At 35.8% G+C, this 66,063-nt stretch overlaps 1 protein-coding gene and 1 long non-coding RNA gene across 3 annotated transcripts; one reads left to right on the top strand and one right to left on the bottom strand.

Annotated features, from left to right (window-relative positions):
- Positions 1 to 9,089: 9,089 nt before the first annotated feature.
- IL7 (interleukin 7) lies at positions 9,090 to 50,639 on the bottom strand. Of its 2 annotated transcripts, XM_006185867.3 has the most exons (6): positions 50,338 to 50,639; positions 44,815 to 44,948; positions 17,250 to 17,330; positions 16,106 to 16,237; positions 13,483 to 13,536; positions 9,090 to 11,478 (listed from the first exon to the last, which is right to left on the bottom strand). In XM_006185867.3, the coding sequence occupies exons 1-6, from the start codon at positions 50,345 to 50,347 to the stop codon at positions 11,359 to 11,361; spliced, it is 531 nt and encodes a 176-aa protein (XP_006185929.1). In that variant the 5' UTR covers positions 50,348 to 50,639; the 3' UTR covers positions 9,090 to 11,358. The 2 variants fall into 2 exon arrangements, with proteins under 2 accessions (XP_006185929.1, XP_014415732.1); XM_014560246.2 differs by lacking the exon at positions 17,250 to 17,330.
- Positions 42,735 to 50,769, top strand: LOC116660441. Its single transcript, XR_004315964.1, has 4 exons — positions 42,735 to 43,061; positions 46,638 to 46,671; positions 48,546 to 48,606; positions 50,639 to 50,769. It is a non-coding gene; the product is annotated as an uncharacterized LOC116660441 (long non-coding RNA).
- The last annotated feature ends 15,294 nt before the right edge of the window (positions 50,770 to 66,063 follow it).

Raw genomic sequence — 66,063 nt, 5'->3', positions numbered from 1 at the left:
GATTATATTTTATTATTAGGACAGAAAACTAGCCTAAAGTAGTGAATGTGTATAAAATATGATTCCAACTATGTAAAGGATTGCACAGCTAAAAAGGTTTGAAGTATATCCCTCAATATTGTGCTTGTTTCGACTGAAAGGATTTATGATGTTATATACTCTTTATATTTTTGGTATTAGTTTTTAAATATATATAATACTTCCGTAGTCTTTAAAAAATAGGGTTATGTTTTTCAGAATCACTTGCATGTGGTAATAGTTTATTTAAATCACTACCACATCTTCCATTATTTTCTGACATTCACAAATGTAGGTGATACCCTTTATAGTTAAACTAGTTTGTTTCTGTAATACTTTTGTTGCTGAAAGTGGTGTCTGTCAAATCTGTGTATAATTTTAATAAGATTATTTTTCCTAATTTTTCTCAAATTATATTACATTTTAATATACCTCTCCCTCCCTTAACTTTATCAGCTGTGATTTGAAGAGTCCAAGGAATACATGAGTTTTTAATTCATAGAGCATAAAATAAAAATTAAACCTGGTATAGGTATTTTAGAGATTTTTTTTTTGCCATTCTGTTGTTGAGCTGTGAGAGCAAAATATATTTAGAACGTTTAGATCTATTTTCACATATTTACCTATTATATTTTAAAACTTTAAAGATTTTTTAAAGTTATTTTCTTCTACTTGTTATTTTAGTCAAAAAGAATACTTTAAGAACCAGAAAGTTTTAAAAGTACATTTTTATTTTTACTCATCTTCTCAAACTTAAGCGTTCTTATAGGGAAATTCATATGCACCACATAAGAAACATCAGGAATTCGTTATTTTATTTTGAACACTTAATTCTTCAAGGGTGATTCTCTTTGGACACATGCGCTTAACTATTAATTTGAAATTGTAAAACAATAGGTTTGTTTTTCAACATATGTCTTACTGTAGACAATCAAAACACCATTTGAATGAGCAACATAGGTGCTAGACGAGCTCTGCATCCCTGGAGAGGCACTATATTCTCATGGTCTTTGCTTTTAATCAACAGTTTTGTGGTTCTCCCTCTGGTATCACTAGAAAGATTGTTTCTCACTGATGCCATTACCAGGAAGCTGTTATATGAGGAGAAGGGGGACTTATCATTAATTGCCTTAGATACTTTAGTATAATTTAAGTAGAAAACAGTGAACAATTCTAGAAATTAAACACTGCCCAAAACGTGCCTAGTAGTGAAAAATTATCTTACTCTATTTTAAACCTAAACCGGACATTTGTCCTGTTTGTGGCTAGCATCTTTTAAAAATCCCATGTTTGGTGAATTCTCTGTTTTGAATCTTACTGCCTTAAAATCGTTGCCAGAGTTTAGTTTTCCATCCTTTCTTTCAGCTAGGGAGTAGTCATGTGACCTTGGAACTACCCATCAGACTTGGATTTTGAAGCAAGTAATGTGAAGCAGACACTGGTTTTCTGTTGAGGATGGTGGAGAGACATCTAGCTTCAAAGGCAGCTGTGGCAGAGTCGAGAAGTGACACCCTTATTACACGATGTGACTTGTCACTCTTTAACTCTGAACCAGTGACTGTGCCAAGGGGAAAAGCAGGAAGAGCATCTGATTCATCTGAAGAAGTCACATGACACCAAATGGATTAAAGGTAATAGGTTATTAAAATACCAGTGTTGAATGATGCTTTTTCAAAGGTAATTGGGAATCTTACTTGTTATTCTGTATACATGGTAGCTGTGACAGCAGCCCTAGAATGTGAGCCCGGAGCTTCAGATGTAAGTCCAGAAGCTAAATGATTTAAAGTTGCTTTACTTTTTTTCTTTAAATTGAGACTATGTTAACACTTTCCCCAACATCTTATTTTGAGAAAACTGTAGCATATACTGCAATAAGTATTCATTAATTCGGGGGAAACACAGGACTTCAGATTTATTGCAAGAGGGTTAAATTAACCAAAACTGTCAGCAGATCCAGCTCTCCAGAGCTGATGTGCCACCTCCCAGTCTCCACTCGTCTCAGGGATACGTGCTCATCAAATGAGGACACCAAACTGTCTGATGGTCAAGTTCTTTTCAGCTTCAACTTTCTGCAGTTCAGTGATGCACGTACTGGCACTTCAGCTAATTGGGCCTACTGTATTCTACTGTCACATTAATTTTGTCATAGTCTGTGCAAACCAGCACTTATCACGAGAGGGTACTTCTTAGGAACTTTCATTAGAATAGATAAAAGCCAAGAGGAATGCTGTCTCATATTTACTCATCAACCCATTCATGAATTAGTTGATTCATGCAATATGAAGTTGTTTTAGTTTTAACTTTAAAATTTAAAGCCACATTTCCCCATTTCTGGCCAAATAACTGCCAAACTTGATTAGCTGACTCTCCCAGAGATTCTGTAAATTACCTCATAGCTCTTAATAAATTCCTTTTTGCTTAAACTAACTCAACTGGGATCTGTTATTTGCACTCAAAAAACTCTTCAGTGGTAACATTTGATATGACCTGGGCGTCCCTTTTACAGTGGCTGTGGTAACAGGAGAAGGGCTTAAACCCATATCCTACAGGAGGGACTCTTTGACATCCTGAGTTAAGACACCTTTCCTCATCTCAGTCATGGTGTTAGAGAATCACAAACTGAATCACAAATATTTTAAGAAACATGCTTTGAGTATAATTATACCTATCTGGCAGGGCTAATCTGAGGATTATAGGCAATGTGTATAAAGTCTTTGCCACAATGTCTGATACTTAACAGGCTGTCAATAAATGACATCAGTTATTTACTATATCATGTGCATATTATGTACTCCTCAAATATTTAATTCCTTTTATGACCTAGGCATTGTTTTAGGAGCAGTGAACAAAACAGTCAAATATCCATGCCCTTTTGAAGTTCATATTCTAGTGGAAGAAGATTTAAAAAAAAAAGATAAATCAATAGATGTATTTTACATTAGAATGTGATGAGTGCTATGGAAAGTGGGCAAGAGGTGGTCAGAATGAAATGGGAAGGAGGGTGCAAGCAGGTCACAATTTTAAATAGGATGTTCAGGGATTGCAAAAGTGATGTTGGAGCACATACCTGAAAGAGGGCTGAGCCCCTCCTGTTTATCCTTTTTGTGTACTGTGTTGAATTTTTTACTGGATTGTTTCCCTGAACTTTTAGTGCTTCCTGTTAAAGAGTATTTAATATGTTGAAGCATGCAGGTGGAAAAGAAAGAAAAGAGTATTTTATGCAGAAGGTAAAAAAGAATAAAGGCTCTGAGGTGGGAGCCCAGTACCTGTGGAATGGTGGAGCAAGGAATAGATTAGAATGTTGAGGTAGCCAGATTGTGCGTGCTCCAGAGGCCACTAAAATGATTCTGGCTTACTCAGAGTATGACAGGATTGGGGAGTGTGATCTAGCTTAAATATATAATTTGAATTTGTGTTCTTTGGCCCCTAAATTTATGAGAAATAAAAGGCTAGAGAAAATAGTTGTCACCCATTCTACCCTGAAGTGTCCATATGTATTGATCAAATTAAGTTCTCTTAACACTCAGCTTTCACAAAAGAGTTATACTGTACAATTTAAAGTTAAAACAAACTGAAACTTTCCAACCCCACCTGAGTATAACACAAAAAGAAGCTGTTTTCCTCATTTCACAACACTACCGTCCCATCCCCTAATCTCCCACACGTTAGAAATACAGCCCTATTTGTGATTGACTCAGCTACTTTATCTTACTTAGGGAGGCAAAGTTTAGTCATTAATTTTACCTTCTTATTATAGTACCTAATATTCATAATTCATAAACTTAACATTTCATTCTCATTTCCTCATTCATCAACATATGATATTCTCAACATAACCTTCAAATGTAAGGGACAGAAATCCTAAGATACCTTGAAAAGGGGGAGGGAGGATTAAATAATGAAAGATGCATGTGAATTAAAACTGGAAGGTCATTAGGTCCTGAGGAAGCTCTAAGGATTGGTCCATCTGCCAGCCTGTTGCTCCTCTAAGTTCATCTGTCCGTTCCCTGTTGCCTGTCTTCTCTCTCTGCTGTGTACATTTTCTGTTCTCCCATTCCTTCAGCTTGCCAGTGCCCAGCTTAATAAAACCTTAAAACTTCCTCTCTATTTCAGATTTATTTGGGGCAAATTTATTTAGGATTGTGGCTCAAATTTCTGGAACAGAGCACCTGAACTAGTTCATCTTTTCAAGCTACGTAACATACATCACAGATCATTAGCCAGTCTTACCAGTTAGTTGTACTTTGGGCAGATGCCCTATACGGTCCCCCTATTAGTTAGATTAAAGGCGTGATTTCACATGGTTTAGAACAGCATCACTTAGCAGAAAGGTGCAGAATTCCTGACAGGAGGTGTGGTCATGTCAGGGAATGATTGACATGTTCAGAAAACAAGTTATTTGTTTATATTTGTAATAGTCTTCAAACTAGTAAATTTGAAAACTGGTTGAGGGGAAATGTTTTATGTAGGATTGTGTCAACAACTCTCTATTAGTATTAGTCTAGCTCAAAGATTCTCAGTGGCAGTCAAGAGACAAACTCCTGGGAAATATGCATCCAGGTTTTCTGATGCTGGGGGTGCAGGGTAATGAATAATTTAAAAAAGCAAATTCATTATACCTACTATCTTCATAATCGAAACCTCGTAAGTAAAGCTTGACAATCTTGGCTGGTGCAGCTGCTCTGGAGGTAAATTAAGAATTTAAAAATTAGATTTTAGAAGTTTCTACATTCATGGAAGACATGACCTCTATTTGCAGATAACATGTTTGTCTTTGTAGGAAATCTCAAGGAATCCACCACAAAAGCTAGAACTTACAAGTTTAGTTCTAACAAGGTCATAGGCTACAAGAACAATGAAAAAAAAAAAAAAAAAAGTCAGTCAATTCTGTATACCAGAAATAAACAGTAGGAATTTGAATTTTAAACTCCAGTAGTGTTCAGGCATGCACGCACGCACACACACACACACACACACACAAATGAATAGTTATGCATAAATCTAACAAAATACGTGTATGCTAAAACCATAAAACACTGATGATAGAACTCAAAAATCTAACTAGAGAAATATATTGTGTTTATTAATTCAAAGAATACATACAGTAAAGATGTCAGTTCTCCCCCAAATGAATCTATGGATTCAATGCAATCTCAATGAAACTTCCAGCAATTATTTTTGTTTTCTTTTTATTTGTTTGTTTTTGTGGTTTGACAGGCTGATTCTAAAATGTATGTGGAAAGGCAAAAGAGCTAGAATAGCCAAAACAATTCTGAAAAAGGAAAAATTGGAGGACTCATTCAACCCAATCTCTAGATATTTTAAACCCATAGTAATCAAGTCAGTGTGGTGTTGGAGAAAAGATACAGATCATTGGAATAGAACAGACCATCCATTAATCGATCCACACAAATACACTTAACTGAATTTTACAAAAGCACAAAAGCAATTCAGTTGATAAAGTATAGTCTTTCCAACAAATGGCAAACAATTGGATGTCCATATGCAAAAAACTGAACCTTAATACACACCTAATATTAAAAGATAACTTAAATGAGTCAAGGACCTAATTGTAAAACATATGACCCTAAAAACTTCCAGGACAGTGGTTTCAGACATCTCCCTGGGACATGTTAGCAATGGCTGGAGACTTTTTTTTTTTTTTACTGTCACTACTTAGAGGAGGATACTATTGGTATCTAGTGGGTAAAGACCAGGGATGCTTCTAAACATCCTACAATGCATAGCACAGCCACACCCACAACAAAGAATGCTAATTTTTTTAGTTTGGATAAATGTACTATGATTTTGTAAGGTAGCAGCATTAGAGGAATTATGGTAAAGGGTATATGGGAACATGCTGTACTATCTCTATGCTGAAATTATTTCAACTCTCTGAAATTATTTCAACTAAAAAGTAAAGCTTGTGTACCACTGCTTTAGGACAACAGACAACTTCAAAGTCAAACCTTTGATAATTTCATAATTTATCTCTATGACAGCATCACACACTGTAGTTGAAGTATTCTGTTTCGATCTGTGTTGTAAAATCACTTGACTCCTTCAATGAAATTTATTAAACATATAAATATTGCCAGTCATGTATTATATGTTAAATCGTTTAAGACTAATAAGAGTATCTTCAGGTGTCTTCTCTTCAAAGAGGAAGTCTTCCTTGATCACCTAAAATACTACCTTTCTCTACCAGTCTGTTTTTTTTTTTTTTCCTTATAACTTGTTTTCTATAAAAATTTTGTTTACTTACTGTTTACTGTTTGCTCTTCTGGAGTATATGTTCCATGAAGGCACAGATTTTTATTGTACCCATGGGATCAGGGTCATCACATTAGAGATGGATGCTTAGTAAGTATTTGTTGAGTGAATGAATTATCTGTATTTGTGTTGCATCTTCCTGTTAAGTGGTTTATATCCAGAAGTTGGAGCTTCTTCTTTAAATCCACTTGGCTGTGAGTATATTAGTCCCAACCCTGGTTATCTAACTTCCCATGAGTGAAATTAATAACTCTTTCTTAAGCAGAAAGTTGTACTGGTCTACACATTTAAGATTTCTCACAGCAAGGAAATGCCAACGAAGGAGATGAGAGTAAATAATCATTGTTTTGTACTTTCCTGGCAGATCTTTCCGGTTCTACTAGAAAACTTTTACTTCACCTTATCAGATGCTCTGCAAACCAAGCTCTTTTTATTTGTGATAGTTTTGGGACCCTTTTCAGAGCAATTTTTAAGATTTTCTTTTATCCAATTAAAATTTAAAGTAAAATGTTCCTGTTGGAATCAGATCATTTCAGACATAAGAAAACTTGTTATAAGCGTTAAAGGTGGAAACTGGGAAACACATGTCCATTTTCCACATGGCAGTCTTTGGTAGGTTATTGAGTTGTTTGCTGAGCTGAGCAGTGGAGGCACAAATTAAGGCATTGTTAACCACCGCCCCGCCCCCCTGCCCCCCTCCTCAGGAAGGTGTGGCAAGGCTTCAGAAAGGCTGGGACCCTTAGAATGGGTCTTGAAAGAAAAGGAATAATCAGCAAGCAAGAGTGGCAAGCCCTGGATGTGAATGTTATCACTGATCTGAACTTTCTTTACTTCGACTGTCATAGAAAATTAACTCACTTTTAGGATAATATCTTAAAGAACCCTAAGATCTCTCCCACATAGAAAATTTCTTATACAGAGAATGTACTTCTTTCTTACCATTTTGTATGGAGGGGTTGCAAAACGAGCACCAGGTTATTCCCAAACCAGAATAACCGTCTTTGCATTTTTCTCAAAAGCTAATTTTGTGGATCTAAGTGAATACATGTATTTTGATATTTAGACATTAAAAATTGTTGGAATTGGCAATTATCAATGTGTCTACCTATTTTGTTTTTCTTATCCTATAATATTTCCACAGATTCCGTTTGATCAGAATCACAAGTGAAAGATAATAATGTTTAGAAATCAAAGTTTCATTGAGATTGTGAGGTTGTTTTTTTGTAATAATTTATAAGAATTGTAATTTAAAAGAATGCTGTCATATCCTTTTAAATTAGCTATATTTTACGGCCCTTGTCGTATCTATAGTAAATTATATTGTAGAAATATATTTTCTGGATTATTTAAATAGGCTTTATTAATGAATTTCTAAATTAATGGAATTCATCTTTATTAACTACCATATGTGTGGCTTTTTCCATTAGGTGATGAAAGGAACACAAAAGATCATATATTCTTTCAGGAGAGAGAAAACATTTTAAAAGTGAAGAGAAAAAATATTTAATAATAATTGTATTTAAAATAAAGTGATAAGATGAATCAGATCAAATAATACATGATACAGGCAATAAAGTGTTATGAACAACCAAAGGAAGAAATATTAACATTACAGGCAAACCTTGGCGATATTGCAGGTTTGGATCTAGACCACCGCAATAAAGTGAGTTGCATGAATATTTTGGTTTATCAGTGCATATAAAAGCTATGTTTGCATTATTCCATAGTCTATTGTGTGCAATAGCATAATGTCTAAAAAACAATGTACATACCTTAATTAAAAAATACTTTATGGGGGGAGGGTATAGCTCAAGTGGTAGAGCGCATGCCTAGCATGCACAAGGTCCTAGGTTCAATCCTCAGTACTTCCTCCAAAAATAAGTAAACCTAATTACCTCCCCCTACCAAAAAAACAAAAAACAAACAAAAATACTTTATTGCTAAAAATTGCTAACCATCATCTGAGCTTTCAGTGAGTCATAATCTTTTTGCAATAGTAACATCAAAGATCACAGATCACTATAAGAAATATAATAATAATAAAGTTGGAAAAATTGTAAAAATTATCAAAATGTAACCAGAAACATGAAGGAGCAAATGCTGTTGGAAAAATGGTGCAGATAGACTTGCTTGACACAGGGTTGGTACAAATTTTCAGTTTGCAACAAACCCAGTATCTGTGAAGCCCAATAAAGTGAAGCACAGTAAAACATGGTCTGTCTTACCTAGAATTATCATGGACTCCACAGCAACTGAGGAGAAAGGAATCAAGGTGCCTCTTGACATTTGAACAGGATGTGGATAGAATCTGGAAGAACTTTCTCAGCAAGAACATGACTAAAAACATGAAGATTGCATGGACAGAGTACCATAAGGGTTGTCAGACTTAAAGTAGAAGATGTGTGTTTCTGGAGAAACATTTACAATAGGTTTGATGAAATGTCCTTAAACTGGTTGTCACTGAAAGTATGGCTTAAAAGAAACACTTCTAGTTTCAGTAGAACTATCTTAATCCTGAAAGGAGTACATTCTTCAGCAAATTCCATGAAAGCTTGTTTTAAAAGACTTTTAAGTCAATCCCTTTGTATAAGGTAAGGCAATATTCCTCAAAGTGTGCTAGGTTAGTGGTTTTTACATACAAGTGGTGTTCTCTACTCAAAATTTGGAAATTCTATTAGTGTTAAACTTTTTTTTTTAAGCTATGAGTTTACAGAGCCTTTAATAAACATATATTATGTAGTATACATACTACATAATATACTTAAATTAATATACTTCTATTAAAATTGTGAATCTCCAGAAGTAAATTTATCTGACCTCAGAGCTGAGAATCCTGAGGTTTTTGTTTGTTTTCTGTTTTTTATTTTTTAGAACCAAAAAAGATTGGGGTTTCTTGGGATAAACTTTAGAAAATGCCGATGTAAAGCATCCACATACACATTTGAAAGAAAATGTTAATTGAGAATTAAAAAGTCTAGCTGAGGAGTAGAAATAATAAAAATGTCAAGTCCAAGACCATTATTAACCAGGCTGCCTTGTCTTTCCTTGCCTTGTTAGTGGCTAGGAAACAAAGAAAAGGGGAAATGCGGCCAACCGTAATTTTTTTCCCAAGCATTTGACACACTGTATGCTAAATAAACTTTTTTGAGTGTGAATTTTCTCCAAAGCTCAATTCTATCATAAACACATGATAAAAGTCAAGGCCAAAAGATTAAAATAAAAATCAAGGAAGAAAATTTTATTAACTTTCAACAAAGCATTTTAAAATATTATTCCTTCTTTTGCCACAATCTCAGAATGTTAAGAATGTTATAGATGGCCTTCAAGGAAATACTTTCAAGGACAGTTTTAAAAGATCCCTTTAGAAACTTAGTATGTCCCCATTTCTATAGCTGATGGCTTACCAACAGCACCAGTTCATCAGGGTGGGGATGTACCACATAGCTGACCATGTCTGGTGGTAGAAAGAAGCATAGCCCACTGAGAAAAGTCCACCTGAAGAAAAGTCTTGGTGAAGTCATTTGCTCCTAAAAAAGTGTCAGTCAACTCCCTTTTCTGGAGTTAATAATGGAAACCAAACAGAAAACATTTGGTTCAATGCCTCATCAAAGTGAATTCTACACAACTGTCTGTACAACTCCATCCAGCTGTCTGTACCCGTGAGGAGGAAATTCCACGTGGGTTGGGGAGAGTGAGAAAGAGATGCAGGATGACACATGAACTGAGAGGAAGGTCCTACATCCACACTTTGAGGATGGCACTGTCTGTAGATCAAATAAAGCCAGTCAGCACTTAACCAGGTGGCTATGAGGCTGTGGTGGCTGTTTAAGAACTCTGGCCTACCTAGAATAGTGTTTTCAGTTCCCTTTATAAGTAAGTGAAGACTATTGGCAAATCTTTCTGGGTCTGTTTAAAAGGAACAAAAAGTTTCTTTTCAAAGACTAAAATTCAGCATAGAAAGTAAAGCACCGTCCTGTTCTTATATAGTTTGGAGGTCCTGGTCTCACGTACATTCTTGGTAATAAGATATTAAAGGTCATATTTCAATGAAAGTGAGAAATCTAATAATTGTACAGCACTAAAAATCTTGTCTTAAAATTTCCTGTTGGGATTCATTAAGTGAATCTGACAGTGTTAATACATAGGCCATTTATTATCAAAGGAGAAATGTTATCCAAAGTAAGCAATTTGTAATACTGTATGAAAATATTTTATATACAGATATACTGTCAAAATTAAATACACAGTCCATTAATTAAAAGGCTAACATATATTATTCTCTTAAAAATATACTTCCCAAATTGCTAACTCATTTAGACAAATTTTATTACATATAAATGACAAGAGTGACTCAGTACTATGGTCTAGCATCCTTAGAACAGATGACTATTTTGTGAAATTATTCTTTATTTTCATTTAAAAACATTTGCTGAATCATTTATTAAAGGCACTCTGTTACACATTCATACTTAATTACATCTCCTGATATCTTCTTGATAAAGGAGTATCTTGGGCCCTTTATGCTTATTGCTTCTTTAAGGTATATGAGTCTTGTTCTCATGGGCTTATCCATATCTCACTGTTAGTGAAACGTTTCCAGCACAGAAGACAACAATTTCCACTCTCGTTGCAATATACTGATGCATAGTGGGCCATAAAATTATTTTGGTCATAATGCAATGTTATTTTTTAATTCTTGTAACCTTTATATACTTCACAGAATTTATATGTCTTCTGGAAATTTTAAACAGGTTTAAAAAGTATTAACGCAACTAATATCTTACATGGATTGCCTTACCTAAGCCAGCTCAGAATCAATACCGATTGATTAATACCGATGTCTGCATATATGTGAAATAGTTTGTTGATTGCAACATTCAGGTTCCTTTGTTTATGTCCATCTTCTAGTACTACAGTAAGGATTTCTCAATTGCTGTAATCCATTTTTACCAGGATGCATTCAGTAACTTCCACGAGGCATTCTACCCTGGAAAATTGCATGAGCAGAGAGATCCTTGGAGTATACAACTTAAGCTCTTAAGTTTTTATATTGCCACTCCATATTTTTCAGTGTTCTTTAGCACCCCTCAAAATTTTATTCCAACAAGTTTTTATCTTTTGTAGTAGTATCTTTAGGAAACACAGGTCATTCAGTTTTTTCTGTTCCTTTACAGATTTATTTTCTTCCTAAAGAAATACATAAAAAAGTTTTTAAGTTCACATTTTTATAAAAAGACACATTTTAAAATATTCAATCTTTCTATCATGCTAGGTTATACCAAAATTTTGGTTTAATTAAAAAGGAGAAGCCTCCATGATATTTTTTTCAACTATTATTTCTAACTATAATTGTGATCACTGATGTGTAGGAAATTCAAGGTTGTTGTGGTGTAAGATCTAGGGTTAAAGAGCTGTCAGGTGGCTGCCATTTTCACCACTGCAGCAGTGGACATAAGAATGCTGTTTAAACATTTGTGAGGAAGGTTTGTTTATTACTCAACTGAGATTTTTTAAATGGAAAAAAATGTATTTTTGTGGAAGAAATAATTCTGAAAATATTTGGTTTCTTTTGGCAAAGATTAATAAGAATCTGCCTGATTGAGCTTGTGCACTCGTCTTCACTAGAGTATTATAGAAGCCTGCTTCATAAGCTAGTTTTCAGCCCCTGATGAAAATTTTAAAAAGGGTTACCTGTACCATATTTACAAAAAGTGGAGAAACAGACACCTCGCATGGAATAGACTTATAAGAGCAGCTGTGCCGAAACTGTTATATTCCTCTGAGTCCCTGGGAAGGGGATGAGTACTGGATAGAGTAATTACTTCATTTAGATAACAACCAATTATTGGGTGTTTTCCAGGTCAGCTACTGTGTTCAGTGCTTTATATACACTATTTCATTTTATCTCCTTAATAACTATGAAATTGATGATCTCATCTTTCCCATTTGAGGAAGCTGATGCTTCAAAGAGGATAAATCAGCTACCACAGTCACATGTCAAGTAAATATAATGACTGGGTCTTGGGCTTGTTTGTCCTATTTTTAGTTTAGTCACAAATTCAGATCTCTTACTTATATATTTAGTAACACTAACACATACCCTTTAAATGATGTATTTCAAAGATTAAAGATTGCAAAGATATATACGAAGGAGGAGAGCTTCTCATATTCTTTTTAATGAGGGTCCCAGGACATCTTTTAAAAATACAAATTGAAGTTTATGTGACTAACAAGTTTGAAATACATAGATGTGAAAATGTCATGACTTCTCAAAGACCAAGAATGAACATTCATTAAAAAGAGAAAGAACCATGATTTTGCCTCTGTAACCCTGGGAACAAAGATGTTATCTCCTTTTTCTAAACTTTCTTCCCGAATTCCCTCAGTCAGAGGTCCTCAATGTAATATTATATTGCTCATGTATTCATTTCAACTCTTCCACTTCAGGTGGAATTCCTAGTTTCCTGAGTCCCAGGGTGTGCAAACTCACCCCACTTCTCTAAGACAAATAAGGAATTTCCATGCTCCCATATATATAGATCAAGTAACAATGCTAATGGGAATGTGAATGGAGAATCTATCATTCTCATGAACCAGGTATGTTCATTTTTCCAAGTCTCATTCTAGTTAATACATCATTTTAATGTTCAATCAGATTTAATTAAGTATTCTGACTTTCATTCTTAAATATTTTCTATATTGCTATATAATTTAGTGTAATACCCAATAGTATATATAAATACATATAAATATAAAATGTTCATATCCTGTTATACAGCATGTATAGTACATTCTGTGAATACTAGTAAAGTAGGTGTAAAATGGGTTCTCATTTTTAATTTGTGTTTCTTTATTAGAGTGGCTTTTTTCTTCATATACTTGTCTTCTGGTTTATTTTCTCCTACTTTGTTCATGTCCTTTGCCTATTACCTATTAGTGTTTTAATTTTGTTTCTTTAAAAAAAATTGATGCTCTGACATTTTCCCTAGCTTCTTTAATTTTAAAATAGTGTTTTCTAAAAATGCAGTTTAAAGGGATCCAATTCTTAGGGGTATCCCCCTTCTCCTTTTACCAACATTATAATGAATATTTTCCAAACCAACCGTATAAAAGGAAACAATACAAAGAGAAACATAAGGAATTAATTTGAGTAAAAATCTGATAAAAAAAGAAAAGTACAGTCACTCTCACCAAATTCTTAGTGGGTTGGGCTTCACCCAGGGAAGGCGGTTTTCTTCCTTTAACCTTAAGAAAAAAGTCACATGTACAGTATTGATTATTAATCCTTTTTTGCTCCTCCCATTAGTGTAATTGCTAATTTTCATATTATTCTCAGCTCACCTAATCTGAGAATCTACTTTAAATTATTTATTATTAGTATGGCAGAATACTAATTTCATTTAGACACAGACTATCAGGGAAAAGGAAGAAACAAGAGAGGCTGGTCTTCTGAATAACCTGGATCTGTAATTTTGCAGGGATGCCCAGCACTGTGTTCAATTGCTGTGAGGTATGAAAAATTAATATAGAAGGGTATACTAACAGAGACAAAACTAGAGTTTTAATCAACATGAAAATAACATTAAGTTGTTAAATCCTGACCATAAATTGTATTAAGCTTTACCCATCAGAAGCAAAATGAAATAAACACAGTAAAAAGCTTATAGCATGCCTAGCTCATGAAGAAAACTCAGTGTAGCTGAATGTCTTTAACATCTTGCCTTATCATTTCAAGAAAAAGGTGGATTGTATCAGGTTAATTTTGTAACAGAATTTTGTTTAATCTCAAGATTTAAATTATTTGTGTATTTTCTTTATCTATAATTAGTTGATTTTGGAATATGGTGGTCCATGCAAACCTCAAAACATGAGAGAAAGAATTGCAAATATACAGCATATTTATAACTGTTAACCCTTCCTAGGCCAAAAGGTGATATTGCTAGTTTGCTCTGCCATCTTCTCAGTTAAGCCCTCACTTGAGGCTTATACTCACCATAGTGTTTCCAATAGTCACTACTAAGCAGTCGGATGTGTAAGCAACATGAAAACGAATTTGCTATTCCTGCATTAGATGGTACAGTAGTCCCCTGTTATTTGTGTTTCGTTCCAGGACCCCCCTGGGTACTCCACTGGATACCAAACTCCAGGAATAGATGCTCAAGTCCCTTATATAAAATAGCGTAGTATTTGCACATAACCTTCACACATCCTCCTGTCTACTTTAAATCATCGGTAGATGACTTGTAACGCCTCATACAATGTAAATACTATGCAAATAGCTGTCAGTGTGGCTCGACAAATTGAAGTTTTGCTTTTTGGAGCTTGCTGGGTTTTTTTAAAAAATGTTTTTGATTCGCAGCTAGTTGAATCTGAGGATGCAGAACCTGTGGACAGCTGACTGTACATCAAATCACTCTAAATAAGGATTAAGAGCTGGTATGCTAGAATATAAAGTCTTCATGAATCTTAAGCTTGGTCTTGAAAGATGCATAGGACAGGACAGATCAGATTTACAGGAAAGAGAACAGCAGAAATTCTATGGAAGGGACTAACATTCATAAGGGGACAAAAACGGAAATAAGCTCAGCAAATCCAAGACACCAAGAGGAGACTGGCTTGCATCAAGCAAGTAACGTAATGATAAATGAAGTGGTCCAACTTATATCATCTTATGGCCTAACATGTATTTTCATCCCCGTCGGTAAGGTCAAAAACAATCTTACCATTTTACCTTCTGTGGGCAAGTACTAGTATTAAAAATTAGGTACTTTGAGATTTGCGGATACTGGTATATATAAAATAGATAAACAAGTTTTATACTCTATAGCATAGGGAACTATATTTGATATCTTGTAGCTTACAGTGAAAAAGAATATGAAAACAAATATATGTATATTCATGTATGACTGAAAGATTGTGCTATAAACCAGAAACTGACACAACATTGTAAACTGACTATACTGCAATAAAAAAAAAATTAACACACACAACCCTTTTCCTATCATAAAAAATGTTAAAATTTTCTTTTAAAAAAATCATGAGAAATCTTTTGGCTTTATGTGGCAGCTGTAAAATTCCTGAAGAAGGAGTAATAATAATAATAGTAGTAATAATAATAAAACACTTACTGAAACCTTTTTAGCACTAAGCACTCTATATAAATTATGCTATCTAACCTTTTCAACATCCTATTATATTTTTCTCCATTCAGTAGATGAAGAAACTGTTCTATAGTCTCAAGATAATGTCTTCCAAATTCTATTTTGTTGTTCATATTTCATAACCACTAGTAGAGAAGTAGGGAAAAAATTAGCCTTATACTTACCAAATCACTGAAGCAAAAAAATTGAAAATTGTTGGACGTAAATATGCCTGTTTTTTATATACAGAGTATTTGTTAAACACATTTGATTACCTGTTTTATGAATTCTTATGTGTACATATATAGATTGAAATTATTAAGACATTTCAGAAATAAAAATTTACCATTTCTCACCCAACTTATCACACTAGCTGCCTTAAAAGTTATCATGGCAATAAAATACGCTTTCATTTATTTATTTATTTTTAATTGATGTATAATTGATTTACAGTGTTGCTGTAATTTATTTTTAGTCTGCTTTTATAAACAATTTACCCTAGCCAAGAGATAAATAGATACTTTACAAGTTGAGACTTTCCTTTTCTAGAGCTGAGTAGATGTATTTCAGCTTCCTTATAAGCACTTAGATTTCTATGCTCATGGATATGATCATCAGAAATGGTTAAGATCCTATCACAGGAGTCGTTTCAAAGTAAACAGTCCTCAGCTTACCTTGCTGCTGCAGTTCAACAGTTGTAACGTGCCCTGTGAAACTCTTGATAGGTGGAAATTGAAATCCTCACTGTTATTCATTTTAGGAAACTGCTTCAACTTTCGAGCAGCACGATATAAAAATGAAGCTTCCTATTACAGAAAAACATCAGAAGGGCTGTGGTTCAAATAAAATATTAAGAAATGATAAGCTTTCCTATGGAGCCTAAAGCCAGCACTGTGTTGCTAAATACTGCCCCACCTCCACCCCACGTTCCTTCTATTCCCCGTAATCACATGACTGACAAGTAACTAGACTGAAACTGCAGCTCCTGGGTGACAGCCTGAAGTGCTTAGAACTTGGTTTAATGATTATCTGACTTTTTTTGTGTGATCTTAACGCTTATGAGTGAACATGTAACAAGTTTATTCAATTTTGAACAAGATAACTAAAGGAAAGTGCTTCTGGAAGCAATGATAATGAAAGGTATGTGTGATTTTTCTTATTGTTATTATTTTTTGCCCCTTTTGATCTATGGGTGAATAACTGTCAATAAGAAAAACAAGTTTTTCAAATATTTAATGTAAGACAATTTTTTAAAAAGAATGTATGGATATACTATTAAATGCCATAACGTTAACTCATCTATTATGAGTTTTTTTAAAAGGCTACTGAATAGTACACCAGTTTTTGCAGAAAGAAATGAAACAAACTTTCGTTGGAAGCTTTGCAAATTGTAGTATTACATTAAATAGAAGTAGTAGTGTTTTGAAGATAAGTAAATATTAAAAGAAAAAAACAGAATGTTTACAACTAAGTTACGCCCATTACTTATGTTTGTGTCTGTGCAAGCAATCACTGACAAGCATTTTCCTGCATAAAAATTTCAGAAATAAGAGATATGTGTCTTTGAATTTAGCAGTTCTTCTAGTATTTTCAAGGTGAAAAATGAAATGCTAAAACTGAAAAGGATATTTATCAAATAAGCATTTATAAAAGTATAAAAGACCATAGTATAACTTAGGAGATCAGTGGGAATTTTCGAGTTAGAACCAAAAAACTATATTATTAATTTAATCAGTATAATTAACAGAGATATGAAAAATATAAGCTTCCATGAAATCAAGCTTGAATGACATATAAACTCCAAATAATTATCATTACCTTATTATCACCACATGAATGTTTTTTAAAAAAGTTAGATTCGTTATTCAGGCAATTGCTATCAAAGTCTATCATGCTGTCCTGTAATAAATAATATAAAATAATATGGTTAAACTGGGGACTTTTCTGATATGTAGTAATTATAAAAATAACAATGTTATAATACCTGGTATTTATATGTGCATTTTAAGGAAAATAACTAGCCTAGCTTAGCTGACTAGGCATGAAGAATAGTTTTCTGTAGTTGAAGAATAAACAAGTACATACACAAACCCTCACATTTTTAGAGCTTCCCCTAGACTCCACAGTTTAATCCCAGAACATGTTGAGAGAATCTGGCTCATTTGGAGAAATAAAAGTACCTATTTAGCAGTTATATTCTATAGGCAAAGTACTATGAATTTTGAAATCATGAAGTTAAGATGCATTTAATAGGTTTTTTGGTCCAATTTCCTGCCACTATCAAATAGCTAAAAATGGGAATTTACATTAGAACGAAGGGAAAGCCTCTTGACATGTGAGAGTAAAGTTGAAATTCATTCTACAGCATTTTTAACAATCCAGTTTGAGGGAGGATTTTGCTGGGAAAGAGTGGGATTGAACAGGTGAATTGTAGGAGTGGGAAGGCAGACTGGCGCTTCCTCATTTTTCTTTTCTAAGGAATGTAATATGAGAAGGTAGGGATTACCTGCAACAAGAATGTAGTTGACATACCAGGAAGAATTTTCTAAGGATTCAGATTCTTTATACACAGGGCTGTACTAACTCTGTCCAGCAAACTAGCAATCCCATGCTGTCAGGGCTTCTAGAAGGACTTCAAGCAATCTTAGTCTATATGCTGTCCTCAGAGGAACAGATAAAAAGTGGAGTAATGGCAGGATTTAATAATGGGCTTCAATATTCCTCTGCCTCCCAGAAAAGTATGCATTACTCTTCTCGCCTGTGCAAAGTATAAATGATCCCTGGGTTTATATATATTATCTGTTTTACCTGTAGGAATTATAGCCTGAACACGTAATCATTCATAACCATTCAACACTTACTACAGGCCAATGTGCGGGGACCTCTGCCAAGCTCTCTCAGGAAACAAAGATAAGAAAACACAATCCCATTTTCCTGTGCCGTTCCATATAAGGGCCGACACTGTATCCCTTAGACACTTCCACATCATTTCCTATCTTTGGAAAAGTATGCTTATGTCAATGGAAGATTTGTTTGTGCCAACCACCCCAGTCATGCTACAAATATCTCAAGTGCTAATGGATATATTTTCTATAACTATCTTCATGTTGCCATGATACACATTCCTGACGAGGTAGTGGAGAATATTTGCCTGTTAAATTATTTTCCTGTTGACTTATATTTAACCCCAAGAACATGCATACACTTCTCTTTAATAAAACATGCATGTCCTTTAATCCATACCATCCCTCAGAAAAAGAAGATAAGCAAATGTGCAGCTAATCTGTATGATATTTTCCAATTTACCAAAAATATTATATGAAAATATGTCACAGAATTAGTACCTATTTCTTGGAGCATTTTAACAAATCACATGACACATGAATATTTGAAAAACCATATTGGTTAAGCCAATGCTCCAGGTATTTAACAAAACTCTTTTTTGGCAGATACAGAAAGGTAATATTATACCAAGTGATTTGTTTGCCAAATGTTTGCAGCAGTAGATAAAGCTGCTACAATATACTTAAAAGGTTGACTCATCTAAAAGTTACAATTATAATTGACTAGTTGACTTTAGCGCATTTTGTGAATAAATTTAACATAAGCATACACGAATGCCAACTACAGTCACTTTCTGAAGTTGTTTTCATTTAAGCCCTATAAGAAAGATGGTTCAGTCTAAGACTTAAAGAATCATAGAGTTGGAAAGAGCCTTGTATATCCATCTTTTGATTTAACAAGTAGTAGAATTACTTTATCAGTAATAGTTTTTATAGGCATCTTGATATATTGGAATATTTCCTCATATTTATTTTGAATATGGAAAACCATGAGAGATAAGCCAAGATCACATGGACTGTGAACTCAGTATTTTCCAGTATAAAACATTGTTATACAAGTTGTTCCAAAATACATAATGTCCTTTCAATTTGTAGAATTACATCATCTTTCATTTCAGCATAGTTTTCTTCTATCTTTTAATTTTTTTCTATTGCATTTGTAGCAGTCTCTTCCTCAGAAATACTATTATATATACAATAGATTTTCTATTTCACTTTTTCTTTTGTACATTTTCTTTGATTTTTAAAAATTCCATTTTTGTGTGGTTTTCTCTAGCATGTCTTCCATATGCCTGTTCCAATGCAGCACTCATTTCTGATTTTTCATTTTTTCTCTATTTCCCCCCAAACCTACAGCTCACTTTCATTTTTTCTATTATCTGTTCTCTGATATTATATTGTTTTTAGCTCTTTTTACTTGAGTTCCTTAGAGAGTGTTAAGAAGAAAAATTTTGACATTTTTTACAACTTTTATGGATAATTAATCTGTGGTCTGAATTCCTCATTTGCTTTATTTATGTATTGATTTGATTATTATGCATTCATCTATTTATTCACTTATTTTAGTAATATCCGTATTTAGTGTTTCCTTTTTGATTTTCTAATTATTTTTTAGAGTGATGTTCAAATAAATTAGATTGTTGTTCAGCCAATATTCAACTCATCCCCTTAAGCCATGGGAGAATGTATTAGTTTCTTACAGCTGCTATAACAAAGGGTACCAAAAACTTGGTGACTCAAAGCAACAGGGTTATTCTCTCACAGTTCTGGAGGCCAGAAGTCCAAAATCAGGGTGTCAGTTAGAGAGTTATAGAGAATCCATTGTTTGCCTCTTCTATCATCTGGGAGCTGACAGCATTCTTTGGTGCTCCTTTGCTTGTGGCTACGTGGCTCCAGTCCCTGCCTCCACCTTCACATCACTTTCTTATGTGTGTGTATGTGGTGTCTCCCTCTGCTTTCTCTTAATGAGGACACTTGTGATGGCATTAAGAGCCCATCTGAATAATCCAGGATAATCTCACCAGGTCCAAATGCTTAATTTAATCACACCTGCAAAGACTCATTTTCCTTATAAATTTCCAAGGATTAGAACCTGATACCTGTGGGTTACCATTATTCAGCCTACTACAGAGAAGATTTCCCTGCCCATTGATGTTGAGTTTAACCAAAAGATTTTGCTGTAGGTAGTGGATATTTGCAGATTGGGCAAGAGCACAGACTTAAAATATACCTGCAACTTGCACAACTAAGTTTGGTCCCTTGCATTCTTGTCTTTCAACATTAGGAGAATAAGCCTGTGGTAGCAGCTTGTGTTCATTACCTATACTGCACAATAAATTATCACAAAATTTAGTAGCTTAAAGCAACAAACATTTTTTATTGCACAGGTTCTGTGGGTCAAGAATTTGGGAAGTTAACTGGCTCTGCATCTTCCATGAAGTTGCAGTCAGGATGTGGGTCATGTCTGTACTCACCTCAGGCTTAACTAGGACTAGAAGATTGATCCACTTTCAAGATGTCTCATTCATCTAGCTATTGGCAGGATGCCTTAATTTCTCCCCATGTGGCCTCTCAATAGGCTTAACTGAATGTCCTTTCAAGACAGCGCTGGCTTCCCCCAAAGTATGCAATTCAAAAGACAGCAAGGAGGAGGCCAGAATGCCTCTTATGACTTAATCTTGAAGTGACACACTGCCACTTTCATTTTAAGTTATTGGTTCGAAGTCCAAACTCAAGGGGAAGAGAATTAAGCTCTCCCTGTCAAAAGGAGGAGTGTCAGAGAATTTTGTGGATGTATGTTAAAACTACCTCCCAGCTGCTCCTCCATCCAGTGACCCAGAATGATACGTGTGGAGGCAATCGACCCCAGCCAACTTGCATACCTGTGAATCTGAGATAAATGCATATTGCTCTCTATATTTTGTTTGTTATGAAGTAAAAGCTGACTGGCACAAAATTATTGCTTTTTGGATTGATTAATTGTTCAAAATGAGGTGGGAAGGTGCAAGGGTAATGGACTGGGGCAGCCAGCACTTTCAGTTCAAGTGTATTGCCTCAGAACACATTCCTAACCAATTGCTGTATTCTCTGTCATAAAGAGACAGTCATCTTCTTAATTTTTTCATGTTTTCCCCATCAGGAGAGATAGTCAGTCTGAGTCACTGTGAATTGTTATGGTCACATGTGATCTCAGTGAGCTAATGTCTATTTACTGACTATAAATTCTCACCAGCAGCTACATAACTGATGGCTGTTTCTTTTGTGTTCACCTTCTATTCATTTTGTAAGTCTGGGCCTAAGGACTGGGGTTTTGACCTAGAAAAGAAAGATTCAGTCTCATGTCTTACTATTCTTTGGAAATGGACTTGGTCCCTACAGAAATATTCTTTATTTCTGATCATCACTATCACAACCCATCCATGGCCCAAAGCCTTGTAGCATATAAAGACCCATATGGAGGACATTTTGAAAAGTGAGACTTATTTTTAATGAAACTTGAACTCTGTATGAAATTTGAAATGGTCTATATCATTCTTAGAATCCTATTTCAAATGTTACAAATTTTTGCCATTTTTCAGGTAGCTTCTCAGATTATAGTATGAACTGGTAGTTGATTCCTAGCTTAAATGAAAAGTCATTCATTTATTCTTCGTTCAAATACTTGTTGAATATCTACCATGTGTCATATAATAGTGGAGACAGAACTGTTATCAAAATCACAGATAGGTTCTTCCTTGTAGAAGTTTACTGTCTGGTGGTAAAGACAGATACCCATCCAATAACCACAACCACATCCTAACTTGATAATTGTTATGAATGAGAGTTATATGCTACCGTGAAAGCCTATACAGGACGTATTTTACTTAGGAACTTCAGTAAACGCTCCCCTGAGAAAAGAACTTTAACTGAGATCTGAAGCTTGAGTGAACTAGAGAAAGAGAAAATAGAGGAGGACTGAAGATGTAGAAAACACCATGTATGGCTATAGTTTAGTGGGAGGGAGCAATGGCAGGGGGGCTGCTGGGAGAAAGAGACCAACAGAAAGCAGGTTTAAAGCTGAGAAAGCAACAGAAATCACTGGTTCAATATGAAACCAGAAGGTCTGGAAGAGACTAAATTATGCAGGAGGGGCTTAAGGACATGTTCAGGAGCTTTGTCTTGATCCTAAAAGCAATGATTGTTGACCTAAATACCTTTTACAAAGATCATATTAATAGCAGCATGGCGAATGGTCTGGAAGGGTTCAAGAACATATATGTGTTAATATTTAGGAGGCTATTACTTAGTGCTCGAGATAATGGTTTATTGGACTTGGTGGTGGGAAAGACCGTAGAGATAGGTGAACAGATTTGAGAAATATCTAGAAAGCCAATATAACATGATTTGAGAATTAAAGTTAAGGAAGATTGACATACCAGGGATGATTCCTGGGTTTCTGGTGTGTGCAACAGAATACACTGTGTTGCCATTCACTGAGATAGGGAATAGTAGATCAAGTGGCGTGAATAAAGTATGTGCTTGGTCTCAAACAGATGAAGTCTGAGTTGACATTTAGAGATGCAAGAACAGATGCCAAATAGACGTATACATAGAGAAGCCAGAAAGTTAGAAAGAAACCAGGGGATAGATTGTTTTAAGATGGTGGTGATCTGTAGTGCACAATGCCAATTAAAAGGCCAAGTAAGTTGAGTCCCATATAAAATCTATTCACATAAAGAAAGCAAAGCTAAAATAGAAAAATAACTGATAATAGATGGTAGAATTAATGGTGAAACATAAGGTGAAATATTAAGCAGATATGATATTTGTTTTGAGGTAATATTTATAAACAGGGGCATATGCTTATAATAAAACTTATGCCTATAATAAAATCTTTCAAAAGAAAAAGATATTATGTATAAGCATATATTCAAATGTATATGCATATGCACATATATGAGGATTGATTAACTAATCCCCATTTAACTAACTTTCTGAGATAATCAATCCCAATCAAACGTATTGACTAATGCCCACAGTATACAAACTAGCAGTCTAGTTTCTGATGTATTTGTGTATTTTTGCACTCACAATTTGAGTTGCATATGTACTAAGTCAATTCCTTAACACTAAGTTATATTTATTATTTAATTATATCACTTAATTAAATACTATATAAATCAAAGAGATAGTATGAAAACAGAGTTGCTTGTAGGACTTCTAGTTTCCAGTCTGGCACATAAGGAGCTCAGAAGTCACCACTCGATCATAACAACAAATAAAAAGCTAAACAATACACAGTATAGCAATACTACCCATATCCATACAATAATATATCACCTTGTATTTATTATATATTACACACACACACACACACACACACACACACACACACACACACACTTCTCTTTGAAAACAATGCTTGTAAAATAAACTATTTTTAGGGACTTGTTTACTAAGATTGTTCACATAGACCAGTGGAGGAATCAGCAGAAAGTTAACATGCTATCCTTTAAGGACTGCACCTGTGATTAGTCTTGCAGCCACAGTGACTGATTTCTTAAGAAGTTAAATGTTTTTAAATATCATTTAATATCAGCATTCCACCCAGAGGTGATTTTACCCAGAGAGGTGAAAACCAAGATAGGAGTGTAACATTTCTCTTGCCTGTAAAGCGGCCCACCATACACTGAAAGCATGAATTCCAGCCTTAGCTACATCAAACCCCAGACTTTTAAAAAACTGAGACATTACTGACATTTGACATTAGTTTCAGGTGTTCAACAATATATGATATTTGTATATATTACCAAATAATCACCACAGTAAGTCCAGTTTGATAGGTCTGGTTAACATCCATCACTAAACATAGGTACAATTTTTTTCTTGTGAAGGGAACTTTTAAGATTTACTCTATTAGCAGCTTTCAAATAAACAATACAGTATTATTACTATAGTCACTGTGCTGTACATTACATCACCAAGATGTAATCCCAGTTTTCTGGGATTGTTCTGGATCATACCAGAATGACAGCCTATTTGGTTAGCTCCCCCGTTCATTCTTAAAAGTGTTGTGAACAAAAATACTGCAATGTGAGTGAAAATACTGCAGACATATCAGTAAACAAAGAATGCTGAAACCAAGGCATCAGTGGCTGCCACCACCCCCCAGCGGGGACAAGCCTGCAGCCCGGCCTCTGCACCCACTCACAGTGGTGCACTCTGAAGGGACTCAGAATAAGAAAGGACAGGACACTGGCCCTAGATAGCTAGGTGCTTGTCAAAGGAATGAATTCAGTGAGCCCAAATGTTTGCTTCCTCCCATACACAGAAAAGCACTAAATTCTTTAACTTGAGATGCCTGGTTTTCTTTAGATAACAAGTAATCTTTTGTTGTTCCAACTACCTGGTTTTTATTGTAAAGCTCCTATATATCCTAGATCCTCCCCCACCTCTTCAGAGCAGTCCCTCAGAGCGATCTGAGAAGCTGTCATCCCGGCTCGAGTCCTCCCGCCAAATAAAACTAACTCTTAACTTGTAGGCTGCGCATTTATTTCAGTCGACAGTGTTTAAGTTTGGGCAATAAAGTATTTTCTCGCCCTATTTGTACTATGGTATTTTGATTCCGGTTTGCATGATATAGTTTTCCCATCTTTTAACTTTTTAAATTATTTTGAACATAACTTTAAAATGTTCTAATGCCATGTATATTGCTGGCTTGTCATTATTCAAACAACACAGGTATATCATGAAAAATTTTTCAGTTTCTCCCCATTGCCCCCACTAGAATCACCTATCTGAAGTGATTAATATTAGCAGTTTATCTTTAGATTAGAGAATATCTTTCTTGCTTGAAAAACCTATGCATATGTGTAATGTGCATACATGTATACAAAATTCACACATACACATGCATACAGAGGGCTTATGAAGGTACTTTCCTTTACCATTTAAAAAATAATATAGTATATACATTATTCTTCAACTTGGTTTGTATTATTTTCACTTAATATTATGATCATCATTCTAGGTCAAACACATCTAGAACAGTTTTTCCATAGCTGCATAATATTCTATATTAGGTATATTATTCCAAGGTTTAGTCCACACTTCTCTTACTGATGAACAAGGTCAACATTTGCTACAACAAGCAATGCTATAATAGACGTCGTTGTGTGTGAATGTGTGTGTGTGTGTCTATGTGTATATTATCTCCTTTTACATAAATGTTTGTATTTTTATAGAATTGGTTCCCGTAATGAGATTTGCTGAAGGAAATGGTATATTCATTTAAAAATCGTGATGTTTGGTAAAAACGATTCACGCTTCCACTAGCAAATAAGGGAGCCCATTTTGTCACATCCTTGCTAGCACCAGATGTCATAAGCCTGTAACAATTTTACCAATCCTGATATGTGCCTCATTATAGCTTAAATTTGCATTTCCATGACTACTAAGGGATTAGCATCCTTTCATGTTAATCGACAATTTGCATTTCCTTGCCTGTGAATAGCCTGTTCTTAACTGTTTTCTTAGGTTGTTTGTCTTTTAATGATCAGTTTCTACATTTTACAGTAAGAATTTTTTTTTTTAAACTTTGCATGTTTCGTTTCAGGAGTATCTCTCATATAATGTATTTTTTTCATACAATTAGTCCTACTTAAGTTCAGAGTTTAAAATAATTTATATTTATTGTCAGGTATTCATTACTATTTCTTTATGATCCTTTTCATTTGTTTTGTAATTTTGGTTTATAAAGAAGAATTCTTTTGAAAGTGTTTTCCAAAAACTTAAAATTTCGTTCTCTCTCAATAGAAATAGTAAACATATCTATTGGTCATTCTGCTATAAGAAAAGAAATTTATCATTTTGTTTACTTCCTCTCAGACCTTCAGTAACCACATGGTTGAATTTTAGTTTTTAAGTGAAGCATATTATTATTGTGTTTCTGTTATTACAATAATTAGACATCACTAAATAGTTCAATATTTAATGGTGGTCATTTTATATCACCATTCCTCTATTACTGATGTTTATTAATATCTTGTTTGGCTGAACTAATCTGAGGGTCAGTTTTTGTTGTTACTGTTTAAGATACGTAAGTTGTATCCTTACTGAGATTTGTGTATCTTTGTGTTCTTTGGCACATTGAATAAAATTTCCTAGGACTAGGATTGTGGATTCATGCCCTTGCAATCACAAATCAAAGTAGAAATTGGTCAACTAGAGATAAAAATTGGTTAAAAAAAAAAAGTAGGGTAACTTAACTTTATTTTTCTTTATTGGAAACACTTTCTCTTTATTCTTCCAGAAAGGATGCTTGTTGAAAAATTTCTCCTTGATTTCTCCTAGTGTTTGTCTCTTGTTATTATTGTTGATATATAATCAACAGACTATATATATATGTGTGTGTGTGTATATATATATACATATACATATTTTAATACAGAAATATATCTCAACTCTGGAATTGTTCCGTCTTTTTCATTTGTTATATTTTCTTCAGAATCATTCATTATTCATAGATTAGCTCTCTGGACTCTATGGTATCAATTACCTTCTCTTAATTATACATATCCATACATACATAGACTAATAAGCATATATATATTTTTGGGGGTGTTGGGGAGGGAGATAGGTAGAAGGAGATATATATATATATAGTTGTATAAAGTCTTTGCCTTTTCTTTTTGGGAAACTTTTACATGTGTGTCTATGCAACGATTATAATATAAAGTCACTCTTCTTTTTTATACACACATTATCATAACATAAGCCTTTAACTTCCTACCCTCTGAAGATGAACTCCTCTCAAAGTGCCATGTCATTTCTGAAATTTCCCGTGGTTTATCTCATGGGTGCTCTGTGATAAACTCCTCAGATTCTTCCTTTTGGTCTCCTCGACCTGCTGACAGGAGCTGCCTCTAGGGGTGGTGACCTTCATGAAATCACCACTTCTTTCGTGTAAAGCTGTTTCTCTAGTGACAAGCAGGAATGTTTCCCTCCAGCTGTGGAGAAGGATCATGGCCTTTACTATGTCCAAGTCATTTTTCTGGCTGCTGGAACTACTTACACGCCTATTTTAATGGACATTGTGGTTTTCTTTCCACATCTTACCTCTCCCTCCTGTCTTCATTATTGTGCAGTCAAATGGGCTTTTTTTAAATGAAACTTAAAGCCACTCCTACCTCTGGGTTGGGCTTTGAGTGGTCTAAGACTTAGATACCACGTCGATAAGAGTTATCCCATCTTCCCTCCTAGGGCAACTGCCTCAAAAAAACCGAGGTCTAAATAGTAATCACTGTACCTTGGAGTTCTACTGGCATAAGGATTGTTTCATAGGTAACCCAACGTGAATATAGTTAGCATCTTGGTTAGTGAGTTATAGGCAAAAGAATGTTCATTTTTATGGATCTGAAAGAAGCAAGAAACCCTGGTTGCTACTGATAGGCCACAGCTTAAAGCCAAACGACTCATGGTGATACAGTTCTCAGAGCTTTCTGAGATGCTCTTCCTGGGTTATAATCCTCAAATTTGACTCTAATAAAATTTTCTATTTCTTTCTTAGATCGACTGATTAATTTTTCATCAACATATCGCAGAAATGTCCTCTTCTTAGAATGATTGATGATGTTAAACAATACACAACACCACAACAGTCACCAAAACCATTACACCGCATAATCCCAGACAAAGCGAGTTCATAAATAGGTGGGAAAACTAATGATAGGCAAAGCTACCACACAGACACAGGTTCGCCCAGTTACAAAGCCCATGCTCTTTCTACTACACCACGTTTGCCATCGAGGTAGTGTGAGCTTCCAAAGGGACCTGCAGTGGCAGAGTGTTTGGATCTGAAAGGATGCCAATCCTTGCACTCTTTTCCAGAGTAAACTTCCCCCAACAAATATCTTGAGCCTCGTGTTAAGTCCAGGTAACCAGTCAAGATTCCTTTCCCTTGCAAAGAATTCACCCTGTCAGTGGATATCAGCCAGGAACAATCCACTCTTTCATAAATAATCTAATATCATGGGACCTCAAGAAATAAGAGGTTGGTTCTTAATCTCATTCCACCTAGAAAACTGTATATAGATGTGTAATTATCTCCTCCTTAGCAATCAGTTGTGCATAAAAGAGCACATTGGATTTGTAGAATTTATGTAGCCATAAAAGAAGTTCTACTAGTCTTTTATTTTTTAATTAATTAATCATTTTATGCCATTCTTTTAAAATAGACTTCACTTTTAAAAGCAACTTTTGGTTTACAGAAACACTAGAAAAACAGAGAGTTCGCATATATCCCCACCCTCCAACCACTGTTTCCTGTATTATTGATGTATTGCATTAGTATGGTAGCTTTGTGACAATTCATCACATCAATATTGTTACATTATTATTAACTGAAGTTCATAGTTTATATTAGGGTTCACTCACTGTGCTGTAAAGTTCTATGGGTTTTGACAAATGTATGTCATGTATCCACCATTAAAGTGTTATATTGAATAACTTCACTTCTCTAAAAGTTATCCTGAGCATTACCTAGTAATCCCCACCCTTCTTCCCCAATGCCTAGCAACAATTGATCTCTTTACTGTCTCCATAGTTTTTTCATTTCTAGAGTATCATATAGTTGGAATCATACAGTATGTAGCCCTTCAAGAATGGATTCTTTTGCACAATATGCATTTAAGATACCTCCATGTCTCTTTGCGGCTTGATAGTTCATTTCTTTTCATCACTGATTACATTCCACTGAATGGATATATCACATTTGTTTATCCATTTACTTGTTGAAGGACATCTTGATTGCTTCCATTTTTGGCATCTATGAATAATCAAAGTCTCTATGAACATTAGCATGACACTTTTAATGTGAACATTAATCTTCAACTCATTTGGGTAAATACCTAGGTGAGGTATTTCATGGTATGATTACGTTTACTGTTGTAAGAAACTGCCAAACTGTCCTCCAAAATGGCTGTACCATTTTGCATTCCCACTGACAATGAATGAGAGTAGCTTTTACTCCACATCCTTGCCAGCATTTGGTGTGAGGGTTTTCAATTTTAGTAATTTATTAGTTGTGCGGTGCTATCTCATTGTTTTAATTTACAGTTCTCGGTGGCATATGATCTTGAGCATTGTGTCATATGCTTATATATTATGTGTATATCTTCTTTGGTGAGGTGTCTTCCAGTATTTTGCCCATTTTTTTTTTTTACTGAATAGTTTCCTTTGTTATCTCTGAGTTTTAACAGTTCTTCGGATATTCTGAGTGCAAGACTTTGATCTGATACATGTTTTGAAAATATTTTCTCCCAGTGGCTTGCCTTTTCATTCTCTTAACAGTGTCTTTCTCAGGGTAGGGCTTTTAATTTATTGAAGTCCAACTCCATTTTTTCTTTCTTTCATGGATTGTACTATTGAGTGTTAAACCTACAAAGTTATCACAAAATCCAGGATTACCTAGTTTTTTTCTTATGCTATTTTCTATGAGTTTCATAGTTCAGTTTTCCATTTAAGATTATGATCCATTCTTAGTCAATTTTTGTGAAAATTGTAAGTTCTGTTTTTTTGTGTGTAGCTGTTCAATTGTTCTAGACCATTTGTTGAAAAGACTATCTTTTTCTCCATTGAATTGGCTTTGATCATTTGTCAAAGGTCAGATGACTGTATTAGTGTTGGTCTATGCTGGGCTCTCTATTATGTTCTATTGATTTGTATATTCTTTCATCTATACCACACTTTTTTGATTATTCTAGCTTTATAATAAGTCTCAAGTTTGGGTAATATCAGTACTCTGACTTTGTTTTCTTTTTCAATATTGTGTTGACTAGTCTGGGTGTTTAGACATTCCATATACTTTGGAATCAGGTTGTTCATATGCACAGAATAACTTTTGAATTTTGATTGGAATTGCCTTGATCAGACTGGGAAGAACTGACTTCTTAACAATAGTGAGTCTTCCCACCCAGAAACATGGAATGTCTCTCTATTTATTCAGTTCTTTTTGATTTCTCTCATCAGAGTTTTCTAGTTTTTCTCATATGGATATTGTACATATTTTATTAGATTTTACACCTGATTATTTCATTTTTATGTTAATGTAAATGGTGTTGTGTTTTTAATTTTAAATGCCAATTGCTCATTACTGAATGTATATAGAAAAGCATTGTCTTTTGTAATTAATCTTGTATCTTGCAACCTTGTCTTGCTTAATTGCTTATTAGCTCCATGAGTTCTTCTGTTGATTCTTTTGGATTTTTTTATGAAGATAATCATGTCATTTGTAAACAAAAACTTTGTTTCTTCCGTCTGTATGTATGTTATTTCCTTATCTTATTGGATTAGCTAGAACTTCAAATGATGTTGGAGAGGTGAGAGGGTACATTATTAACTTGCTCTTAGTTGTAAGGGAAAGCATCTAGTTTCTCACCATTAAGTATGATATTAACTGTAGGTTTTTGAAAAATAAATGTTATCAGTTTGCATAAATTATTATCCATTCCTAGTTTACTGAGAATGTTTATAATAAATCCCTATTGGATTCCTAAAAGAGCTTTCCTATCACATAAGGCCATCGTCAGGTTTTGGTATTAAGATGATGCTGGCCTCCAAGAATGAGTAACTATTCTCTCTGTTTCTATTTTTACAAGAGTTTGTAGAGAGTTAGCATATTTGCTTTCTTAAATGCTTGGTAGAATTTATCAGCGAAACCATCTGGACCTGGAATTTTGTGTTTTGGAAAGTTATTAATTGCTGACTCAATTTCTTTAATAGAGAAAATAGACCTATCCTCATCATCTATTTCTTCATGTGTGAGTTTTGGCCACTTGTGTCTTTTAAGGAATTGATTCATTCATCTAAGTTATCAAATTTTTGGACATAGAATTGTTCATAACTGTATTAGGCAATGTTCTCCAGGAAAACAGAACCAGTAGAACCATTGTATATATATAAAGTTTTAAAGTAACTAGCTCATGTGATTGTAGGGTCTGGCAATTTCAAAATCTGCATGCTAGGGCCATAGGCTGGTTGTCCAGGAAAGCTGATGCTGTAGTCTTGAGCCTGAAGGCAGTCTGGAGGCAGAATTCTTTCTTCTTTGGAAGAACTCAGTCTTTACTCTTACAGCCTTCAAGAGACTGAATGATGCCTTAGTCTGCTCAGGTTGCAATAACAAAATACCACAGACTAGGTGGCTTAGATAACATATTTATTTCTCACAGTTCTGGAGGCTGGAGAGTCCAAGATCAAGATGTCAGTCAATCTGGTTCCTGGTGAGAACCTTCCTGCTGGCTTGCAGGGAATCATCTTCTCACTGTACCCTCACACGATGGAGAGAGGAGGCTCTGGTGTCTTCCTCCTCTAATAATGGCACTAATCCCATCATGAGTAGTTACCCTTATGACCTCATCTAATACTAATTACCTCCTACAGCCCCCACCTCCTAATACATTTGAGTTCAGGGTTTCAGTGTATGAATTTTGGGAATAACATACACTTCCAGTCCATAACAAATGAGGATCATCCACATCATAAAGGATCCCTTAACCTGTTTTCCTCATAATCTATTGATTTAAATGTTAATAACATCTAAACAATATCTTCACAGCATCATCTGAATTGCTGTTTGACCAAGCAACTGCAAAGCATAGCTTAGCCAAGTTGACACATAAAATTAACCATCATAATAATACTCCTCTTTATTATACTTTTAGTATCTGTGGAATTAGTAGTAATGGCCCCTCTTTTATTTCTAACATTAGTAATTTGTGTCTTCTTTCTTATATTCTTGGTTAGCCTGGATAGAGAGTGGTTTACCAATTTTATTTATCTTTGCAAAGAACCAGATATTGGTTTCATTGATTTTCTCTATTAATTTCTTGTTTTCAATTTCTTCAAAATTTTTTGCTAATTCTTTTCTTCTAATTAATTTAGTTTTAATTTGCTCTTTCTTTTCTATTCTCCTAATATGGAAGCTGAGAGAAGTAACTTACATCTTTCTTCTTTTTTAATATATGTATTCAGTGCACTAAGCACTGCTTTTACTGTGTCACAAATTTTATTAATTTGTATTTTCTTTTCATTTAGTTCAAAATACTTTTAAATTTCTCTGAGATTTCTTCTTTGAGCCACTTGTTATCTAAAAGTGTGTTTTTAAATCTCCAAATATTGTGGGATTTTCCATCTATCTTTCTGTTGTTGATTTCCAGTTTAATTACATTTTGGTTTGAGAGGATAGTTTGCATAATTTCCATTTTTTTTAATTTGATAAAATATGTTCTGTGATTCAGAATGTGTTCAACCCTAGTGAAAATTCCATGTGAGCCTGCAAAAAATGTGTATTGTGCTCTTGTGGATGAATTATTTTACAAATGTCAATTAGGTGTGGTTAATTTATAGAGCTTTTTAGCTCAATTACATCCCTACTGATTTTCTGCCTGCTGAATCTTTCAGTTACTGGTAGCGGGTGTTGAATTCTTCAATTATGATAGTGGATTTATCAGCTTCTTCTTGCAGTTTATCAGTTTTTGCTCCCCAGATTTCAGTGCAGTTTTTAGGCACAATCACATTAATGATTGTTATGTTTTCTTGGAGAACTGACCCCTTTCTTATTATGTAATGCCCCTGTTTATTCCTGGTAGTGTTTCTTATTCTGAAGCCTTCTTTATTCTGAAGTCTGCTCTGTCTGACATAAATATAGCTACTGCAGCTTTCTTTTGATTAGTATTAACATGGCATATCATTCTCCATTTTTTCACTTTTCATCTATGTATGTATTTATATTTAAAGTGGGTTTTTTGTAGACAACATATAGTTGGGTCTTATTTTTTTTATCTACTCAGAGAATCTCTGTCTTTTAATTGGTATATTTTAATTTAATTTTTATAACTTAAAATGTCATTAATAGAACAAAAAGACTCATCTCTTAAAAGTTTACTCCTGTTAAATTGCAACTGCTTCAGTCATGCTGTTAAATTTTGTACACAGGAAATGTGTTTTATCTTCTAGCATAACTTGATTTAGTAAAGAATTTACCTTTTATTTTAGTCAATTTAAATATTTTCTCTGTTAATTACAATTTTTTAAACAATATATTTATAGATATTTCTAAAATAATCTTTGATTGGAATTTGATCATTTATTTTCTTAGCTGCCTCTGTTAGCAAACCAATCAAATGCAAGATCAAAGTCTGATTGGTATTAAGGGAGAGAGACTTTAAAGTATTAGAGAGTTACTGAAAAGGAGAGAAAGAGAGTATCAGATTTGAATTTTGGGAAGATAACGCAAGTGTAGTGAAGAGGACAGATGCATACAAGAGGCAGGGAGATCAGCCAGGGGTCTACTGAAGGCTACAGAAGTGGTTCCAGTAAAATTTGATGAGTACTTGAACTAAAGCTAAGGTAGTGGAGGTTAACAGAGTAAATAACTCATACACGTGTTAAGGAGATATACTTTGTAGGATTTGGTGATGGGTGAAATGAAGGAGTAAGGATGTCAAGAGTGATTCCAGGATTTCATGACTAAATGAGCAAATACTGTTCCCTAAGACAGAGAATGTAGAAGGAGGAACATGCTAAAAGTGATGATAATTAGTCTTTAGTTATGCATGATCTCCCACAGTACATCTGGGTAGAGATTTCTAATTGGTATTAGAATTGAATGGTTCTAAAGTTCATGGAAGAGGTACAGATCTGAGGTTATTTGAGAATTACCTATGCCAAGATGGAAGTTAAATCTGTGAGAGTTGCTGGAATAGAGACACAGTTAAAGATATTGGAAATTGTAAAAGCCAGTTATAACTTATTAGTCATTAGACCTTATAATTTAATAACATAAAGGACAGCTCTTTTTATGCCTGCAACTAGACATACCTAGAAAGTATTTGGCCTTCTCTAATAGCCTTTATATTTTTAACCAGACTTTGCTGTGCTGACTAAGAGTTACATCATTCAATCATGAGTTATGTTTAGGCAAAACAATTTTTTATGTATAAAGTAGTATTGTATAACATCTAAAACTAGTTTGTATTAGGTATCAGAAAAGTATCTGACATTTGACTCAACAAATTTCCAAACAAACATGTTCAAGAAAAAAGACTTCTTAGCCTATTTGAAACAAGTTCTGGGTTTCCATTAATTTATGGTGTTGATTTACAACTCACAAATTATTTATTATATATTATTACAATTAATATTATTATTTATATGAAAAACTACTCTGTGTGTTGGATACAAAGATGAATCAAACATAAGCAGTCCTTCAGATACTTACAGACTTGTATGGGGAAATAAGCCACAAACTTAGGGAAGTATACAAGGAGTACAGAGTTAAGAATCACAGACAACTTTAAAATAAAATTAAGAAAACAATTCCACTTATACCAACATCAGAGACACATAAAATATTTAGGAATAAATTTAACAAAATGAGCTCAAAGCTTACAGTCTGAAAATGACAAAATATTGTTGAAAGAAATTTTAAAAGATCTAAATAAATGGAAAAAATATCCCATGTTCATGGATCAGAAGCATTATTATGTAGTGTTAAAAAGACAATACCTATCAAATTGATCTATAGGTGGAATAAAATCCTTGGCAAAATCCCAACCGACTTCTTTTTAGAAATTAACAAGGTGGTCCTAAAATTAATATGGAATTGCAAGGGACAGAAATAGCCAAAACAATCTCGAAAAAGAACAAACCAGAGGTATTCACACTTTCTGCTTTCAAAATTTACTCCAAAGCAATGATAATAAAGACAGTGTGATACTGGAATGTAATTGAAGAGTCCAGAAATAAACCCATACATCTGTGGTCAACTGATTTTTGACAAGGGTGCTAGGACTATTCAATAAGGGAAAGAAGAGTCTTTTCTTCTCCAAATATAGTTTATTTGTTGCCTTGTAAGATAACTATCTCTGAATAAATTTCACTCCAGTCTTTGATTATATGGCCATTGGAGACTGACAGTTTGTTATTATTTTATTATTACTGTTATTCTTTAGAAGCATAATGTTTAACACAGAGCATTCCATATAGTAGAGAACTGATAAATATTTATAAAAGGAGGAATATAATCAATTTCAGGCCAGTAATAAGGAAAAGGAGGAAGGGAAAGAAGAAAATAAAATGTGATTTTTTTTTCCATGTCTCAAAAAATTTGAGCACTATAATAGACCCCAGAGATAATTTATAGGGGATTGAAAAGTGCCAAAGAGGTTAAATGAAGTATATAAGATCACAGTGCTTGCTAATAACAAAGCTAGTAACAAATTAGGTCTTCTGATCCTTCACTCAGTGTCCCTTACACTGCACTGCAATGCTGTTTCACAGAAAAGCAATCTAATCAAGGCTGTCAATGAAAATATATTTTCCCATGCTGCAGAAGATTGCTTTATTTATCCTTAAAATAGATGTTTAATCATGGATTCTAAAATGAAAAGGGGTAACTTTAAAATAATGGCTAATTGAATGTATGGTCTGTTTTTTAGTTACTTGGCTGAGCTAAATACTGAAAAACAAAGAAACCTCTTAGCAGCCGATACCTAAAGTGTAATACACAGCTCTGCAGTCCTGATGCAATAGAATTTAAGAGTCAGACTGAAATCAGGGTATTATTTTAAATTCTGTTCATAAGAATTTCTGAATTCTTTCCATGTGAGTCAGGGACATGCATGAAGTTATCCAGTGGAATTCCCAGATCATGAAAATTCCTCAAAAATCAGAGTCTCTAGGAGTAGGGCCCAGCAATTTGTGTTTTAATGAAACTTTCAGTTCATTCTGAATCATCCTAAATGAATCACTGCCTTGGTCCACACACATCGATAATCTTCATCTAAATTACTGAAGGTGTTTCCCACTGTCTCCTTGCTTTCCATTCTAAGCCACAAATTATCTACATCATTGCCAGAAACCAGTTATAAGATAAAAGTCTGATGGTGTTATTCTTCATTCATTCATCAAATATTTATTGAGACTTCTAGCCCTTTGGGATACAGCAGTGAACACAAAGGACAAAGATTCCTATTCTCGTGGTGCTTATATTCAGTGTCTTTCCCTGCTCCAGACTCCTCAGTGACTTCCTGGTACTTAGAAAGAAAGTCCAAATTCCTTTGTACGATGGGCACAGGACTCAGTGGTCCAGGCTTCCTCTGAGGATTTGGTTCTCATCTTGCATCCCACAACCCAACTGCACCATGCCAGTTGGTTTCTTACTGACATTCCTTTACAAGATGATCTATCCCCTCCCTGGGGGAGCACCCCCCCCAACTCTGCTCTGCTCCTTTTGGCAAAATCTACATGTGTTTTAAGATTCAAGAATCACGCGTGACCAAAACTCACAGAAGAAGAAATAGATGATCTTAATAGTCCTGTATCTATGGAAGAAATTGAATCAATAATTAATAACCTTCCAAAACAGAAATCACCAGGTCCAGATGGGTGCATGGGTGAATTCTAACGAATATTTAAAGAAGAAATTAGGCCAATTCTCTATAACCTCTTTCAGAGGATAGAACACTTCGTAACTCATTCTATGAGACCAGCATTACTTTAATACTAAAACCAGACAAAGACATAACAAGAAAAGAAAACTACAGGCTAATATCTCTCATGAAAATAGATGCACAAATTCTCAAAATATAAGCATATCAAATCCAGAAAAACATCAAAAGAATTATATTCCATGCATGCAAAGCTGATTCAACAATGGAAAATCAATTAATGTAATCCATCACATAAACAAACTTTAAAAAAAAAAAACCACATGATCTTATTATTTGCTGCAGAAAAAGCACTTGGCAGAATCCAACACCCATTCATGAAAAACCTCTCAACAAACTAGAGAAGAGGGAACTTCCTCATCTTAACAAAGACTATCCAAAAAATCTATAGCTAATGTCTTACTTAATGGTAAAGAACATGAAATTTTCCCACTAAGCAGGTAGAAGGCAAGGATGTTTCCTCACACCACTCCTTTTCAACAGTGTGCTGGAAGTCCTTGCTAATGCTCCTACCAAATGATGGGATTATCAATAGAAGCCAATAAAAGAATGGCAAAGAATCTTGAGGATGATAGGGAGAAGATTTCCTTAAGCTGGTCACCACTCTGTCCACTGTCATTGTTTTTGTCCATGCCTCAGACTTGGCTGTCCTTGAAAGTGTGTTTTGTGGTGTTTTGTGGTTTTTTGTGGAGTTTTATGGTTTTAATTACTGCACAGAGGCATGGCATCACCAGAGTTTTGTACTGTATTTAAATTCTAAAGTTTTGTAATAATGGAATCCCTTAAAAATGTAAACAATTCATGGAATAAATATCAACAATTGACCTAGTATAAGTGATGAGGATCCCTAAGAGCCAAAACAATCTTAAAAAAGAAGAAAGTAGTTTGAGGACTCACACTTCCAATTTTAAAACCAACTACTGAGCTGCTGTGATCAAGACTTGTGGTACTGACATAAAAACAATGGAATGGAATTGAAAATCCAGAAATAGACCCGTATATTTTGGTACAATTGATTATCAATAAAGGTGCCAAGACAATTCAGTGGAGAAAATAGTCTTTTCAACAAAAGGCATAGGAACAACTGGAAAAGAATGAAGTTGGATCCCTTCCTCATATGTGTACATACATTAACTAAAAGTATATCAAATACCTAAATATGAACCAAAATTATAATACTGTTAGAAAAAAATATAGGCATAAATCTTTGTGACCTTGGATTAGGCAATACTTTCTTAAATATGATGTCAAAAGCTTTACCAAAAACAGAAAGCATGACTTCATCAAAATAAGCTTTTGTACTTCAAAGGACAACATAAAGAAAGTGAAGACAACCCACAGGATGGGAGAAAATATTTGCAAATTGCAAATCTGATAAAATGCTCTAGTATCCAGAATATATAAAAAATTCTCACAACCAAACAATAAAAAGAGATTCAAATTTATTTTTAAATTGTTTATCCTCTTAATAGATTTTATTTTTATTTTTTATTAAAGTATAGTTGATTGACAATGTTGTGCTAGTTTCTGGTGTATAGCATAGTGATTCAGTTATACATATATATATTCTTTCTCATTATAGGTTACTACAAGATATTGAATGTAGTTCCCTGTGCTATGCAGTAGGTCCTTGTGGTTTATCCATTTTATATATAGTAGTTTGTATCTGCAAATCTCAAAATCCTAATTTATCCCTCCCCCTTACACCACTTTCCCCTTTGTTAACCATAAGTTTGTTTTCTATGTCTGTGAGTCTCTTTCTCTTTTGTAAATAAGTTCATTTGTATCATTTTTTTAGGATACACATACATTTAGGGTTCCACATATAAATGGTATCATATATTTGTCTTTCTCTGTATGACTTACTTCACTTGGTAAGAATAATCTCTAGGTACATCCATGTTGCTGAAATGGCATTATTTCATTATTTTTTATGGCTGAGTAGTATTTCACTCTCTCCCTGTATATATACCACATCTGCTTTATCCATTCATCTGTCTGTGGACATTTAGGTTTCTTCCATGTCTTGGCTATCATTAACAGTGCTGCTATGAACATCACTGTGTATGTATCTTTTCAAATTGGAGTTTTCTCTGGATGTATGCCCAAGAGGGGGATTGCTGGATCATATGGTAAGTCTATTTTTTAGTTTTTTAAGGAATCTCCGTACTGTTTTCCATAATGGCTGCACCAAATTACATTCCCAACAGTGTAGCGGGGTTCACTTTTCTCCACACTCTCTCCAGTGTTTATTGTTTATGGTCTTTGATGGGGTTTGATGGCCATTCTGAGCAGTGTGAGGTGATGCCTCATTGTAGGTTTGATTTGCAGTTCTCTGATAATTAGTGATATTGAGCATCTTTTCATGTGCCTATTGGCCATCTATATGTCTTCTTTGAAGAAATGTTGATTTAGGTCTCCTGCCTATTTTTTGATTGGTTTGTTTTTTTGTTATTGAGTTGTATGAGCTCTTTGTATATTTTGGAAATAAAGCCCTTGTCAGTCGCATCATTTGCAAATATTTTCTCCCAGTCCGTAGTTTGAAAAGACAACCCAATGTAAAAGTGGGCAAAAATTTGAAAAAAAATTCTTCAAAGAAGATACATAAATGTATACTGTATCAATAATAATAGTCAATATTGAAGAGATGATTGACATCATTTCGTTATCAGGGAAATGTAAACCAAAGGAACAGTGAGATATCATTTCACACCCACCAGGATGACTAAAGTTAAAAACAAACAATAAGTTTTGGTGAGGATTTGGACAAACTGGAATGCTCATACACTGCTGGTGTGGTGCTGGTGTGAGTGGCCTGCACCACTTTGGAAATAGTTTGGTATTTCCTAAAAAGTAAACAAAGAGTTACCATATGACCCAGCAATTCCACTTGTAGGTATGTATCAAAGAGAATTGCACAAAAACTTGTACAAGCAACATCTGAAGCCAAAGAGTTGAAACAACTCAAATGTCTATCAGCTGATGAATGGACAAACAAAATGTGGTAAATCCATTCGATAGATGATTGATCTATAAAAGAAATGAAGTACTGATTCATGCTATAATATGTGTGAACTTTGAAAACATTATGCTAAGTGAAAGATGCCCAATACTAAAGGCTACATATTGTATTATTCCATTTATATGAAATACCCAGTAGAGGTAGATCAGTAGAGACAGAAAGTAGATTAATGGCTACCAGTGTCCAGTGATGGGGAATGGAAAGTTACTGCTAATGGTTTTATCATCCTTCAAGGTGATGAAAATGTTCTAGAAGTAGATAGTTGTTGTGAATATACTTAAAGTCACTAAATTGTACACTTTAAGAAGTATATTGAAGTTTATCTCAATGCAAAATAAACAAACAAAAACATAAATGATGAATATTGCAAAAACAGTCAATATCACTAGCAACCAAAAAAATGGTTGTTTTTCCATTGCCTTGGCAGATATTATCAAAAATAAAAATACTCAATGCTAACAAGAATGATGATCTCATATACTGCTGTAAGAACTGTAAATTGATAGGTCCTTTCTGGAAAATGATTTGGTAATATATATTAAGAAGCTTAAAATGCTGGCTCTATTTAACTTAGTCACCCCAGTTCTAGGAATCTGCATTCCTTATTTAGTAGACCATATAGAAAAGGGGCCATTATTTATTAAACACCTCCCATTCCTTCTGAGGTAGGTAGAAAAATGAGTCTCACCCTTACCCTACACCCTATTTGGTCTCTATGTAATAGTTCCCATCATTTCTGTTTTCTTCCTTCTACAACTAATTCCACCTTACTGGTCTGCTCTGGATGATTTTAACAGTATTCAAAACATCTGTTCAGCTCCCCATCACCTTTTCCTGCAGTTCAACTGGTCCAGTCACCCTCTTGCTGTTTCTGATACCCTTCATTCATTATGTTATCATCACAACTCTCTATCATGTGTTCTCCCTCAAAGGAACAGGGCTATTTCCTGTTTTGCCTCATAATAATGAGGGCTTTTTCTGGGTTTGAATTCTGGGTTTGATTCAGGTCTCAGTTTCCTCATTGCATGGTGTTGTCATAAGAATTATATAATCAATACACGGAAAGTGCTTGGAGCAGAGCTGGCACAGAGTGAAACCTGAATGTGTGTTAGTTATTATTATCACCTCGTAGAGATGCTGCGATGCTCAAATAAGATACTGTGTGTGAAACTGTTTTGTATTGTACTGCCATTATTATTTTGTATTATAGTGACATGTGTATCCCTCACCCTCATAGATTATAGAAAAACAAGGAGTATTACTTATTTTTAATGGCTCACATTTCACATAATAACTGCTCAAAATTTAAATTTTAGTTAAATGTTACTTTGATAATCAAATCACTACTGACCCTTGGTTATGTCTAAATACCATCATATCAAGGCCACTCACAGTCTTGCTATAACATGTTTCCACTCATGTCTTCCACTATGTCAGGGGTGTTTTCAAAGCTGAGTCCACAATGGACAATCCACTGCAGTGTGGGAGGAAAATTTTTAGAAATTCTATCTACATTAAGTTTTTTTCTCATCTTTTCATTTTCATTAAATTTTCTCAAATTTTCATTATTTGGTATATACCATTACTAATGGATGCAAAATTACTATGAAATTGCTAAAATGTGTAAATAAATGCTAAACGTATATTGGAAGTGCAGGTTCAAAATATTTTTACTAACGCGGTGTACTGTCTAAAAAGTCTGGTGATCTTCACAGTATCCTACAACATGGTTTCTCTCCTAGTGCCAGACAGCTCCTCCTAGAACACAGTTTATATCTCTTTGTTTCCAAATCTGACTCACAGCCAGCCTGTCTCAAATGACAGTATGGCAGCCACTCCTTTTCAAGCTGCAGCTTGCGCTCGTCACACCAAGACTTAACCATCACCAAATGTAAGCTGCTTAAAAGAAAGGCTTATATCTGGTCCATCATTGCAACTACTTCCAAACCCCTTCCACCCTCCACGCCAAAGGGTTTTCCATAATAACTGGCACGTAACAGGCTCTACATAAATGGTTGCTGAATAAATAAACTGACACAGAGATTGCTACTGGGAAGCCGGGGCGTGTGCTGGTTAACAGGAGAGGCTGAGATCCTGGCTCTGCCTCGTGAGTGGGTGGCCCCAAGCCTTAGATCTTTCCTCTGTGAAATGAAGGTGATGAGAGCACCTCTCTCACAGGGGCGTTGTGAGCGTTAAATTAGTCAACACCTGGAACATAAAAAGCACTTCCTAAAGGCTAGTATTATTATGGTCTCCCTGAGATTTAAACCCAGTAATGCCTATAAAGCATCTAATACACACTGAGTAAGTGACTGAATCTTCTCTACCTGTCATGCTGATAGAATAATTCTTTGTGACTTTCCCCTTTCCTCAAATTTATTACCTCATGTTGATAGAAATCTTGAGATGATCGTGGTGCTATTCACTTGGGTTAATTTGTTCATACACTCGTCCATGTCTCGTAAAATAATTTCCTTAAGCAGAGGAGCCACAGTTTGCTTTGTGAATAGCGTCGCTGTTGCTGCTGCTGTTCCTGTTGTTGCCGCGTATTCTAAGGAGATAGGCTGCTTTCAATTTCCAGAAAAGAAGTGCTATCAATCTGGTGGATAAAATTCTCCTTCTTTTGAATTGCCAAAAGCATCTTTTCTTTTTTTTTTTTTTTGCAGAGTTTTACACACATATCATTATTTAGAAATGTTGTAGAACTAATAATAGTTGATTCCCTACCCAGATGATAACATTAAATTTTAAAAAATTATCTTGATGGAAAAAGATTAATTTAGTAGATCAATTAATGCAGAAAATGTCAAAATTTTATGAAATATGAAATGGAGCAATTAGCATTTAGTGTGCACTTTTGTTTTTCTTGTCAATGGGCAAAATCAGCAGTTCTCTGTGGTACAGTGTTTAATAACATCTTGAATTTCCCACGTCCCTCCAAGAGGTGCAACACTGAATTTCCCAAAGTGGTATGCCACTTCAGTCTGAGAATTTGGAGAAGACAGTAGAGTGGAAGGAGGAGAAAAATTAGACAATTTCTCCCACCTTATGAACATTTAAGAGGGTTTTTCTTTGTCATTTGGGTCTTCAAGTACTCATTACTGCTAAATCAACATATCCGATTATATTAATACAGCACTTAAACTGTAAAAAAATTAATTTTTGTAGGTAACATGATTGTCTATGAAGAAAACCCCAAAGAATCAAGAGCAGCAACAACAACAAACAACAACAACACCTCCTGGGAGAAAGCAATCACAGCTAGGCTGCAGGATACGAGGTTAATATACAGAAGTCAATTGTTCCCCTGTATACCTACAATGAATATTTGGAATTTGAAATTCAAAACACAACACTGTTTACAACAGCATCAAAAATACGAAAATACTTAAATACAGCTCTAGCAAAATATGAACAGAATCTATATGAGGAAAAGTAAAAAACTCTGATGAAAGAAAGTTTTTTAAAAATCTAAATAAATAGAAAGATAGTCTATAATCATGGATAAGAAGATTCAGTGCTGTTAAGACGTCAGTTAAGATGTGACTTCAGATACCTCACCAAAGAAGATACATAGATGGCAATAAGTATATGAAAGGATGCTCAACATCATATGACATTAAGGAATTGCTAGTTAAAACTACAATGAGGTACCATGACACACCAATTAGAATGGCTAAAACTTAAATCACTGACAACACCAAATGCTGACAAAGTTGTGAAGCATCAGGAGCTCTCATTCATTGCTGGTAAGAATGCAAAATGGTACAGTGACTTTGGAAGACAGTATGGCAGTTTAATACAAAGCTAAACATAGTCTTACCATATGATCCAGCAATCATTCTCCTACGTATTTATCCAAACGAGTTGAAAAGGTATGTCCACACAAAATCCTGCACACGAATGTTTACAGAAGCTTTATTCATAATTGCCAAACTTCAGAAGCAACCAAGACATATCCTTCAGTCAGTGAATGGAGAAACAAACTGTGGTGCATCCATTCAATGGAATTTTATTCAATAATGAAATGAGTTATCAAGCCACAAAGAGTCATGGAAGAACCTTAAATATACATTGCTAAGTGAAAGAATCTAAAGGAGCTGCATACTGCATGACTCCAGCTGTATGACATTCGAGAAAGGTGAATCACAGAGACCATAAACAGATCTGTGGTCGCCATGAGATCAAGGAAAGGGAGAGAGGGGTGAATCAGTGGAGGACAGGAGATTTTTAAGGGCAGTGAAACTATTCTGTATGATACTGTAATGGTGGATACATGACACCATGCATTTGTCAAAACCCATAGAACTGTGAGACACAAAAAGTGAACCCTGATTGATGTCAACTATGCCCTTTAATTCATAATAATGTATCAATTTTGGTTCATCAGTTGTAACTAATGTACCATACAAGTGCAAGATGTTAATAATAGGGGAAATTGTGCTGAGAATGGGTACATAGGAATTCTCTACTTTCTCCTCAGCTTTTTTGTAAAAGTTGTAAACCCAAAATTACTTTAAAAACTAATCTCTATTATCAATGTCCATAGCAAGTAAAAAAATAACTCACAGCCAATTTTATATATACACATATGTATAAAAATATGCAATATACATGCATATACACACATTCAGATAAAATAAAATAACTATACATCTCTTTTCATGATAATTTTAAACGTCAAATCCTGTTATTTTCCCTCTCCTAATATAATGCTTTTACAGAGACCATCAATAGGAGGTGAGGAAATGCACATAGTTATGCTAAATTGTTTACAAACATTGTAGTAGTGAAGGAAACCAAGATTTAGAAGGATAATTGTGAAAGTCTGAAGGTCTATGAAAGAATTATTTTTAAAGATTGTAATAATGCCAACTCTAAAAATATATTATAAGCAGCTCATTCACTTTTATTCTTTAGTTAGTTCACTTTCTTTCAAGAAATATAAATTAACACTTGAATATGAACTGAACGCCAACAGTACATATCAAATTTTCCCAATGAGTTAAAATGTGAGGAAAAGAAACACATACCAAGTCATCGATGCTGATCATAAGAACATTCTGATACACTCTGCCGTCTTTACCTCCAATATCACAATCAGATGATGCTACTGGCAACAGAACAAGGATCAGGGGAGGAATTCCAAAGATATACCTAAAAGAAACTAAATTAAACAGTAAGTAAGAATAGGCCAAATGTCGTAGGGTCATGTTAAATCATTTGATAGAGGTGTTTCAACTGGCCTGACCACTTATTTCCAATAATTAAAAAAATGCATCTTGATTTTTGGATAGTGTGGGAAGAACTCTAAAGTTCAATATTATGTAACAACCAAAGTAGGACACCTTTTTAGAGTTTAGGTATCTTTCAGTTTTTATTTAGAAATGAATCTTTGGGAAAGTGCAGAACAGGTGTCATGACAGCAGAGTCCCTCTGATTCACTGACAGGAAAACAGGTAAATTATTGGTAAAAAGTTATACATTTTTGAAATTTTATAATCAATGGCATGTGATTGTGTATTCATGTAGAACGTGATGGTTGTTCAAGTGTCCAGCTGCTTCTTAGAGACAGGGAGTTTAGCTCCATGCTACTGCACTGGGTTGTATTCTTTCTTTTTAATGCTGGACATTAAAGGGCTTACTCATCCCAGGACTGTGACAAAGTTGATATTTACATTATGAGAATCCTTATCTTTTCAGTATTTTCTAAGTGCTCAGAGACCCATATTCTCTTCAAACACAGTTCTGTCTAGCTTCGTGATATATTAGAAAAACCCAGTAAGTAAATTCATACCCTGTTAACTAATTATTTACTTTTTTTTAAATAAGTGTTTTCAATTAGGGGCAATTGTTAATCAAAAGGAATGGAATTATAAATGATGTCAATTGAGGCAGCACTAATACACTGATAGAAAGCATTAAAATCTGGTTACACAGGGACTTGTTTCTTCATAAGCCTGCCAGTGTCTTTTTGCATCTTTCTATGAACTCTTGAATTATGTTGACCATATATTTCCTGTGAATTTCACCAATGAATTTGACTGTACTTGTTGAGTGCAAGACATTTCACATGTACACCTTCTCCCGACTAAAATTCCAAACAGTACCCCTGGAACCCAAGGAACTAATATTGTGACAACAGCCTAAAGTCTGTTAAATATATCGTAAGTTTCCCAATAACATCATCACTTATTACATAATTATCTGTCATATAAAAATTAGTAGCACTTCCCAATAAATTATGTGCTATTGGTGCACAATATTTTTACAATAGAGAATGTAGGAAACAAACATGAATTCCACATCTCATCTTCACATGTCACTACCACTTGACAAGGTAAGAAAGAGGAACAAGTGAGACATAGAACCTATTCACAGCTCTGCCACCAAGTGTCTATATACATGATGAGCAAGGATTTACTTGGGAGATTAATAATGATGATCATGCTATTTACCTTTAACTGAGTAGCTACCATGTACTGAGCACTGGTCCCTGCCTTATACTTACTATCTCTAAGGGTCAAAAGGGTCCTGCCTGCTATTTAATCTTTTTGTAAAACAAGATAGTAGGTACCAAGTCTGGATTCTAACCTGAGCTTGCTGCCTCACCCGGACTTGATTGTTAATGTCCGTAATCTTTTGATAACATGTAATCACACTGTTCTTCTGAATGAAAATCACTTCCAGGCACTATTACAGAACTCTGTCTCCCTTTGTCCTACTACTGTCCCTTCATCCTGAAGATTCTCAAACAATGATACCTTGCTAATTATTTACTTGGTGCCTAACTTTATAACCAGATTTGTATAGACTGCACAGAGCCAAACCTTTTCTTTTCTCTGTCATCTTACAGATGTCCAGCAGGTAGACTTTGGGAGGAGCAAATGGTAAGGAAAAGTTACACAGTATATAACTTGAAATGAGCTTTAAAGGAAATATAACAAAATAATTAAACATTAGAATGAAAAAGAGACATTTTAACCATTATACAGAAATGTTATTTCAAATGTCCACATTTTATGTTTGAATAAAGGAGGCTGTTTTATTTTTTATGAGCATGAGTTATTATCTCCTCTTCATTACAATTTTCAGTAAATGATGCTCCCAAATTCATATCAATCATTCACTTGATGGCATTTTATCAATGCGTTCAAATGATGGCTTGGTGGAAAATTCAGTCTTTTTTGTATACTACAAATAGTTTCTCAATTTTAAAACATTATTTGCCTTATCTGTAAAGAGGGTCTTTGGTTGTGAATAAGTTAGTCCCAGATAAACTCTGGTGATGCAAAACACAGAGGGAGATCTGGGGCTTCTGTCTTGGTATGACAGTGGTTGTGTGACTTGAATGAGTGACAGAGCATCTTAAAAGCTTCAGTTACCTAATTTGTAAAATGAACACATGATCTCTTGATGTCCCTTGCAACCCTCAAGCAGCCGAATTCTGTGAGTCTACCTAGCCAACCTATTACAGTAACTTTATATTTGAAACCACCTGATGGACAATGTTACAAACAAACCCAGGGTTTTGAACTCACATTTCATTGGTTTCTAGTTCTCTCATTAATGACTTGCAATTTGATCTGCAATTGAAGTCTTTTCTCTACACCACATAGAGTGCAACATATTAATATTGCCTAGTTTGAGCATGCTTTTGACATTGTTGTCACAATAGGAAAGGACTCCGTTTTTATTTTTGTTTTTAGATTATACAGAGAGATCCACCCCCTCCTCCAACCTTGAACTTTCCATTAGTTTACAAATAAATAAATAAATAAATAAATAAACCATAAGGAATAATGCGAGGCAAGCTTGGGCTTGTGGAATTTTCTTTAGATTTCCTGAAGGGACTGAAACTAGAGAGCTTGTTTTCAGTAGGGAATTTGGTTAAACCAGAATGAGGGCTCTCTAAAAAAAAAAAATTCTTGCTGGTTTTTAATTTAAGCCAAATCATACATCCAATCCTCAGATGCTTAAGTTATGGGGTCAAAGTGAACATAAACAAATTCGTTTCTATAGTCCAGCAACCCCAATCTTTCATTAGTCTTTAAGACCCATTAGTGTTTATTGACTGTCTATCATAAATGTTACATAGACCTATTTTCACTGTGATTTTTAAAAAAAATGGTCAAAAGAGATTCAGGATAGAATGACATTGTCTGAATATGTAAGAATTAGCTTTAATATGAACAATTGGCACAAGCGAGTGAGTACAGTTAATAAACAGTAGGAAATAACCATATGTTATATGGAAATCAGCTTTTTAAGGTCATAAAAATGAGTTTGATTATGCTCACATGAGGAAATCTACTATTTGCCACAAACATATTACAACTATATTATAAATTCTATCCACAAGTCCAATGATAAACAGTTAAAGACATTTCTGAAGCCATCCTCTAATATTGCATACAGTGTTTCATTTAATCCCATAACCATTTCATGAGGTAAGTACCACCAATTATTAACACTTTTGCAGATGGAGAATCTGGGGCCCAAAATTTTTCCCCACATAAAATAAGCCAGGATGCAAATCCAAATTTGTCAGGGTGAAGAATCCAGAAACTAAGATTTTAGCCACTGAGCTACACTGCTTCCTACAAAAATAACTGCATGTGTGTAGTCCAGGGAAATGTACAAAAACCCATGTTCCTCCACATGAACCTCACTAAGGCACTTCCTTGGCCAAGCTCTGAAACACTGCATCACACACTTTTATTTCAGGAAACAAGACACTAATTATTTGCTCTTATTACACTAGGTTATGTGTCAGAGGTGAGGCCAGAGAAAACATCTCACATGCAAGTGTGTGAATTCAGCATGTAAGTTGGTCCTATGAAATAACCTTTTCTATTTTTGTTCAAGATGTTTCAACATTTATGTGTCACTGTGTGTGCTTCTCTTTTATACTTGTTCAGGCTTTCTAATTATTCTCAGTTCTCCGTTTTTTATTACTATTCCAGTTTTTTGGTCTTCAGATATGATTAAATTACCTAAACTAGATAGCACAATCGAGGACCACATAGCAGGTCCTCAACTACTTCAACTTTCAGAAGAAGTAGCAAAGAAAAAGGGTAAAAAGTAACACTATCCGTAAGCATCTAGTGAAATCTCTTGGAACGAAGAGCAGAAAGCCATTCATAATCATTATTATTAGTTTAGAATTCTAATGCTTTGGTGGCTGACAACTTATGATACATGATGAATATAGATATACTTCAGGAAATAAAGGTTCCTTGTTAGTAATGGGCACCCAGCTTCCTTTTCTTGTTTTACCTCTCCACTTTAGATCAGAGGTGACAGAATTAGAACTGGGAAAGGCCCAGAAAGAAGCAATTGCAGGAGATCCAGGGGCATTGTAAGGAAAACAGGGGTACACCTAACATCAAATTCATGGGCTTCTGGAGGACACTCATTACAGATCTTCTATCCTATAAACCCGCTCCCCCTTTATTTTGTTCCTGATCTGGTACCTCTCGGCTGTCAATTTCTGATGCTTTAATACCGATGAAAGGGGAAAGGACTCTTTTGATCTAACGGTGCAGCCAGGAAAGGACACAGACCGGGCATCAAACACAAGGACAGTCTGCTCCCTATCCCTGCACCCTCCCCGACCCGTCTCCTTTTGCTTGAGGAAGCATTTACTGTAAGACACTAGAATTGCCCTCAGCAGATCCTCTCCCCTCACACCTCCTTTACCCCTTTGTCCTTCCAGTCGACTTTTTGACTCTCCACGTTGGCCATACGGCTGCCAGCGGAATCCAGCTCGCCTCAACTCTGCCCTTGTCCAGTTTAAGTCCGTATTCCGCACAAATAAAATACAGTAGATCTCAGCAAGGGTCTACAGCTTAGAATTATGCCTGTTAATCCTGCCTCCAACAAGGAGCACCCATACAAGGAAAAAACCAAACATCCGAAACTGGCCTTTCTCAGTGCCGGTCCGAGCACTTGGGTTCCCAGCAAAAGACATAAGGCACAGCCCCAGTCGGAAACTCCCAGCCTCAGAGCGGGGAGAAAATGGGTTTTTCCGGAGACTTGTCCCCTTGGGGTTTAAAAGCGCGTCCCATGGGAGCTTCGCTTTCACTTCTATAGGGAGTTGGAGCTGCAAGAGCCCAGATCCTCGCCGATCCCGGGGGGCCCGTGAGTAATGCGGCGCGGCCAGGAGCCCGGGGAGGGTCGGCTGGGCGCCGGGTTGACAGCGGGCAGCACTGGGGGAGACTGGCGGACAGCACTGCCACCTCTGGGACATGGGTGCGGGCTGCCGCCGCTGAGCGGCGCGGAGGCTGCAGCGCTGGGGCAGAGAGCAGGCGTCGGGGACTGCTGCTCGCACGCAGCCTGCCGGGCGCAGCAGCCCCAGGTGCAAGTGGCTACGGGCCAGGGTACTCAGGCGCGGCTGACGGCTGCCCGGGGCAGAGCCAGCGCTCTCCGCAGGTGCAAAGTGCAAGGCCGGGCTGTTCCCGGACGCGCCCGGGCGCGGGGCCCCGCAGCGCGTCCCGGAGTCCCCGGGGCGTGCCGGGCGCGCGAATGTCTGCGCCCGGGAGAGGAGCGCTTACCATGGAACATGGTCTGCGGGAGGCGGGCGTGGTCATGATGACCGCAACTGCAGCAGGAGCAAGCTCTCACCGCCCATAGTCACTCCCAGGACCCTGGTCTTCCGCGGAGTTGCCGGGAGTCCGTGCCGGGTAGGGCCGTCTCTGCCGCTGGTTCCTCCTACCCACGCCGCGCCTGCTGTTTCATCCATCCCAAGGGGGGCGGCACACACCACGGCCCGGCTCTGCGCTTCGCCTTTCCCATAACTTCCGTAGGATCAGCCAGCAGTGTACTTTCAGTTTCTACTTTGCGCTTGGTCTGCAGGTTCGATCTCTGAGTTAATCACTGGGACGCCTTTCTTGCCACCCTTCTTCCCTCTCCCGGTCACCTGCGTCCTCCCCTGGCTCTTCCTGTGCACCTGGACCAGGACCAGAGGAGGGCGCGAATTCCCAAAGCACCTCAGGAGGAATGAGTTGGCCTTCTAAATCAGGGCGATTCGAAGCAAAGGACTTTCCAGATGACCTCTAACCGCCTTGGCAAAGCCAGGCGACTAGGATCTAAAAGCATCAGTTGTTAATGTGTCCACGAAGCTACAAATGTGTAGGACGAAGGCTGGGCTATCACAGGCAGGACGCCAGGGAGGAGGCGTCGCAGCTCTTGCCGCGGATGTGGTGGACGATGCCAAGTCGTCTGGTAAAAAAAAAAAAAAGAAAGAAAAGAAAAGAAAAAAAAAGGAAGTAAAGAATGATTAAGAGGGCCACTCCCTCAGCCTCCCCAACCTCTCTAGGCTTTTTCATCTCTGCCTTTTGTACATGCACCTGCCCAGGTGAGACCTCAGAGAAAAAAAAATCCACTGGGTCAGCCTAATCTGGTGCTATCTTTGGACCTGAAAATCAAAGCCCAAATTAGGTGGAGGAAGTGGAGACTGCCCATAATAGTTCATAACAATGACTCCAACGTGTGCATTCATCTGAATTGGCTAATAAATCAAATTATCCATGTTGAGTGTGTGTTATGGTGAAAACCTTTTTCTAGTCCTGAATTATTTAGGTATTTTCTGTTTTGGTTTGATTTCTGATATTCTGCAGTTACCTGCTTAAATGAAGGGGGGGGGTAAAGTAAAGTATAAACAGTGATGATAATATTACGACTCATTTATGTAGCATTTGCTCTGTGCTAGTATTGTGTATTGTCTCATGCTTTTTATGTGTAGCGTCTCATGCAAAATTTTCTGTGCGGTAGAGAGTTTTCTTACCTGCACTTCACAGATGTGGGAACTGAGGCTACCTTAAGTATCTGCCAGAATTCACTTAGCTGGTTAGTAACAGAGCTTGGACAAAAACCTACCACACACAGGTTCTAGAGTGGGGGCTTGGACCCCCTGAGTTGGGAGTTCTTTTGAACAATGTGGAAATTGATACCAGGAGGAAGCTAGAGTCACTTGTCATGTGGATGTGCCTTTGCTCCAGTATGGGGACCTCAGGATAGATTTCTGGAGTTTGTGAGGTCTCAATTGAGACTCAAGCAGGAATTAACCTGGGGATGTGCGCATTCCAGATTCTGCTATAGTGTGAACAAAGAAACGAGGAAAAGAAAGGAGAGAGAGTAACAGTGAAATAGAGTGAGACAGCATTGCTCAAGGCTGAAACTTGGATTTCTGATTCCTCTTTTAGTCTCACTTCCCATGTCCAATCCATAGGTAAATCCTGTCAGCTCTACCTCAGAATTAAATTCTGAATCTGATCTGTGCACTCTGTGAATTGCCTGCTGTCTAAATCTTACAGCTTTCACTCTTACCCACATGCCCTTGATTCGCTTCATAGCAGCAGAATATCTGATTTACATTTGCCACCCTCTGTGACCACCCTCTGGCCACTTCGCACTGCGTACCAGGCTTTCCAGGCCCCGCTGCTGTCTCTGACCCTCTCTGGTACCCATGGCCTTTCTCCTCCCTGTGCCCAGCCAAGCTGACTTCCCGTTAGAAGAGAATCTAGCGCACAGGCACGCAGAAAGTGACAGAGAGAGAGAGAGAGGACAGTTGAGTGGGATGCATGAATGAGAACATGTGTGGAAGAGAAAGTACGTGAAGGCAGAAGGGAAATAGAAGGAAAGGGGTAATGAGAACAGGAGGCAGAATGGAGTGGGAAAAGTCACGTATTTGCATCTGACTGCAACTTAGCATGGAGGTGGACAGTGGAGAAACAGAAGGCTGGAGCGACTTGTAAAAATGAACTCTGTAACAAAACACAACTAGGTGGGTATTTATGTAAAACCCCTGACAGCAGCATTGAGGTAGATAATTGCACAGAGCCTGCACTTTTTTCCTTTCTAACTTGTCAGGGACAGATGAAAGAGTATCCATCAGTAACTTGTTCAACAGGAAATCCGTCTTCCTTTTTCACGCAGTCGCCATAAAACCTGGCTGAGAAAGGGCTTGTGCGTAAGTGAACTCTTGGGAAGCATGAGGGGAAATTATTCACAGTGCCAGGAGAGACAATGTAAATTCCTCACTAGCTCTGACTCCAAATGTGAAGAATCACTCTGAAGAGAATAATATTCATAAAGCATTTGGAATTTTTATTGTTATATGAAAATGGGTGCATTCTAACTACATCAACTTATGATTTTTCTGTCTAATGCCACTTGGAAAAAATTCCAAAATGTAGTCTTAAATTCGTAGTTGATATTTTGATAAAGTAAACATTATTTTTCATAAGACAGATGGATAAGGATAAATTGTTTTATGAATTTTTATATGCTAATGTTCTGTGATTAGAGAACTGGAGTGCTTACCATCATGTTCACTCATAGATTCAATGAACTGTGCAGAAAAGTCAACATGAAAACAAAATAGTATATAAAGTTTATGGATTATAACTCATGAATATTAAGAAGGAAGATAGCATTCTCAGAATAATCCATACAATGTACTAGAAAAAAATTGAAATAAAATAATATGAATGTCAACTTAAGGGAATTGTTAAAGTTTGACCAATATCTTTTGAAATGTTCTACAATCTTTGATCAAAATAGTCAATTATTGGTAACCCGAAAATCTTTTCTTGATAATTATCTGAACTATTTTTACCCAACTTAATATGACTATTCTCTGTAGTCTGAGATCTGAATGCTAGCTGTCATTCTGTTTATAGATAATTATCTGAAGTCCCTACGACTCAATTTTCCAGGCATAATATTCAACATATTTCAAACACACACACACACACACACACACACACACACACACACACACTCACCAGGATTACTTATGGGCATGTGTTCTGTGTGGAACACATGGGGCCTCTGCTTAGAAGGGCTCTGTGTTTGGTTTAATGTTCTGCTGTCACTGTCCTGAAATTCTTAATTATTTTCGAACAAGAGGGCTCTCATTTTCACTTTGCATTGGGCCCCACAAATTCTGTAATTGGTCATGCACACTTACACATATTAAGCTGCACATTGTGGGTAGCAATGCATGTCTTAAAGATAGTTTCAGTCTAGTGGGGAAAACAGATGTTAAATGTGTAACTTCAAAAATAAATAATATTATGGAAAGGTTACGGTTTATTTCAAACCAGAGTTTTAAGGCAATCTAGATCCATTTTAAAAATTAGTGAAGGTCCAAAAAAGGTTAATATTCCTGCGCAGTGGAAAAATAGCCATAAGAGGATAACCTGTAACTATAAATCAGATCTGTTTGATTTTCAAGCCTGAGCTTGAGGATGAATTTTAAATTTTATCGAGTGACTACTTAACATCTATTTACATGTTTTTTCTTGTCGCATTCCTGAATAAACTGCAAATTTATCATAATGTTAAATTCAAATTGCTAACATTTAACTTAGAACTTTGCAATTGTATTCATAATTGGTGTATGTTTGTTATTCATATTACAGTCAACTGAGCCAGGTCTATTTCTGTCAAATTTTCTTAACTTACAAAAGAATTTGAGAATTCTGTTGTTTTCTAGAAACTGTAACTGTTTAAGCATTATACAAATGACTAGAGTTCAACAATAGAACACAACGTAATTTTATAGGATGTAGCCTAGGGGTAGGATGAGACTGCCAGTTTCGAGCATTATAAGAGTGAAAATAAAAAGGTTTCTTCTGAAGGTGGAATCAGAAAATGGCCACATCAAAATATCAGGGACTTGGCTGAAAGTGTATGTCAGCATTTCAGTGACTGCTTGAGCTATGGAAATAAATGAAGTGACCCAACCTGAAACTGAGGAGAGGGGAGAGAGAGAGAGCTAATGCCAGGAGGAACGCTGAGACATGGACGCTAAGAGGAGATGGAGAATTGGGTGCCAGCCAACTACCTGACAAACAGTAGGCAGCGAGGCAGGAGAGGCAGAAGTCGGCGTCCCAGAAAGTAAAGGGAGATAGAATTTCAAAACAGATTAAGTCGTCAGTATTTCCAAATATCACAACGAGATTGAACAAGATGAAGACTGAAAAATGTGTCTACTGAATTTGTCAGAGTAGAGGTTGTCCATAGTCCTCATGACAACAGTTTGAGGAGAGCTGTTTAGTTGGAAGCAATATTCCAGTTTGTGGGAAGTCAGGGAAGATGCAAATAAAATGAAAGGAGACAACTTTTTAAGACATCTGGTAGAGAGCAAAGGAATCAGGTAACGGTTTGAAAGGCATGTAAAGCATAGTGGAAGTTTCCATTATGTATGAGAGGTACAAGAACTTATTTACATATTAATGGATGAAATTAGGTTCTTCTGAAGAAGTAGGGCAGGAGGGAACCAAGAACCCAAGATGTGATTAATTTTTTTCTTATACTCCATTTCTCTCTCCTCTTTCATTTCATTTTATTCTGTAATTCTAAATCACCAGTATCCAGCTATAAATCCACTATAAACCCACTATGCCTAATTTTATATTCCTTATTGAAATGTTCCCAATGACACTCATTTGTCTACTTCTGGGTTGAGTACTGGCTAGTCCAAGGGAAAAGTATTGCCTGAATTGCCTTTCAGAAGGAGCAATGGTAGCTTCTGTAAATTTCACTATCCAATCCTTCAGTACACTAGTGGATGTGTTGTTGACAATCGCCAGGGAATTCCATTTACTGATACAGTCTATTGAATTAGCTGCAACTGCACAACAGGAAAAGTACCAAAAGGGGTCTACTTGCAAGAGTAGGTTTGCCATCAGGTTTATTTATTTCCTTTCACAGTTTTTCTTGCTGTGTTGTATTTGCATGCATTTTTTAAAAAATTGAAGTACAGTATAATATTCAATAAATATTTACGAGGAGAAAGAAGAGAAGGCCACCAAAAGACCTAGAGAAAACTAAGGTCACAATAATATGGTGGTCTCAATGAAGACACAAAGCAACTATAACAATAACAACACTAGTGGATTATGAATTTGATCTGTTGCATAGCTCCTGGCACGTTTCTAGATTCAACTTCCTGAGATTTCTTTGAGCCTCTAAACTTCTTTTTTTTCCTTTAATAGTGATCTTTGTGGCTCTTGGAAGCCCTCAGTTTTGTTTTGTTTTGTTTTGTTTTGATTGTTTTTACTTAAAGTCACTGATTTATATCTGGCTATTATTGAAGAATGCCTGCAAAAGCCTCTAGTCTCAGAGGATCATTCTTAAATGACCAATGTACAGAACTCACAATATTCATTTTTGTCCTTTCTTTATGTTTGGGCCTCATTGTGGGCCACTTAGACCATGTATACTAAGTGAAAATATATATACTTAAAAGCTTAAGAAATAAGTTGAAATAGCTTTATACATAAGGACCTATCTGTATGTGGTAAACAGCCCTAATTTCATAAAGTTTACTTTAGAATAAAAAAGTTATAATATGGTTAGTTTGGAATTAGAATCAAAGAAGCCTTACTTTTCTAATCTGAATGAAAATTTATAAATCTCAGGTAATGAAAATGACACAGAATATCATTTTGAAAGGAGGGAAATAAATAGAAAATATTACATCACTGGTAAAAACAGTGTCTTACTTAGGACAAATCAGGGAGAAAAAGTGTTGGTCAAAAAAAAATCTAATGAGGAAGACATGGTTAGAAAACCTGTTTGTTAAATATTAGGTGAATAGCTAACATAATAAAACAAACAAGGAAATCAGAGCATATAGTCGCTATTTCTTAGGGTTTATCAATCAAGACATATGTGACAACTCCACTCCATTGTTTGAAGAAATTATTGAGTCTTCCTGGGAATAGTCAATATATACATAAATGTGCTCAAATTTCTCTCAACCCTAAATAACCCTTTTAATTCAACATATAGTTAGGTAATACTATGTGTCACACACTGTTCTATATACTTGGGATCTATCAGTGCACGAAACAAAAATAATTTGTTACATTGAGTATACATTCTATTTTTTTAAACGTTTTTTTTTATTGAGTTATAGTCATTTTACAATGTTGTGTCAAATTCCTGTGTAGAGCACAATTTTTCAGTTATACATGAACATACATATATTCATTGTCACATTTTTTTCACTGTGAGCTACCACAAGATCTTGTATATATTTCCCTGTGCTATACAGTATAATCTTGTTTATCTATTCTACATATGCTTGTCAGTATCTACAAATTATGAACTCCCAGTCTGTCCCTTCCCACCCCCCACCCCCTTGGCAACCACAAGTTTGTATTCTATGTCTATGAGTCTATTTCTGTTTTGTATTTATGCTTTGTTTGTTTGTTTTTTTTAGATTCCACATATGAGCGATCTCATATGGTATTTTTCTTTCTCTTTCTGGCTTACTTCACTTAGAATGACATTCTCCAGGGACATCCATGTTGCTGCAAATGGCGTTATGTTGTCTTTTTATGGCTGAATAGTATTCCATTGTATAAATATACCACATCGTCTTTATCCAGTCATCTGTTGATGGACATTTAGGCCGTTTCCATGTCTTGGCTATTGTAAATAGTGCTGCTATGAACATTGGGGTGCAGGAGTAGGATTCCATTGGAGGTATATAACAATAAGAAAGTAAAAATTATATAAAATATTTGAAATTTACTAAGGTCTATGGAAAAAAAGTAGGATCAGGATAGGGAATTTGTGTATGTGAAGGCAAGTGTGGGATAGGGGAAAATGTGATTTTTAAATGGGCTTCAACAAGTAGGTGACATTTGAACAAAGACTGAAAGGGGGATTGAGTGAGTCACCTGGATGTCTATAAGAGGCATCTTCTGGAGAGAGGAAAGCCAACACAAAGCTCTATGGCAGAGAACGCTTGGAGACTTTGATCTGTCTGCTTCTTTTTCTCTTTTTTTTTCCTTCCTTTTTTCTGTACCTGACACATTCTGAATAGCTCACACTTACAGTTTCCACTCCTATTCATTCATTCTCCATTCCCCTGCACCCAGGGGCTCTGGCTCCCATCCTAGTTCATCAGCGAACTGGTTGGCTACTTGTCGGTGATGTTACTTCTTAAATTATCTTTTAAAAACTATAAAAACAGAACACGTAAAGTATAAACATTTAATAAATGGAGACAAGCAAAATTTTAGAAAATTGATCCTCCATGTAACCATCACACTTGTGACAAGCATGCTGTTAATATGCATTTTTAACCAAAACAGGGTCATACTGTACATGTTGTTCTGCAACATGCTTTGTTTTCAGTCATCTCTCTCTTTCCATAGTTCAATAAATTCTTATCTAATACTCAGATATTCCAATTTCCAGAATTTCCCCCCAAACAGTCATTGCACTGGAGCGCTCGTTTTTTTGGCAGATTAGTACAGTAGAAACCACAATCTGGGCACTAGAAGTGCTTGTTGCCTCTGGGCCCTTTTAGTGGTTGCAGCTGGAAACATCGTGAGTTAGTGTTGATCTTTCTAATTACACTTTAATAGTTCAGCTTTTGTCACTTAATTGTTTTAATTTAGAATGTTATCCGTTTTCTCTTCCACTGAAAAGATTGACTCCTAATATCATTAACTTAATCACTTCTTTTTAAATAATTTATATAAAATAATCATAAATTATTAATGCAAATATTACATTAAATAACAAATTCTAAGGGAATTTTAAACCATCTTCATGGTTCTTTCTGGTCCTTGGGTGCCTCCCTCTAAGGATATATAACATCAAAATTCTGTATTCCAAAGACACTTAAAATAAATCTTTTCTGGGGGGGAGGGTATAGCTCAGTGGTAGGGTGTTCACTTAGCATGCACGAGGTCCTGGGTTCAATTTTCCAGTACCTCCATTAAAAATAAATAAAGAAAAAATTTAAAAATCAATCTTTTCTATTTATATTTATTTAAACAATTTAACATATGATAGGTTCAGTTGTTTTCAACGGTATTTTTAAATTTCACCTTATAGGAAGCATAGTACAGAGGAGTTCTATGTGGCAAGTCCTGCCTCTCTTTCCTCTTCTATTCCCTGAGTTCTTCCCCTAGTAGGTAAATATTTTCTCCATACCAGACCATAAAAACTTTTTCTGGTTTTTGTTTTATTTTGTAATAGCTGCATTATATATAAATGGCCCATAATTTTTTTAAACCTATATTCTCCTGCTGGCCACTTGGTTTGGACACAGTCTTGTAAAAACATTTCGGGTACCTTTCACCACTTGGCTTACTTGACATCTTAGAAGCACTGGACACTTAATCACTCTTTCTTGGTTTTTTCCCCTCCTATGTTTCCATTGAATCATTCTCCTAATTCTCATCTTGTGGACTTACAGTCTTTCCTCATTCTTTGGGTTCTCTTCCTCTGCTTGTCTGTTGTAGTATTTCTTCTCCTCGGGGTTCTGCCCCTGGCCCTCTCCTTTATGCTGTGCTGACTTCCTGAGTCACCTCATCGACTCCATAGTGTTAACCACTGGTTTATGCTCCTTGCCCACATTTTACATGTCCTGCCTTGTCCGGTATGACCTTAAATTGCAACCCTGTTATCCAACAGGCTATGGTGCATTCTCTATCTGACTATCTCAAAGGTATTTCAAACTCAACCTACACAAACACACACTTATTTTCGACTTCATTCTTCCCACCTGATATGCTTCCAGAATAGATACTTTCATTGTACATTTCAGCCCCAGGCTAGAACCCTGGGAGCCATAAAATCAATCACTATATCCTATTTGATGACATTTGCCTGCTATTTACTGTCCTGTCTTATCTTTTCCTGCTGTCTTTCTTTAGGTCCTCTTCCTATGTCTCCTCAATTACAAAAATCTCCTTAGAAGATGTTTTTGACTGAGATACAGATAACAAGGAATAGCAAAATGAAGGGGAAGGAGAATTAAGTTAAAATTAAATCATTATTATGTCAAACATTTATTTAAACATTTCTATGTTTAAATAACACCTATTGTTAACTTGAAAGTGTTGTCATTTTGGTTGTAAGACCAGCTTCAGTTGTTTTATCCTCCTCCTGTTCCTTCCCACAAACAAATGAACCATTTGAAATTGAAGAGACTGGCTCTAAAAATTATCCCAGAATCACTTGTTTTTATTTGCAACGTCTGGTTTGTGGGAATTATTTGGTTATAGTAATATTTATGATGACTAAGAGTGGTTTCTAGGCAGCATTGTAAATAGAATTTTGTAAGTAGGTATCTTGTCAGTTAGAAGGTGATGTTGCATCAACTGAGTTCATCAAATATGTTTTACAAACTAGTACAGGTATCAGTTTTCACATTATTTTAAAATTTATTTGCATTTTGGAATTGTGAATTTGAAAAACTATTCGACCTGAATTGGATGGGTAATAATTTGATAAACTTCATACTGCATCCATTGATGAAAAGATATTTGCATTGATTGGTAATTTAATTTGGTCATAATTCCTCCATGTTGTCAATATATATTGAATACTTTCGAAGTATGAAATGCCACTTTTGTTTCATTATATTTTAGTAATTATGGTAAGGTAAGGGTGATCACAAGAAGCAACTGTGCTCTAAAATCAACAACTTATGTTGAAATACAAATATACCCATTGAACAAAATGAATATCTGTATAATATTATATATCTTGATTACTAACAGAAGCTATTAACACTATTTTAACACTTGGGAAAATTAATTAATTAATTAATTAATTAACATTTTTTATTGATTTATAATCATTTTACAATGTTGTGTCAAGTTCCAGTGTACAACACAATTTTTCAGTTATACATGAATATATATATATTCATTGTCACATTTTTTTCTCTGTGAGCTACCATAAGATCTTGTGTATATTTCCCTGTGCTCTACAGTATAATCTTGTTTATCTATTCTACGATTTTGAAATCCCAGTCTATCCCTTCCCACCCCCCCACCCCCTTGGCAACCACAAGTTTGTATTCTGTGTCTATGAGTCTGTTTCTGTTTTGTATTTATGCTTTGTTTGTTTGTTTTTTTTAGATTCCACATATGAGCGATCTCATATGGTATTTTTCTTTCTCTTTCTGGCTTACTTCACTTAGAATGACATTCTCCAGGAGCATCCATGTTGCTGCAAATGGCGTTATGTTGTCAGTTTTTGTGGCTAAATAGTATTCCATTGTGTAAATATACCACATCTTCTTTATCCACTCATCTGTTGATGTACATTTAGGCTGTCTCCATGTCTTGGCTATTGTAAATAGAACACTTGGGAAATTTTAACTTCCTGATGGTGTTTTCCCTTCAAAGTAACTACTTTATGAATTTATAAACCTATTTTATTATATTCTTGCTATCATGCTTCAAAATGTATCTTGGAAATCCTTATAGAGTAAGTCGAAAAAACCTCTAGTATGTTATTTAAATTTTCTTCTATTGTGATTATGGGCTTGATTTGCGAAAACAGTGAAAAAATAAATCAGAAACAAAAAGAATTATGGAAATTCTTGAAAACTTAATTATTAGTTGATTTTTGCCTGGTCACAAATTTAAATGGCTGCAGAGGGCAGGTAGGTAACGTAAGGTGCATGCAGACAGCCTGCTGGGGACTGTGATGACTGGAGAGCTCAGGCCTCGTCCAAAGGAGGCCAGAATGCATGGTCAGCATTGCCTGGTTTTCCAGTCTTGAGGGTAAGGCTGAAACTTTGCATATTTATTTACTGGACCCTCCCAATTTTTAAATGTTGGCTCAGTTCTTTTGAACACTTGATTTGCAATCTTGACTTTACAGTAAGACCTCTTCATAGTGCTTATCCTCTATGTAAGCTTGTCTTACATTTTCATACATTCAGCTCTCTTCACACCGACTGTTTTCCTCTCTAATTAATCAATAGCATTACAGCGAAGAGTGAGAGCAAAGGAGAAACATATAATGGTTGTTTCATCAGTAAGGCCTTCCCCCTTATAAAATAGCAATTCCCCCCGACCTTACCCCCATATACTTTTCTCCATGTAATTCATCAACATTTGACAGATTGTATATTTACTCGTTTGTTCCCTTTTTCTCTCCACCATAACATAAGCTCCATGAAGACATTTTTTGTTGTTGTTCAATGATGCATAATTAGTTGCTAGGATGTTTACTGGCAAATAATAGGTCCATATTAAATATCCATTAAATGAGTGAATGTTTCATAGATAGTTGGCTACATAAGGGAAATAACTAAAGAATCAGAGATATTTAACCTTGACAAGAAAAGACATAATCAGGGATACAATCAAAGGGTGCTGGCACTGGCTCTTACTGGCCTGGAGGAGCTGACTACGCACATCTCTTCTTAGCTCTGCATTCAGTGACATTCCATTGGTTGCTTGAAGTCAGCCATGGTGAAAGTATTTCTGTTACAGAAACCAGCAAATGATAAAAATGTATCATTTACCAGCACATCATTCGGTACCAGTTGTGAGAGAATGTCTTAGCAAAAGAAAGCACTTCGTTACATCCAACAGTGGAATGGCCTAAGTCACAGGCAGTAGTTAGCTCTATTTTAGAGATTTGCTTATTGAGGATATACATTGTAAAACTTATTCAGGCATGTAGAGCTAATGGGTCATAAGATATATCGCAATTTTGAAAATAATCTGTGCCTTTCCCTATGGCCCTTTAAACATTTTCCTTATTGTTATTAATTTTTATAAAGTCTTACTATGGTGTGTAGTAGGTGTGGATTTCTTTTTATTTATCCTGCTTTAGATTTTTAGAGCTTCTTGAGACTATGGTTTGGTATCTTTTATCAGTTCTACAAGATCTCAGCTATTATTTCTTCAAATACTTTCTCTGCCGCATTCTCTATCTCCTACTTCTTAGATGTTGTATTTTCTCATTGTACTCTCAAAATCTCTTACCACTTCCTCCGTATTTTTCATCCCTTTGTCTTTCAGTGCTTTACATTGTTTAGTTTCTTCAAATTCTTCTTTCAGTTCACTAATTCTTTCTTTAATTACATCTAATCAAATGATAAATCCCATAGAAAAAATTTTCCCACAATTATTATGCTCTTCTATTCTTGATTATTTTTTAAAATTTGGTTCTTTCTTAATGTGCTGTGTCACATTCTATAGTTTATAGTTCCTGCTGAACTATGTAATATTGGTCTTTTATTTTTTGTTGAATAAAGTAAGTACGTATGTCTTATAGTCTTTCTTGCACCTCCACTCATTTAGGATAAGGATAGTATATAAGTGCTTGTAGGTGTGTTTCTGTCTCCTGCTTTTTTGCTTATTTGCACTCATGGTGCCTTGCTTCTTTGCATAGCTGCTTATGGCTTGTCGTATTGTGTGCTGCACGTCATTTTAGAAACCTCATTTGTAAGAATAATTTGAAGCCTAGAATGGTGAATATCCTCCTCCAGAAAGGACTTTGGTTTGTTTTTGTCAGGTAACTGGAGGCACTTCCAGTGTGCGACCACCTTAATCTGAGCTCAGATTTGGAGGTTTCTTGGATCATCCAGATGATGAAAAGCCTGGCTATATAGGTCTGTGCAAAAGCTATGCTACTTACAGTGCCTGCTTACAATGAGGATAAACCTTTTTGGTGTCTTAGTTTAAAGTAGTGAGTGCTTAGTTAGAACCCCTACTTTTGAGTTATTCTTTGATTCTTCCCTTTTTAGTATAGAAGCTTTTTCTTGATTTGTGGCCGCCATGTTTTCTTTTATGTTGAGAGACAGGGACAGAGAAATTGGGGGAGAGTATAGCTCAAGTGGTAAAGTGCATGCTTAGCATGCATGAGGTCCTGGGTTCAATCCCCAGTACCTCCTCTAAAAAAATAAATCTCATTATCTCCCCCTACCCCACCAAAACAGAATAATTAATACAGAGGCAGAGAGAGGTTTAAATCTCCATTTTTAACTTGCATTATTTCCACTTTTTTGAGGTTTTTTTTTTTTTTTTTTTTTGGTTGTGTTTGCTTTGCCTCTTGCTAAAAGCAGACAAGAGTCTTATCTCTTAGATGAGGGTAGTTGATATAAACCTGTCTACCAATGCCAGGATGGAAGGGAGCGGTCTGAAAAGCTAATGCAGACTTCTCCTTAACCTCCTTTTTATCTTCTCTTCACCATAGTCCTTCCTTCTACTTTGCTTGTGGTTCCGAAGTTCAGTCCCTGAGTTTCTGTTTCCCAAGAAAATAATCTTCTGACTCCTATGAGGGGCTGTGGAGGTGGGTGGAAACAGTAGTGGTCTGTCTCTCCTGGTTGGGTTGTGAGACTGGAGTCAAACTAAGTTGCATGGACGCTTGTCTCCAGTGCCTCACTGTCAGCCATGCTCCTTACTGTTGCCTTCTGTACACAGAGTCTGACACAGGGCTTTGTGCTAAGGAGAACCCGTTCTCTTCTAATTGACATCACTTTTTTCATTCTGCTAACCTCTTGTTCTCATTGTCTTTGTGGAATTTTATGATCTTTTTTATTCCTTTAAATGTTAAGATGTTTCTGGACATAGCAGAAATAAATGCATGTTTCAATCCACCAAGTTTTAAAGTGCAGGTGAAATTAGGTTTTAAAATGCTGTATATGGGTCCCACTTACCATCATGTTCATGCTTGCTCTTAGATCTGTGTTTCCAATTCCAAATCCCATTCCTGTACAACTACTATTACTATACAAAATAATAAGTTCAAAATTTACATAACACTTACTAAATGTCAATCACTGTTTTAAATATAACATGTATTAACTCATTTAAACCTCAGCCCCATGAGACAGTGTGTCAGTTATGGCAGCAAGAATGCTGTATGGCAAACCACTCAAAAACTTAAAAATGTAACACAATTTACAATAGCCATAAGTTATTTTTTATAGGACAGTTTCTGCTGATCTGGGCTAAGTTCAAAAGACCTTGGCATGGCTCACTCGTTTGTCTGCAGTCAGCCACCACCCTGGATGGGAGCTGTGGGTCTAGGATGACCTCAGGTAGGACAACCTGGCTCTATTCTATGTGGTCTCTGATTTTCCAAAAAGTACCCTAGGATTATTCCCATGGCCACAACAGGATTCCAAGAGAGAAAGAGTGGAACATACAATGCTTCTTGAAACCTAAGTTCCTGCTGCACACGGTCACTTTTTACATATTCTATTGGACAGAGCAAATCAAAACACTAGTTCAGGCTCCAGAGGTAGAAAATAGACTCTGCCCCTTAATGAGAAGCACTACAAAAAGCCAAAGGGCTATGTGTATGGGTCCAGGGAGGACCTGGAGCCTCTCATGCAGCTTTGACCACATGTTGGTTTTATTGTTATCCTCATTTTAGAAGAAACTGAAATATGGAGAAGCTAAGTAACCAGCTCGAGGTCATGGAGCAATTCGATGGTGGCACTAGTGTTTGATTTCAGGCAATCTGGCTTCAGTCTGTGCCCTTAACTACTGTAATTTACTCTCTCTCAAGTGACACATTGAATCGGTTGAAAGAATGACAGAGAAAGAAAGACAAAAGATATCAAAGGGGCTTTGAAGTAACTCTACAGAGAGAAAGAATGAACAAGCCACAGAGAAGAAGAAAACAGCTTTGTGAGAAGATGGAACTGAGACTCCTCTTCCCTTTGTGAAATCAGGGAAAGTTTGCACGTAGCCTCTGGGGTTTGGAAAGAGAGAAGGCACACTGTTGCAGATAGCTGGCTTCCTGAAGTCTGCAGCTTGTTAGAACCCATCAAGCTACAGTAACTGGAAGGAGGGCACAGTATCCAAAAGCATCACTCACGAGGATGAGATCTGGGTGGTGTGAGTAGTTGGGAAAAGGATTTTGCAACCCGTAAAACATACTTGGCTCTACCTTCTCAATTAAAAAGACGATTTTGGTGCTGTGCTTTTGAGTTATTTCTTAAACAGCATCATCATGACATTACATATCCATGCATGGCATTCAGGAGAACCTGGCCATTTAGCACTTCGCTGAAGGTCTGTCCAATCCAGGGATGCAGAGGACACCAGAGGAGGGTGGGCAGGAAGCAGAGACGTTTCCAGTCACGAGGGGAAATGCCTGATTCAGTGAGGCAAGCAGTCTGGAAGCAGAACGGGAAGCACCTCTCTTCCTCAGAGCCTTTGTAGTTAACACTTTCTTTCTTCATTTGGTCATTCAGTCTTTTACATGGTAGGAAAATACAGATTGAGGACTGAGAAGCATTTGCCAGCCTAATGGGAAACACCCTTGGTTTTTTTCACTGTTATGTGAGTGAAACACTCTAGTAATTTACCTTCATGGCAACTTTCACTATGCTTTGAGATAATCACAGTATAGACAGTGAAAAGTTATCTCACTTTTTTTTTTCAGTTGCCTGTCGTGTATTCTAAGACTTACATGAGGAGGTAGTAATACTCAGCTCTCTAACCAAGACACAAAGAGCTGATCAGGACCATGAGATCTCT

The sequence above is a fragment of the Camelus ferus genome, chromosome 29, assembly GCF_009834535.1.
Source record: "Camelus ferus isolate YT-003-E chromosome 29, BCGSAC_Cfer_1.0, whole genome shotgun sequence".
Classification (NCBI taxonomy): Eukaryota; Metazoa; Chordata; class Mammalia; order Artiodactyla; family Camelidae; genus Camelus; species Camelus ferus.
The sequence above is the reverse complement of the archived record's forward strand: the minus strand, read 5'-3'. Positions and strand labels throughout refer to the sequence as shown.

Bases quoted from the DNA above. Each gene is read 5' to 3' on its own strand.
- IL7 (XM_006185867.3), bottom strand. The intron at 17,331-44,814 runs GTATGTGTTTCT...TATTTATTACAG, and splicing joins TGATCAGCATCGATGACTTG to GACAGCATGATAGACTTTGA. The intron at 16,238-17,249 runs GTAATGATAATT...TTTCTGTAATAG, and splicing joins ATTCATGTGGTGATAATAAG to GAAGCTTCATTTTTATATCG.